The 57,725-nt window shown below is 44.0% G+C and overlaps 1 protein-coding gene, 1 non-coding gene and 1 pseudogene across 11 annotated transcripts; 1 reads left to right on the forward strand and 2 right to left on the reverse strand.

Annotated features, from left to right (window-relative positions):
• Positions 1-5,606: 5,606 nt before the first annotated feature.
• Positions 5,607-54,220, reverse strand: TSEN2 (tRNA splicing endonuclease subunit 2). 10 transcript variants are annotated; one of them, XM_009200200.3, is made up of 12 exons: positions 54,110-54,220; positions 48,621-48,826; positions 46,048-46,129; positions 43,123-43,159; positions 35,720-36,242; positions 34,281-34,358; positions 22,434-22,484; positions 19,968-20,106; positions 9,555-9,591; positions 8,598-8,709; positions 6,807-6,896; positions 5,607-5,797 (listed from the first exon to the last, which is right to left on the reverse strand). In XM_009200200.3, the coding sequence occupies exons 2-12, from the start codon at positions 48,807-48,809 to the stop codon at positions 5,738-5,740; spliced, it is 1,398 nt and encodes a 465-aa protein (XP_009198464.2). In that variant the 5' UTR covers positions 48,810-48,826; positions 54,110-54,220; the 3' UTR covers positions 5,607-5,737. The 10 variants fall into 10 exon arrangements, 6 of the variants coding, with proteins under 6 accessions (XP_009198464.2, XP_003894126.2, XP_003894124.2 ...); XM_003894077.4 differs by having other exon boundaries at positions 53,999-54,131; XM_003894075.3 differs by having other exon boundaries at positions 53,747-54,116.
• On the reverse strand, positions 23,937-24,038 carry LOC116273952. The gene has a single exon (XR_004182450.1). It is a non-coding gene; the product is annotated as a U6 spliceosomal RNA (small nuclear RNA).
• On the forward strand, positions 27,705-27,824 carry LOC116273880 (annotated as a pseudogene).
• Positions 54,221-57,725: the final 3,505 nt, after the last annotated feature.

Consider the following 57,725-nt stretch of genomic DNA (forward strand, 5'->3'; position numbering starts at 1 on the left):
ATTCTCCTGCCTCAGCCTCCCGAGTAGGTGGGACTACAGGCGCCCACAACCGCGCCCGGCTAATTTTTTGTATTTTTAGTAGAGACGGGGTTTCACCGTGGTCTCGATCTCCTGACCTTGTGATCCGCCCGCCTCGGCCTCCCAAAGTGCTGGGATTACAGGCGTGAGCCACCGCGCCCGGCCTAGTCTAATTCTTTACTCATTATTAGTAGTAACAGCAGCTGCAGTTAATGAGTATTCATAAAGGACTCCACACCAGAAGAAACACTTATTCTTCCTTGTAGGTGGGTCCTAACATTATGCTTCTTTTATAGATGAAAAGGGAAATTGAGGAAATGACTTGTCCAAAGCCACACAGTGGCAAAACTGGGGTTCAAACCAGGGTTCGACCACAAAAGCTGCGCCTGTAACCCCTGGGCCACACTGCAGTGGTCAAGAGGACAACCCCAGCAAATGGAAAGGGACCAGCTGTACCTAGTACGTGCAGAAACTGGGTCAATACTTCGCCATTAGAGAAGAAAAAGGAGAAAATCAGGATTTGCTTTTATCAACATTCAAACACAGAAAGGTGGTAAACAATGAAAGTCAGCTAAAATAATTAAGAAATGCCTATTTCATGCTAATTTCCCTTAGGGGCTGCAGCTCTTTTCATTTATTTTCTTGGAGACAGGGTCTTTCTCTGTTGCCCAGGCTGGAGTCCGGAGGCACAATCACGGTTCACTGCAGCCTCAACCTCCTGGGCTCAGGCAATTTCCCCACCTCAGCCTTCCCAGTGGCTGGGACTACAGGTGCATACTACCACGCCCAGGTAATTTAAAAAATTATTGGCCGGGCGCGGTGGCTCAAGCCTGTAATCCCAGCACTTTGGGAGGCCGACACGGGCGGATCACGAGGTCAGGAGATCGAGACCATCCTGGCTAACACGGTGAAACCCCGTCTCTACTAAAAATACAAAAAACTAGCCGGGCGAGGTGGCGGGCGCTTGTAGTCCCAGCTACTCGGGAGGCTGAGGCGGGAGAATGGCACAAACCCGGGAGGCGGAGCTTGCAGTGAGCTGAGATCCGGCCACTGCACTCCAGCCCGGGCTACAGAGCAAAGACTCCGTCTCAAAAAAAAAAAAAAAAAAAATTATTTGTAAAGACAGGGTCTCATTATGTTGCCCAGGCTGTTCTCAAGTGATCCTCCCACTTAAGCCTCCCAAAGTGCTGAGATTCTCACCCCTTAATTTTCAAGAAAAGCTTTAGATGGTCCCCATTCTGTATTTTAGGGGGTGCTCTCCAATCTGGAGGTGACATTGGCAAAAGCTGGCCTCATATTTCTTCTCTCGTGCTTCAGCAGGCTACGAATTCCTTTTTTTTTTTGAGATGGAGTTTTGCTCTTGTTGCCCAGGCTGTAGTCAGTGGTGTGATCTCGGCTTACTGCAACCTCCACCTCCCGGGTTCAAGCGATTCTTCCTGAGTTGCTGTGATCACAGGCGCCCGCCACCACATCTGGCTAATTTTTTGTATTTTTAGTAGAGACGGCGCTTCACCATGGTGGCCATGCTGGTTTTTGAACTCCTGGCCTCAAGCAATCCACCTGTCTCGGCCTCCCAAAGTGCTAGGATTACAGGCATGAGCCACCGCGCCTGGCCCCCTCCTCTTAATAAGACCACATACCAATCTATAAAAAATTAGGTTTTGCCCCTAATAAAGGAAATCAGTTACTGATTTACACCAACAGATGGCAATGTTGCTCAGTCCGTAGAATTATGAACTGAGACTCCTTCTATCAAGTTTCCTTTATCACATCAGCTAAATGCTAACTGAAGCAGCAGGGAGACTCAGCACTGGCAGTAACTCTGTTCCCCAGATGACATCCCAAGTTTCTTCCCAGCACCTCCCGAGATGTGCTTCTTCACTCCACTGTTCAGCACTCCCCAGAGCACACATCTGGGACTTGATCAGTGTTCATGGGATGACCACCGGGATCCTTTTCACAGTAAGTGCCGAAGTGTTTCCTGTCTGAAAGACTAAAATGATCTATATGAAGGTAATTCTCCAAAGCCTCTACAGCATGCATGAATTACTCCTAGAACCAGGAAAACCTACCAGCCACTATTAAAACAAAAAACAAAAAGCAAAATTTAAAAAAACCTCCCAATGGCTGCATCTAGCCCCCTGTGTACAGCAGGTGCTTACTGCAGTATTGCCTCTCCTCCCAGTCTCCTCAGCTGTCTTTACTACTTTACCTCCAACTATTTTTCCATCACTTCCTTCCCCTCCACTGTCTCACCTACCAAGGCATAAAATAGGCTTTTCACTTCCTAGTGAAAATAAGGATGGCAATGCTTAACTTTGTCTGAAAGGGGAAAAGTACACCTATTGTGTGCCAGACCCTTTTGTATGTCATCTCATTTCATTTAGTCTGCAAAGCAAACTCAGGAGGTGGTAATTATCCTCATTTTACTGTTGAGGAAACCAAGGCTCAGAGTGATCAAGCAACATTCCTTTAGGTTACCACTGTTTTCCCAGTGGCGATTTGAAATGTGGACTCAAGTTTTCTGATTCTACTTTAGCAGAATGTGCCATTTAAAAGTTAGGAAAATCCCAGCACTTTGGGAGGCCAAGGCAGGCAGATCACCTGAGGTCAGGAGTTCCAGACCAGTCTGGCCAACATGGTGAAACCCTGTCTCTACTAAAAATACAAAAAGTAGCCGGACAGGGTGGCGGGCACCTGTAATTCCAGCTACTCGGGAGGCTGAGGCAGGAGAATCTCTTGAACTTGGGAGGTGGAGGTTGCAGTGAGCCAAGATCTCACCACTGCACTCTAGCCTGGGCAACAAGAGCAAAACTCTGTCTCACATACACACACAAAAAGTTAGGAAGAACATTTGCCTTTGAAATACTGTTTATGAAAATATAAAGACTCTAAAAATTTTAAATGACAGAAACTTTTCACTTAAAAGAGATCATACTTGCAATAAAAATATTGCCTCCTAGTTTAACCATTTTACAAATATGATTTTTACATCATGTAAAAAGCATCCCTATATTTCACAAAATTAGAGAGACTCAAATTTTCCAGTTTTAAGATCAACTTTAGAAATGGGCCTCGGTTATAGTGTTAGGGGAGTTAATATTCATGGGATGATTATTCAAGTTTGTAATGAGATTTTAAAAATTCAGTTCAGTTAGTAAAATTGTACATGGGAGGTGGGTGGTGGGAGGAGAGAAAATTTCTTTCTTTTTAATCCAAGTGCTTCTCCACAAGGGTGAAAATAAGAACCACATTCAAGTTAATAGAATTTTTTTCTTAAAAAATTATCAATTTAAAGTTATCAATAAGTAACAATGAAACTTCAGGTTTTTTTTTTTTGGATGGAGTCTCACTCTGTCCCCCAGGCTAGAGTGCAGTGGCGTGATCTGGGCTCACTGCAACCTCCACCTCCTAGGTTCAAGTGATTCTCCTGCCTCAGCCTCCTAAGAAGCTGGGATTACAGGCGCCACCACCACGCCCAGCTAATTTTTTTTTTTTTTTTTGTATTTTTAATACAGACAGGGTTTCACCATGTTGGCCAGGCTGATCTCGAACTCCTGACCTGAAGTGATCCACCTACCCTGGCCTCCCAAAGCGCTGGGATTACAGTGCTTTTTGAGCTCTCCTTTACCCACACAACCACATGATTAGGTAAACAACATTAGCCACATGCTAGAAATAAGAAAACTGAAGTTATCAAGGCAAGTAAATTGCTCAGGGCACACTACCACAGGGAAGCAGAGCTGAGATTTGAAGCGTTCCTTTCTAGAAGGTTCATTTCACTACCCAGTTTTCAGAATTCTCTCTGGGGAATTAAAAGCCAAGCACCACACACTGCACCAAGGTTCTTACCCTTAGATTCATAGGTGGTCATCATGGAATCTTTCTGATGCTGTTTTCGAAATCACAGGCACAACCAGTAAGTAAGGGGGCCTCAGGCTGCACCCCATCCCTGAGGTAGAGGACTGTGTGGGAGCACAAAGCTGGCTCTGCCTGATATGGTGGGTGGCCTTCCTTGTTCACCACCACCACCACCAGACAACAGGGTTCTATTTCTGACTGCATGTAATTTTTAGGATAGTGCCATTTCAGCTGAGACACTGATCTCAGGTCCAGTCCTCCGTGTGCATGACTGGTAGTGATGCACACCTGCCAACATCTCTGAGCCTCAAACACCCCTCTGTGGGTCCCTCCTCCTGAATTCACAAGGCTGCTGCAGGGATAAATACACAGGCATCTGCCCCATCTCAACTCCCACTCTCCAAATGTTTGCTATTATGGTTTGCCAATTTGGATAGCCAATACCCCATACAACAAACATGTAAGGGCTTGCAGCAAAATCATTCAAGTAGTGTCTGGACCAGTTAAGAGAATATAGCTCAGGCTACTACCTTAGCTGGTCACCCTCTACCACCAAAGAGCAAGTATTTCCCCTTCCCATTCCCCCCTCCTCCTTTTTTTTTTTTTTTTTGCGACAGGGTCTTGCTCTATCGCTCAGGCTGGAGTGCAGTGGCATGATCTCCGCTCACTGCAACCTCTGCCTCCTGGGCTCAAACGATCCTCCCACCTTAGCCTCTTGAGTAGCTGGGATTACAGGCATGTGCTACGATGCTTGGCTAATTTTTGTTAGTAGAGAGGTTTCACCATGTTGCTCAGGCTGGTCTCAAACTCCTGGGCTCAAGCGATCCATGGGCCTTGACCTCCCAAGTGCTGGGATAATAGGTATGGGCCACCATGCCCAGCCACCCATCTCCCTTCTCTTGCCACCAAATGCCCTTAGGTAACTTAAGTCTTCATGACTTTCTCACCAATTACAAAAAGGCTTTATTATATTTTGCTAAATGTTAATTGCTTTCATTATGTCTCCAAACATTATTTCACCACTCATTTTTATAACAAGTTCAGTGAAGATATGCTTATATAATATTGTACAATATTGTTGTGTTCTGTAACACTCTTTTGGGAACAGCTTAGATGTAGGTAACAAGAGATGCCTGTGTATGAAAGTGCTTCATAAACTGTACTGTATAAATGTAAACTACTACCATTTTCAGGTAAAATCAGAGAATAAATGTCTCTGTTGTTGGAAGTGTCCTCTCAGGACTCATCTAGTCCAACCTCCGCAGTGACTGGATGAGGGCACAGACTGAGGCCAGAGGCACGAGGCTCGGGATTGGAGAGTTAGAGGCCAACGCAAGGACAGAATCTGCATTCCTAGCACAGGGATCTTTCTCCTCCCCTGTGTAATTTATCTTTAAAAACACTGATATGGCCGGGCGCGGTGGCTCAAGCCTGTAATCCCAGCACTTTGGGAGGCCGAGACGGGCGGATCACGAGGTCAGGAGATCGAGACCATCCTGGCTAACACGGTGAAACCCCGTCTCTACTAAAAAATACAAAAAACTAGCCGGGCGAAGTGGTGGGCGCCTGTGGTCCCAGCTACTCGGGAGGCTGAGGCAGGAGAATGGCGTGAACCCGGGAGGCAGAGCTTGCAGTGAGCTGAGATCCGGCCACTGCACTCCAGCCTGGGCGACAGAGCCAGACTCAGTCTCAAAAAAAAAAAAATAAATAAAAAATAAAAACACTGATACTTTTCTGGTGCTGGGAGCACCATGTCCTTTAAAATTTATAAATTAATGGATGATTACAACAAAAATAACTTTTTACCTAACTCTCAATAAATAGTTGTTGGTGAAATTAGAAATTTGAGGTTGAATTGTTAAAGATCGTCTTGGTCACTCCTCTCTCGTGAAGAAACCCATCGACTCAGAATCACCTCCTGAAACCAATTAAAAAAAAAGACCATTTCTTAAAACAGAAATGTAAGACCATTCCGGGTAGCTGACACCACAGCTACATTTCACAAAGAGCTGTCTATATAATGATGATACTGTTCCCATCTTTAAAACAGAAACATCTGGAGAAAATGAATGGAACAACATAAACCTTACAAGCATATAGTATCTACTTTCACCAGGCAAAGATTTTAAAGCTAAGCTTGCCTCTGCTGTGGTATTCTACCAGCACATTTCAGGAACAGGTGGGCTGGATGAAAGCTAGGATTTTACATTAGCGCTAGGTCTGTGATGGCATTGCTGTTACTGGGCCAGCTACTGAGAAGGGAGAAATGAGGCTGATGAGCATTTTATGAAAAATTAGCCTAGTGGAGATAAGTGGGACCAACTGAAGGCAGGAGGTGCTGGGGCCCTGGAGACCACAGGTCTGCAGGGGGCAGGGTGGTGTGAAAAGAAGAAAGGGCGATGAGTCCAAGAGAGGGTGACAACAATGACATACTGGATGTGGGGAGGAGCCAATGGCAACATTAAGGCTCTACACAGAGGGAGGGAGTGCAGAAACACGGACACACACTAGACGACTCGGCCAGACCAGAGAGAAACCAGCCAAGATGACAGGCGGCACCTCGGTTCAGTACAGAAGCCCAGAAGCAGGAGAGAGTCAACAGGGACACCTCTGGTCTCTGGGAATGAGACCTGTGAGAGGTCCTGGCCTGACCAGGGGGTCACAGGCCACCTGTGAGACAGCAGTTTCAGCTGAGTGATGCGGACATCACAGGTAAAAAAGTGGGGAATCAAGGAAGAGTGGAAGTCAGCATAGATTTTGTGTCCAATGGTTCAGTGGGGAAAAGGTGAGACTTACAGAGCCTGCCTGAGAAGGCTTTGTTACCAAGGCAAGACTGTATTCATGTATTTTCTTGGGACCACATGTTCCAGATACACTATGATGCACAGAATCTTTCGGATGACATGAATTTCTCTCGGTTTACTCACCTGAACTTTAATTCTTTTCATACATTCTGGTGACTCCATTTCCTTATCAGTCATAGTTGAGGGTTTAATCAAATAGCACAGCATAAGTTCCTATTGAGAAATGAAAAACCACTTCTGTATCCTACAAAATAATAGTACAAATTTGGATGTATCAGCAGGAAATGCAGGTGGTCTCCAGTCCCTCTCACTGTGCACTCCAAGTGGAAACTCACAGACACATCAGTTTCCTCCTGGGGACATCATAACTGGGATTTACGTTCTAAGTACCCGCCATTTAGTAATCACTGAACATGGCAAGAGTTATAAGCAGATACATTCATTATAAACACAGCATTAAGAATACTAAATATAGTAAGTCCTCACTTAATGTCCTTGATAGGTTCTTCGACACGGACGTTAAGTGAAACGACACTGATACGGTTTGGCTCTGTCCCCAACCAAATCTCATCTTGAATTGTAGCTCCCACAATCCCCACGTGCCATGGAGGGACCTCGTGGGAGGTGATTAGATTATGGGGGACGGTCCCCATGCTGTTCTTGTGATGACGAGTTCTCACGAGATCTGATGGTTTTGTAAGGAGCTTCCTCCTTCCCTCATCCTCTCATTCTTGCTCCTGCCACCCTTTGAAGAGGTGCCTTCCACCATGATTTTAAGCTTCCTGAGGCCTCCCCCGCCGTGTGGAACTGGGAACTGTGAGTCGATTAAACCTCTTTTCTTTATAAATTACCCAGTCTCAAGTATTTCTTTATAGCAGCATAAGAATGGACTAATACAGATGTATGGCAGGTCTTCAAATAAACTTCAACGTTGTGTTCTTATGATGAGAAGAAGAAATTGTTTTTTTATATGGTATTCGCCTAAAGTTGCAGTTTCCAAGAACATATCAACAATGTTAAGTGAGGACATACTAAGTATGCTACAAGTCCCCTAAAATGGGCATAAAAACACTAGAAACAGTATAGGCTCCCTAATTTTCTACAGTACCAAGCTAAAGCCTAGGCAACCTAACCTGCTCTAAAGGGCAGTCATCTCCAGCCCTGCAAGACCCTCCGGCCTCAGCCCCACCTCACCTCCAGCAGCATGAGCACGAAATTAGAGGGTATGTACAATTTGTTCTCAGCCAGCAAATCACTGAGTAATGAAAACACACACAGCTTTCTTTCTTGATAGTCCTTATGTGAGCTGAGTTCCTCCTATCTCTGATGGCAACAGAAAGGATACAGTGAAACACAAGCCAGGGAGCCAGAGAGCTGTGGGTTTGGATCCCGAGTCTGCACATGAGCTGTGTGATCTTGGATTACTCACTCAACAGCTCCAACCTTGGTTTCTCATCCTTGGGATGAGGATAACAACAGGGTGGGAAAGTGCTTAGCAATAAATATCAAGTCCCTTCCTCTCTAAGAGATCTGCAAACTTTCAATGTTTTGGCTCCTTTGTGAATATGTGTATGAGTGAATGTTAAATTGCAGTATAAAACAGGCCACATAGCAACGATACCCCTGGGAAGAGAGGCAATGCCTACTCAGATCAGATCACCATGGGAAACTTCAAAGCTCAGTCATTGGAGCTCAGCAGCAGTTGGGAGGGAGGGGACAATAAAATGTAACGTGAAGGGAGGACAACTTCTAGCGCAATAAGGGAAGGGTACAAATGACCCCTGCCAGCATGTCACTGGCAGGAATGTTATGAAGGTTCTACAGGTAACTTTTTTGATTCTACTACATGTAAGAAAAAAAAAAAAATTGAACCATTTAAGTGACACTCCAATGGCAAAGCTGATGTTGTGTTACCTTAGAGACATTAACAGAAACTCTGCTCAAGGCAGCCAGGGACTTCCAACTGAAAGGCCTGCGGAGACAGCCTTCAAAATGGTCATCAACTAGCTCGATAATGACAGAGTAACTGGAAAACACAGAAAAAGCATTTTAAAAGTAAGCATGAAATAAACCTGTTTTAAACGAATATTATTTGTGCTACCAAGAACAAAGATACAGAAAATAAAATTTACATCATCTGATTCTAAATTCCCCTAAACTGCTATTGAGAAAATATTAATGAAAAATTCATACTTTAAGTTACAAACTTTCAGGCTGATTCCAACACTTACTTACAGCAAAAACCAAACACGTATTTTTCCCAATGCGAAAGCTGTAAATTCACACAACTGTTTAGACACTAACTGATGTTTGTTTTGTTTTGTTTTTGAGACGGAGTTTTGCTCTGTCGCCTAGGCTGGAGTGCAGTGGTGTGATCTTGGCTCACAGAAACCTCCACCTCCCAGGTTCAAGCAATTCTCCGCCTCAGCCTCCTGAGTAGCTGAGATTACAGGTGCCCGCCACTATACCCAGATAATTTTTTTTGTATTTTTAGTAGAGATGGGGTTTCCCTATCTTGGTCAGATTGGTCTTGAACTCCTGACCTCATGATCCATCCACCTCGGCCTCCCAAAGTGCTGGGATTACAGGTGTGAGCCACTGCGCCCGGCCTAACTGATGTTAAGATGAACAATTACGGCACAGATTAACTCAATGTTTAACACTAGAACATATAGTATCATAAACTATATATCATCTTATATATAGTATAATGACATTAGTGTGTAAGGCATGAACATATAGTATCTATTCCTATCAGGCCAGGAAGAACATGACTTTTGTTCCTATGGCACCAAAAAATTAGAGGCCAGAAATTCCTTGTGTCCCTTGTGTCCCTTTAACCCATCAATTTATTTAAAAATCACTCCAAACCTTGCATGGTAAAATGGAGGGCCTTTCCGATACAGTACTGCAAAGAAGAAAGAAAAAAAAGAAGTATAACCACTCAAAATAACAAGAGAGGAATAAGACTCAATAAAAAGCTTGCTTTATTAATTTTTTTCTTTTCCAAAAGGAGGCAAATATTCAATTACCTATATGTAGATAGATAAATCTGCAATATGCCTTGGGGTCTATTTTTTCAGACAGGGTCTTGCTCTGTCACCCAGGCTGGAGTGCAGTGGCATGATCATGGCTCACTGCAGACTTGACCTCTTGGGCTCAAGCAATCCTCCTCACTCAGCCTCCTGAGTTGCCAAGACTACAGGCGTGCACCACCACACCCAACTAATTAAAACATTTTTTTTTAGCAACAGCATCCCCCTATGTTGCCCAGGCTGGTCTTAAATTCCAGTGCTTGAGTGATCGTCCTGCCTCAGCCTCCCAAAGTGCTGCGATTACAGGTGTGAGCTATCACACCCAGCCCCTGTCATCTATTTTTAAAATCCAAACTTATTTTCCTGAAACAAAGTGCAATTAGTAAAGAAATCTGTTGCCAAGAGCCTAACACCTCATCCCACCCTACAAATAAATTCCAAAGTCAAAGTACAGGCAATCTTGCCTTGCTTCCTGTCTTACACTCTCCAGAGTGAGTGTGAATCATACTGAGTGTAAAATTCATAGAACGTGCATCAATATTTTGTTATTTATTTGAGATCAATGTAATGCAGTGTCTGACTCGCTACTCTGGCCAGCTACTGTGACAGGGGTTGGTAAAAGAGAGGAGTAAGACTCATGCCTATTTTGAAGAAATTCAAAGTCAAGTGATAGAAGTCACAATCATACATTCCACTCAAGTATCAGTTTGTTCCACTATTGAGGACCTGAAGGAGATGGGGGAATTCAGTCTGTGGAGTTCGAGAGCCACTCAGTGAAGGAGCCTGGGGCCAGGGACTCTGCCACATAGACTCTGGAATCTGGCAGGGAACCCTTCAGAGGCACATGGTCTGTGGCAGGTACTGGCTAACTGTTCATCAAATCCACTTATCTCTCCCCCAGGTACATGGCCAGACCACAGCTCTCAGTCAGTCTCCTGTGCAGTTAGGTATGGCCAAGTGTTGTGTGACACTTCCAGGCTGACCCGTAAAACCCTCCCTTATACAAACCCTCTCTGTGTCTCTTTCTTTCTGAGGGTGACTTTTTTTTTTTAAACTTTTTTTTTTTTTTTTTGAGACAGAGTCTCGCTCTGTCGCCCAGGCTGGAGTGCAGTGGCGCACAGTCTCTGCTCACTGCAAGCTCCGCCTCCTGGGTTCACGCCATTCTCCTGCCTCAGCCTCCCAAGTAGCTGGGACTACAGGTGCCTGCCACCATGCCCAGCTAATTTTTTGTATTTTTTTTAGTAGAGACGGGGTTTCACCATGTTAGCCAGGATGGTCTCGATCTCCTGACCTTGTGATCCGCCCGCCTCGGCCTCCCAAAGTGCTGGGATTACAGGCGTGAGCCACCGCGCCTGGCCTGAAGGTGACTTTGGAAGCTGTGTGCTGAAGACTGGGAGCCACCAGGAAGCAGCTCCTAAAGCATCTTTTGGAGTTGATTGGGCCGCCAATCAGAGACAGCCGTGTTGGATTTCACATGAACAAAAATGAACTCTATTGTTAAGCCCCTGAGACTTGGGGTTTCTACGCAACTACAGCTATGGGAATTGCCATAACGAACACAATTACATCTGTAAGCTGTTAGCTGTCCTCTGTGCTAAAACCAGCACAGGAAAGTTCAAGGAAAAGTTTTGTTTCCCTTGAGGAATGGATATAATTTTCCTTTTTGGACAGATCAATCCTGTAATCATGTTTCTCTTTGGCTCAGGAAGCTCAGAGTCAAATTTGTAGCATGACTTTAGTAACCATATAGGACCCCAAGGGCAACACAGTAACCCTTCACTTAGTCTTGTTTCACATCTACATTTTCCATGGTCACGTTTCCTTTCTGTATTTCCTATTTAAGTTGTATTTAAAGTACTCGGCAAGTCAGCTCAAATACACTGCGGCACAAATCTAAGTAAATATCCAAACATACAATTCTCAACTTTTTGAGATGGAGTGTACTGGAAAGAAACCATGTACTGGAATGAAAGTGAACTCAGGAGTTTTGTTCCCTGCCCAATCTTTGCCTCCTCAAGTTGTGTGCCTTTAAGCAAGTTATTAACTTCTCTGAGCCTTGGTTTCCAAAATCCTAAAATGAAGACATCAAGGGAAATTGAGATCTTTTCTAGTCCTCAAACGCCATTACCTGTAATCAAACACACATCATTAATCCAATATGCACCTGGAGCATTACAGAGCTTGAAAGTAGCTCACACCCACAAAGCAAGTAATTTCTGACGACAGACTCCGACACAGCACAGCTTAGTTTAAGCAAGAACACCGGCAGTAGACGGACCCAAGGTCAAGTCAGCAGTGCCAAGACTATGGGACAACTCTGCATGTCAATTTCGTTATAAAAAATGGAGGTTATGCTGAAGACAGAAGTATTAGCACAGTGTATGGCATAAAGTAAGTATCACAAAGTTACCTATGCTAGTAACAATTACAGTCTGTGTGGATTAATGACGAGGATACATTCTAAGATATGAGTCCTTAGGCAATTTCATTGTTGTGTAAACATGGTAGAGTGTACTTACACAAACCTAGATGGTACAGCCCACCACACACATAGGCTATGTGGTATCACTTATTGCTTCTAGGCTACAAACCTGTTCAGCATGTGATTGTGCTCAATCTGTAGACAATTATAACACAATGGTTAAGTATCTGTGTATCTAAACATAGAAATGGTACAGTAAAAATACGTTATAAAAGCTAAAACCCGTACACCTGTATAGGGGACTTACGAATGCAGCCTGCAGGTCTGGAAGTTGCTCTGGGTGAGTGAGTGGTGAGTGAATGTGAAGGTCTAGGACAGTACTGTGTGCTAATGAACACTTTATAAACACTGTACACTTAACCTGCACTAAAGTTATTTAAATTTTTTTTCTTTCTGTCTTTAGGATTTTTTTTTTTTTTTTTTAAACATATATATAGAGACATGGTCTACCTATGTTGCCCAGGCTGGTCTTGAACTCCTGGGCTCAAAGGATCCTCTTGCCTTGTCCTCCCAAAGTGCTGGGATTACAGGGGTGAGCTGCCACGCCTGGTATCCTTTTTCAATAATAAATTAACCTGGCTGGGTGCAGGTCAACAAACAATGAACCATGATGGATATGACCATGGTCCCATTAGATTATAGCAGAGCTGAAAAATCCCTATCACCTAATGACATCGTAGCCATCGTGCTGTCATAGTGCAACACATTATCTGCATGTTTGTGGTGATGCTGGTGTGAACAAACCTACTGCACTGCCATTTGTATAAAAGTTATTTGACCGGCCAGGCGTGGTGGCTCATGCCTGTAATCCCAGCACTTTGGGAGGCCAAGGCAGGTGGATCACGAGGTCAGGAGATTGAGAGCATCCTGGCTAACGTGGTGAAACCCCGTCTCTACTAAAAAATATTAAAAAATTAGCCAGGCATAGTGGCGGGCACCTGTAGTCCCAGCTACTCCGGAGGCTGAGGCAGGAGAATGGTGTGAACCCAGGAGGTGGAGCTTGCAGTGAGCAGATTGTGCCACTGCACTCCAGCCCGGACGACAGAGCGAGATTCCGTCTACCAACAAAAAAAAAAAAAAAAAAAAAAAAGTTATTTGACCAAAATGTTAGGCAGCACATGACTGGATGATGGTGGTAGTGTACTCAGGGGGAAAAATGAAATTGTTTTACAAAAATACCTGAAAGATGAAAGCATAAGTAGTCTGAGAAATACTAGGCATTTAAAAAAAGATCTGAGGGCCGGACACAGTGGCTCACACCTGTAATTCCTGCATTTTGGGAGGCTGAGGTGGGTGGATCACTTGAGGCCAGGAGTTCCAGACCAGCCTGCCAACATGGTGAAACCCCATTTCTACTAAAAACACACACACAAAAAAAATTAGCTGGGCATGGTAGTGCACTCCTGTAGTCCCAGCTACTTAGGAGGCTGAAGTGGGAGGATCATTTTAAACCTGGGAGGTTGAGGCTGCGGTGAGCTGTGATTGTGCCACTGCACTCCAGTCTGGCGGACAGAGTGAGACCTTGTTTCAAAAACTACATAAATAAATAAAAGTAAATATAAGGTCTGAAAGAACAGGGAATATAAAAGGAAAGCTCTTTCTTACAGAAGACCGCCAGATGGAGGTGTGGAATGAAAAACAGCTACTTACGGTATCACTCCACAAATGACTTGTTTTTTACAAAAGGAAAACTGTAATTATATGACAGACATTGACAACGGCCACCATCAAACTTAGCATCACCACAGCAGGAAAACCTGACTTCAAGCACTTCCTGACACACTCCAATAAGCACACACATCACCTATGTGTGCCAAGAGAACCTGAGCTTGAGTCTGATCATCAGGAACAATCAGACATACAGAGAATGGGGAACATCCTAAAAGACATCGAAAAAAGTAACGTCATGACAAACAAAACAAGAAGTTAGAGTGACTGTGTCAGATTGAAAGAAGCTGGGCACAGTGGCTCATGCCTGTAATCACAGCACTTCAGGAGGCTGAGACGGGTGGATAACCTGAGACCAGGAGTTCGAGACCAGCCTGGCAAACATGGCGAAACCCCGTCTCTACTAAAAATACAAACGTTAGCCCAAGCACGGTGGCAAGCACCTGTAATCCTAGCTACTTAGGAGGCCGGGATTCGCCTGAACCCGGGAGGCAGAGGTTGCAGTGAGCGGAGATCGTGCCACTGCACTCCAGCCTGAGCGACAGAGCAAGACTCTGTCTCAAGAAAAGAAAAAAAAGAGAGAACAGAGATTGCAGTGGGTTTAACGGCAGCTCCCAGAAAGATATGTTCATGTCCTAATCCCTGACTTGTGAATGTGACCTGGAATGTGGAATGTGACTTGGAAGAAGAGTCTTTGCAGATGTAACTAAGCTTAGAATTTTGAGATGAGATCATCCTGAATTAGCTGGATGGCCCCTAAATCCAATGGCAAGTGTCCTTATAAGAGAAAGGGGATTTGACAGACAGACACGGTAGAGACTGGAGGAATGCAGTCACCAGCCACAAAATGCCTGGGGCCACCAGAATCTAGAAGAGACAAGGAATGGATTCTCTCCTAGAGCCTTTGGAGGGAGCCTGACCCTGCTGACACCTTGATTTTAGACTTCTGGCCTCTAGAACTGTGAGAGAATGAATCTCTGTTGCTTTTAAGTCACCCAGTTTGTGGTAATGTCTTATGAGCCCTAGGAAACTAAAAGGAAGATATAATAATCAAATGCGACTGTATCGAAAAAATCTAAGCCAGGGGCCTGCATGGTGGCTCATGCCTGTAATCCTACACTTTGGGAAGCCAGGCAGGAGGATGGCTTGAGCCCAGGAGTTCGAGACCAGCTTGGGCAACATACAGAGACCCCATCTCTATAAAAATTACAACCAAAATAGCCACAAAAGACATTACAAGGACAACAGGAAAAATTTAAGTATAGACTGGACACTTAGATGATATTAAGTAATTCTAATTTTTCTCAGGCATTATATGGTATGTAGGAGAATGTCTGTATTCTTTGGAGGTACACATGAAAAATACTTATGGATTAATATGGATTAATCACGTAAATGTAAAGGATATTAACAAAAATATATCAAAATTTGACTAGAAAAACAAGCCAGGGGTCGGGCGCGGTGGCTCAAGCCTGTAACCCCAGCACTTTGGGAGGCCGAGATGGGCGGATCACGAGGTCAGGAGATCGAGACCATCCTGGCTAACACGGTGAAACCCCGTCTCTACTAAAAAATACAAAAAAAACCTAGCCGGACAAGGTGGCGGGCGCCTGTAGTCCCAGCTACTCGGGAGGCTGAGGCAGGAGAATGGCATAAACCCGGGAGGCGGAGCTTGCAGTGAGCTGAGATCCGGCCACTGCACTCCAGCCTGGGCGACAGAGCGAGACTCCGAAAAAAAAAAAAAAAAAGAAAAAGAAAAACAAGCCAGGAAGTGGCTTAGAAAAGAATCAAAGGCCCTGGTGCTGTGGCTCATGCCTGTAATTCCAGCACTTTGGGAGGCCAAGGCAGGCGGATCACTTGAGGTTAGGAGTTCAAAACAAGCCTGGTCAACATAGCGAAACCCTGTCTCTACTAAAAATACAGAAATTAGCTGGGTGTGGTAGTGTGTGCCTGTAATCCCAGCTACTTGGGAGGCTGAGGCAGGAGAATGGTTTGAACCTGGGAGGCAGAGTTTGTGGTGAGAAGAGATCGAGATCGCGCCACTGCACTCCAGCCTGGGCAACAAAGTGAGACTTTGTCTCAAACAAACAAACAAAAAAAAAATAAAGAGGAAGACGGGAAGAAGACACATCTCCTTGTTCTGCGACAAATAGAAAGCTATTCTGTTGACCTCCATTCTCGGACAGAACTGTCAGACTCTGGGATGGATGTCACGACAGGTCATGGTTCCTTCTGGGTCTGGTAATTCTATAACTGCTAGCTTTCAATGACTCCCACCATTCCATTTCTGTGCTGGGACTTCTAATTTGCAGAAAGCTCAGAAATCATACTTATCAGTCAATGCAAATCCCCAACTAGGGTTGGCTGGGAAGGAGGCTTAGGAGTAACCAGACCTTTGGGTCACACCAAATCAAATCAAACCATAACTGTCTACATAAGACAATATAAATCCTGCGTTAGTTTTTGGCTTCTTAGCAGGCAACGTGACTTAGGCATGGTAGGAGGACAAACCCACAGAGCCCTAATCTGTGTACTTAACGAGCTGTTAAGTACTCTGGCAACTTACCTAACCCTTCTAAACCTCAAACCCCTCTGCTACAAAAGGAAGCTACTACTACAGACCTCACAGGAGTGTGAAGATTAAATAAGACAAGAGAAGAAAACACCAAGGCAAGGTGCCTGGCTGGCCCTAGGAGCCGGCAGCCAGGGGAGCTGCTCAGTGGGGAGTGTAAGGAAAGGTTCCCTCTTGGCTCCTGTCCTGGCTCCCCCAGTAGGCGATCAAGGTCAACCAGCTTGGCAGCTGCACTTGATTTGAGACCCGTATTACCTCTCCCAAATACTGCTCCTGGAATGAAATTTGATAGACAAGATTTATTCAAGGGAAAAGTTTCCCTGATAAGATGTGAATTTCATAATGGTCTTATATTACGAGTCACTACCTCTCTAAGGAAAAACAATTGTTAAGAGTTTAGCCTATGTTGGCAGTTCTAGGCTTCATGTGATTAGGTCACTGGCCTCCAAAATTAAAATAATATTGTTAAAAAGCAGCAGGAACTGTGCAGCCATGCCTGAAGAAGAGGCAGAGTTTAGGAAGCCGCTCCTCATATCCCAGGCTAGCACTGCTCGAGAACCTTTCCTTACACAGCGAAATGTGAAGACACTTTTAACACTGATGCTGGCCCAGTCCGACTCTGTGTGAGTCAGAGACCTGGTCCCACATTGATTGTACAAGGAATTAGAAACAGATGATATATCCCAGTGGAGGCAAAGGCCTCCAGGGGAGTTGTAAACTGAGCAGTTTATCTTTTTTATTTTCAAAATTCTATCTATCTGTCCATCCATCTATTCATCTGTCCAACCATCCTTATAAGGCAGAATATCTTTGAGGAAGTTTTCTCCATGCATCATCCAAAGTATAACTTGATCATTAAAATAAAGTTGCAGGCAAAAGCGCCACAGTATGAGATTAAGAACATTAATAAAATAGAACAATTATAACAATATACTGTAATGAAAGTTATGGGAATCTGATCTCTCAAAATATCTTAATTTTTATTTTTATTTTTTAAGAGAGTCTTACTCTGTTGTGCAGGCTGGAGTGCAGTGGTGTGATCTCGGCTCACTGCAACCTCTGCCTCCCAAGTTCAAGAGATTCTTGTGCCTCAGCCTCCCAAGTAGCTGGGATTACAGGCATGTACTACCACACCCGGCTAATTTCTGTATTTTTACTAGAGATAGGCTTTCACCACGCTGGCCAGGCTGGTCTCAAACTCCTGACCTCAGGTGACCCACCTGCTCAGCCTCCCAAAGTGCTGAGATTCCAGGCATGAGCCACTGTGCCCAGTAGATAGCTGAATCTTTTGGACTACAGTTGACCTTGGGTAGCTTTGACTCTGCTTTTTCTTACAGTGCTTATCTGTTCCTGAAACTACGTCATGTAGTTACTTGCTTGTGTGTCCCCCCTCCAATCCCCCTAGAATGTAAACTCCATGAAGGCAGCTCTGTTTGTCTTATTCGCGTTTGTATTCTTGATGCCTCAAACAGTACCTGGCCCACAGCAGACCCTTAGTCATTATCTGCTGAATGAGGAACTCACCTGGTCCAGACCCTCACTTTAAGATAGGGGATGCAACGGAATACTATGCAGCCACAAAAATGGACAAGATTGTGTCTTTTGTGAGAACATGGATGGAGCTCGAGGCTATTTTTTTTTTTTTTTTTTTGAGACTGAGTCTGGCTCTGTCGCCCAGGCTGGAGTGCAGTGGCCGGATCTCAGCTCACTGCAAGCTCCGCCTCCCGGGTTTACGCCATTCTCCTGCCTCAGCCTCCGGAGTAGCTGGGACCACAGGCGCCCGCCACCTCGCCCGGCTAGTTTTTTGTATTTTTTAGTAGAGACGGGGTTTCACCGTGTTAGCCAGGATGGTCTCGATCTCCTGACCTTGTGATCCGCCCGTCTCAGCCTCCCAAAGTGCTGGGATTACAGGCTTGAGCCACCGCGCCCGGCAAGGCTATTATCTTTAGCAAACTAACCCAGGAACAGACAACCAAATACCGCATATTCTTACTTGTAAGTGGGAACTAAATGAAGAGAATTTATGAACACAAAGAAGGGAACAACAGACTCTGGGGTCTACTTGAGGGTGAAGGGTGGGAGGAGGGAGAGGATCAGAAAAAATAACTACTGGATACTAGGCTTAGCACCTGGGTGATCAAATAATCTGTACAACAAACCCCTGTCACATGAGTTTACCTATATAACAAACTTTCACATGTACCCTTGAACCTAATTTTTTTTTTTTTTGGAGTCTCCCTCTGTCACCCAGGCTGGAGTGCAGTGGCATGATCTCAGCTCACTACAACCTCTGCCTCCCGGGATCAAGCAATTTTTCTGCCTCAGCCTTCCAAATAGCTGGGATTACAGGTGCCTGCTACCACGCCCAGCCAGCTAATTTTTGTATTTTTAGTATCAACAGGGTTTCATCATGTTGGTCAAGCTGGTCTCAAACTCCTGACCTCAAGTGATCTGCCTGCCTCGGCCTCCCAAAGTGCTGGGATTACAGGCGTGAGCCACTGCACCTGGCCCTAAATGTAAAGTTAAAAAAATTAAGTAAATAAAGTATTGATTTAATTAAAAAAAAAAAAAAAAGATCAAGGGAGGCAGTACTGTTAGACATTTCTAAAAGCCTGGGCTCCAGAATTCAAAGCCCAGTTCTGCAAGTTACCGGCCCTGGAAACTATTATGGGCAATGACCTACTTTTTCTAAACTGTAGTCTCCCTATCAGAAAATGAAGACAATAAGAGTCTCCACTGCATAGGACTGCTATAAGGATTAAACAAGATGATGGATGTAAAATACTTAGTAAAATGCTTGGCACATGGCAAGTGCTCAATGATGGCTGCGGCGATTATTACAATTATATGACTGTTCTCACTCGGCAGATGAGGCCACTGAGGCCTGGGGATAAGGGACTCTCCCAAATTACCCAGTCTCATGGCTAGTGAGACGTGGGGGTGGGTGCTATAGAATGCTTTTCTTTTTTTTTTTCTTTTGAGACAGAGTCTCACTCTGTTGCCCAGGCTGGAGTGCAGTGGGGCGATCTTGGCTCACTGCAAGCTCTGCCTCCCAGGTTCATGCCATTCTCCTGCCTCAGCCTCCAGAGCAGCTGGGACTATAGGCGCCTGCCACCATGCCTGGTTAATTTTTTATATTTTTTAGTAGAGATGGGGTTTCACCGTGTTAGTCAGGATGGTCTCTATCTCCTGACCTCGTGATCCACCCGACTCGGCCTCCCAAAGTGCTGGGATTATAGGCGTGAGCCACCGTGCCCAGTCACAACACTTTTCTAAGATTACAGAGCAAACAAGAGGGAAGGCCTGAAATGGGGTTGCAAGCTTCTACTCCTAGGCTTTCTCCCTAGACTGCCTTTTCTCTTTTTGCACTTACCCTTACCCCAATCCAAATATCCAATAATCTTATCTAAACCCAAAGGATGCCTTCTTAGAAAACATCGTCAACAGCACACATGACCAATTTGATGTTCTAGGGCAAATCTGATATAAACTCCATTCTCACACACGCCACACGAAGAATTACTTACATAAATCTGTCCCGTACTTGAGTCCCACTTTGGGCACCCAGCCCTTGCTTCGAAAGTAATGGTAGGCCATGTAGGTGGTTCTGAACGTGGGCTGAACTACAGTGAAAGCTTTCCAGAGTTTCACTATCGTTAAAGGCTCCTAAAGTTATTTACAAAAAACAAAAAGCATTACTGTGTATGCATTCTCCCTCCGTTCAGCCAGAGCGTCAACATCTATACTAAGTGTGGAGCTGAAGCAGCGAATAAAACGCATTTCCCCCCGCACAGCAATTTATTTTATTTTATTTTTGAGACAGAGTCTCGCTCTGTCACCCAGGCTGGAGTGCAGTGGCGCGATCTCGGCTCACTCCCAGTAGAGCAATTTAGCAAGAAGGTCTGGCCCTGCACTGTCCAGTGAGGCAGCTGCCAGCCATACACACCTAGTCTGAACTGAGAGGGGCTCTAAGTGTAAAATACACACTGACTTCCTACTTAGTATGAAAAAAAAAAAATAGGGAATATAAACTATTTCAATAACTTTGAATAAGTTGGGTTAAATAAACTGTGTAATATTGTATTAAAATTCCACCTGCTTTTTAAAAAACATTTTTAATGTGGCTACCAGAAAATCTGAAATTATATACACATGGCTCCCATCTGAGGCTCTCAATGTCCTTCTATTGCACAACACTGCTCCAGAGGACTTAGAAAAGGCAGCATTTGAGCACGAGAAGTAGTGAGGGAAAGGGGCTGGACGGGGGGTGGTGGTGTGCCGGGATGGACATTCCAGGCAGAGGAACCAGCACATGCAGGGGGCTCACTGTAACAAGCCCACCAAGGCTGGAGGGCAGTGCCTGACAACATTTCACAGATCTTTAACAAGTAGCTACTCTATGTCAGATCACGTTCAGAAGAACAAAAAATAATTTTATAGTAAAACTTAAAAAAAAAAAAATCCAAAATTTAGTGTTTGAAACTAGAGAATTTATCTGATGGCACAAATTAATAATTAACTGCTTATAAGACAACTTTGTTTTTAATGTGGGAGTCAAAGAGAATGAGAATGGTTTGGTCTAGAGAATATTCTGATGTATCATTACCAAAAATACAATGACAACAAAATAACTAGGTAAGTTTGGAAATTTTTTGCTTCATTTCAGTAGTTACTGAAACAATCAATTTTTCAGCTGATTTAAGGCTCAGTCACTCAGTGAGACTAGCTCAGTTTGTCCCAGCCTAAGATTATAATACAATAGGCTAGAGTTTTTTTTGCAGTTGTTCCTAATGCAAAAATTCCATACCTGTGTGACCTTGTGACCCCACTGCGAGTAAACACTCAACCCCCTCTTCTAACAAGCAACAGTCTCATAGAGAAGGTTGAATTTCCAACACAGTGCAATGTTGTTCAGATGTTGAGGCTTTTATGTCACAGCTGTAATGTTCTGACAAATTTCAGGTAAGGCCCATGAGAAGAAGCAGGGTGGGGCTAAGAATGGCCACCATTTGGGAAAATGAGGCATCTGTCAGGCAGACACTGCTTACAAACCGCTAGAATACCCATGAACAGTATTTATGCAATTAGAATTTGATGAACGATTAAATTATGTGCTCCCAAGAGTCAAAGAGAATACACCTTCTCTGTTCCATTTACTGTTCTGTTTACTTTTCTCTTTTTCATTTTATTTGAATTATTTTACAATTATCTCTCTTCTAAAGGCAGCAGGCTACAGCACAAAGTCATGGGCTTTGGAGTTACTTGGACTAGTTGTGTGACTTTGGGTACATTACTTATTTTCTCTGAGCCTCAGTTACTTTATCTGCAAATTCTTACCAGGTGGTGGTAAGGACTATAAATAGTGCATGTAAAGTACCTAACGTATAGCTTTTATCATAGTAGGTGCCAAATACTGGTAACTTTTACTTTTGTTAATTTTTAATACTATTCTGACACAGATGTCCTTTTTTTTCTGAGACAGAGTCTTGCTCTGTCGCCCAGGCTGGAGCGCAGTGGCGTAATATCTGCTCACTGCAAGCTCCGCCCCCTGGGTTCATGCCATTCTCCTGCTTCAGCCTCCCGGGTAGCTGGGACTACAGGTGTCCACCACCACGCCCGACTAATTTTTTTGTATTTTTAGTAAAGATCCGACTAATTTTTTTTTTAGTATTTTTAGTAGAGACAGGGTTTCACCATGTTAGCCAGGATGGTCTCGATCTCCTGATCTAGTGATCTGACCTAATTATTATACAGTATAAGATACTGTATCTCTCCTAGTTTCAAGGAATGAAATGCAAAAAGGGGTCAAAGATGCCTTTTGCTCGAACAGTCCCACCTCAGAACCCAAATCCAAAACTTTAGAGAAAAATTCAATTCCTATTTTATTCAGTAAGAGTAGAAACATTTGTATTAATGCAATATAGAAATTAGTACAACCTGCTTTTAACAATAGGGAAATTTTAAGTGGATTGTATGTAAACAAAGCATCTTACCTTCTCATAGTAAATACTTAAACATCCCAGAGCATAAACCAAGAAGAAGGCCTGAAAATACAGCAAGCAGAAAATGCTCATTACAAATAGTTCCACAATCTTGTGAAACTATTTTACAGACTGATCTCTTTTCACTTCAATACAAATTAATGCCCTTAAGTCATCATCAAAAAGGTCACATATTTTTAATATAAATGGTTCATTTGAATGTCTTAGATTTAAAAAAAAAAATCTAAGAAAATACAAATGTTACCAACTGGTTTAAATCAATAAAAAATAAAAGATTTTTATGAATGTTTCCATATTTATTCCCTAAAAAACCTATATAACTGAAAAATGACGTTAACAGGTGTAGCAATAGAAATTGTTGTTCATTGGAGTTTCTCCCTGTACAATTAAATAACCATATTTAAATTGAGAAAAATATATATAGAAAAAAATGTGTGAAAAGTATGGGGCAGTGCTGATTTTGCTTACCTGACAAAATACTAGTTTCCCAGTTATCTTTGGTGAAATGATTTTCTAGAACCCTATGTTTGCACTGACCTCATATGATGACATATTTTTACTATGTGCGGGGAAGCCTGTAGGAATGGCAAAGAAAATTGGCTCCAGTTGAATACAATCACATTTAATGGAAATGAAAATGGCTTTCTGTTAAAATAATACACTGCCAAACAACTGACACCACCCAAAGAGACATGTGTTGTTGGCTTTGCCTATCCAGGGCGCTTAGGGTCTACAGATACCACTGAAGGGACTCCCATGAGATTGGTGCATAGCAGGTAGTGACCAAATGGTAGCCAGTGGTAAAATGGGACTACATTTCTTTTTAAATATGAAGGTGAAAAATGAGATTTATAACCAAACATCAAATATTCTGCTTCAGCTCTCACTGCTGCTTCCAGCAGACACAGACAAGGAGGGGTCCTCTTGTGCAGTGTGGGAGCAGAAACATAATCCCCTCCCTGTCATGAGCCTTGAGGCTATTGTGCAGCAACAAGGCACTGACAAACTGCTCATTCAGCGTGTTTCCTCACTGTCCTTCCATCCCACCCCTAAGCCAGCACACACAGAACAAAAGACAGCACAAGTAATATGGGTGGAAGGACTTCCAAGCAGTGAATACCTTGTCATTCTCTGCCTGGCTATCTGATGACATCTCTCTTCACAGGGGCAGTTCGCAAAGGGTGGTCTGGGGATCCTGGGATCCCCAAGACCCTTGCAGGAGGTCTCAAGGTCAAAACCACTTCATAATAACGTGGTGTTATCTGCCTCATTTGTGCTCTCTCCAGTGACTATAAGATGTGTGATGGTCCAAGACTGGAGCCAGAAGCAGATGCAAGAATCTAGATGACTTTCAGGAAATCAGACCTTAAATCGACTTGCAAAAATGAAAAACGAAGCCTCTTCTCACTAAATTTTTTGTTTTGGAAAATATAGTTATTTTTCATTAAAAACTTACATTAAATTATTTATGTCAAGGTATGGGTTGTTGTTGTTTTTAATATGGAAGGCTTCACAAACTTGTGTCATCCATGGGCAGGGGTCATACTAATCTCTGCATTGTTCCAATTTTAGTATATGTGCTGTTGAAGACATCACTATTATTATTTTTAAATGTGTTAAATAGATACTCATCATTTTTGTTTTAATTCATAATTTGATAAACACTGACAAATATGAGGAACCACTACTTTAGTTTTACCCAAATCCAAATCTAGAGCATTTCTGGAGATGAAGGTAGTCACCTTCTATTCCACTTTTTCCTATCGCCTTCCTGGTCCCAGCCTGTGGGTGGCTCCTTCCTGCCTCCTGTGACACCCTCCCTGTTCTGAGCCCTCTACAGTCCACTCTCACAGCATCCAGATTCATCTTCTTGGCACATGAAGATCATGTCGTTCCCCTAATTAAAACCCTCCAAAGAGATTTCACTGCCCTTAGAATAAAGTCCAAACTGCTTGCCACCAGCTCCAGGTCCCTGCACGATCTTACCACTGCTCTTTCCAGACGTCCTGTCTGCACTTCTGTCTCCTGAAGACACTAAGCTCATTCAGGCCTTTGCCTCTGTAATCGCTACTCCTGCTATCTGGCATGTTCTGCTCCAGACTCAAAGGTCACCTCTCGGAGAGGTCTTCCTTGGCCACTGAGTCTAAGTAACCCACATCCTGATCACCTCCAGAGCACTTACTTTTGTCTGAAAATCTTTCTCTTACATGTGTTCCTCCGATTAGAATGTAAACTCTGGCAGAACAGAAACTGCCTGCTGTTCCCTTGGCCTAGAAAGGGGTCTAGTACGTGTTAGGTGTTCAATGCTTGTGCTGAAAGACAAAAAAGACAGGTCCCCAATCCTGCCCTTGGCTTAGGCCCCAACAGCCAGAGCCACCCTACAGCAGGTCTCTGCACCTCACTCAGCTCATCTCTTCTCAGTGTGAACATTGTGTTCCACTTCTTTCACTGCTGTTGACAGCCCTGCCAAGTGGCCCACAATTTTATTTTGACCTTTTCTCTTTCCATCACTCACTACTTATTAATACAGAATACTGCTGTTTTTCAGATGGACTACAGGCCAAAAGGTGCAATGGAAAAGATAAAGTTGTTTCCTCAACACAATTTGCACTTCTTGGTTCAGAATAGTGTAACACAAAGAATGAAGTTTGAGATCTGACAGACCTGAGCTCAAATCGTCACTGTTAGCTAGGGCCTTGGAAGTATCACTTAAATTCTCCATGCCTCATCTATACAATGAGGATCATAACGCTTTCTTAGCTAAATATTTTTTTTTTAGCTAAATATTTAATAAGATTAAATCACACAAAGATTTTTATTTTTTAAATTATACTTTATGTTCTAGGGTACATGCGCACAACGTGTACGTTTGTTACGTATGTATACATGTGCCATGTTGGTGTGCTACACCCATTAACTCGTCATTTACATTAGGTGTATCTCCTAATGCTATCCCTCCCGCTTCCTCCCACCCCACAACAGGTCCCAGAAATCACACAAAGATTTAATAAGTTATGAAAAGCACCTAAAAGCTCAATTAATTTTAGTTTTCCTCCTTTCTGGAACTCCTGACCTCAGGTGATCTGCCTGCCTCGGCCTCCCCAAGCACTGAGATTACAGGCATGAGCCACTGTGGCTGGCCTTAGTTTTCTTCCCTTTCTAATAACTGGATAGCATAGCCTGGAAAAAAAAGTTCAATCCCATCCTTGCCTAATAAGAGATTCTTTCCTGATATCTGCTAAAATGTAAGTTCCTCAAAAACTGATGTGTTTTCATTATCAGCAAGCATACATTTCCCCAAGAGTGAATGAAACCATTATCTCATTTTTATTTGCTTAAAATGGTGATTGGCTTTTACCAATCTATGCAAAATGTGACTAGGCACTTATTACCAATGGAGGGGATCTTAATTCAATTGAGTTGGTTTTATTTAAAATTAATCAGTAGACTAGAGAGGTCTGTAGAGGTTGACAATCATATCCCCTGCAATCGCATTATTAAGTTTTACTTTCACAGTACTAATAAGATGGAAGGATAAGTTTAATGATAGTTTTTAACATCATACTGCTAAATGTAGTCAGGGCCCTCAAGTGTTGTAATGGAAAAATAGATCTCAATAACAGATCCCTATAAAACAATGGAATACATTAGCTAACTGGCATGGCAATCTAATTATCCCTGAAATGAATACTGAATCATCCCCATGTCCAGTTCACAAAAAGTATGGTTTAAAATGTCACTGGCTAAAAGCAGAGGTAAGGAAGATGTTGCATGTGGAATATGCCATCTGGCATATGTGAATACAGTTGTAGGTGCCTAACCAGGAAAAAAGTGTATTCTACTAATGTGATCTAGTCACTGTGTGTGTGAAAGACCTAGTCACTGTGCAATACTTCCACCATTTAAGTAAAAGATCTATTTTGTGATCATCATCATCAATTTAGAGACAGAGTATGTATGTCCTATCAGGCAGAGAATAAAGGCAGGAACCAAATGAGCACCTATTACATGTGCCAGGAACTGTGCTGGTCATTGTCTATACATCACTGAACGTCATTAGCTGCTACATCAATTCAAGCAAAAATAAAGCACAATTTCCAAGAAGTGTTTTTTCTTGTGAGAGCTAGCCCTCCCTCAGGACACACACGTCTTTCTCCAAACTGCCCATAAAACACATTGCACTGAAGTTCATTTTAAATTTACAGAAAATATATTCATTTAAAAATATCTGCCATTTTGTGAACTAAAGCTATGTCTTCACTCCACCCAGGGAAGTTGGCTAGCTGGGAGAGGGATGGGGACACAATGAGGAATATACATTGCTAAGTGTCTTCCAGGACAGAGAGACGTCACACATATCACGCTGCATTCAATCTTCACTATCGTCCTCTGAAGGAGAACACTACAGCTGAGGAAAACGAGGAATGCCAAGAACACTGTCTATTGTGTGTTATACTGCATGTGGCAAATATTTTTTTCCCATTTCATCTTTTGCCTGTAATTTTGCCTTTGTCTTTAACATAGTTTTAAATCTCTAGGTAATGAAATCTATATATTATGGCCTCTTAGAAGAACTTATCCATATCTCAAAAATATATAAAACACAGGCAGGGTGGCTCACACCTGTAATCCCAGCACTTTGGGAGGCCGAGGCTGGTGGATCACTTGAGCCCAGCAGTTTGAAACCTGGGCAACACAGCGAAACCCCATCTTTACCAAAAATACAAAAATTAGCTGGTGTGGTGGCGTGTGCCTGTGGTCCCAACTACTCGGGAGGCTGAGATGGCAGGACTGCTTGGGCTCAGGAGACTGAGGCTGCAGTGAGCTGATATTGTACCACTGCACTGCAGCTTAGGTGACAGAGAGAGTCCCTGTCTTTAAAAAAAAAAAAAAAAAAAAAAAAAAAAAAAAAAAAAGCATAAATAATTATCCTTGTTTTCTATTTTAAATTTCCCTTTATATCTTTAATTGACCTGAAATTTATTTTTGTGTATGTTAGGAGATGGGATTTTAGCTTTGTCTTTTCCAAATGGCTAATCAGCTGTCCCAACACCATGAATCTTTTCTTCACTAATATGAAGTGTTATTTTTATTGTACCCTGAAATCCCATCTATAAATGGGTCTGTTTGTAGATTGTGGCCCAATCTTTCCTTTCCTATACCAAGACTATATTGCTACTTATGTTTTATTAACAGCTGCAGTAAGATCTCCTTTTTCTTGGCTACTCTAATGATTCCAAGTGAACTTTAAAAATTAATAAGGCCTACAGTCATGCTACTCTGAACGTGCCTGATCTTGTCTGATTTCAGAAGCTAAGCAGCGTTGGGCCTGGTTAGTACTTGGGAGGGGAGACTGCCTGGGAATACTGGGTGCTGTAGGCTTAAAACAAGGATCAATGAAACAAAGAGCAAAACTGCAGTTCTTCTCTGTCCTGCCCGCCAGCACACAAAGGCTTTTAAAACAAAACCCAATCCTCAAAGCAGTTCACCCAAAGTTTCCTGTGTGTCTGGGTATATAAGAGAATATAAATATATTTACAGAAAAAAATTAGAATAGTTTTTCAAACCTTAATCAAAAGGCTCTGCTGTAAGTATATATTCTTGCTAAAAGGACCCAAACTGTCTCACAGTTGAAGTCTCTGGAAAATTTTCAGAAGTTTAGATAGAAGGAAAGTCACCGATCCATTGCAGGGGAGGGAGACTAGTCAAACAACATAGCAGTAAAAAATAACTGCAAAATTCTAGGGAAGAATCTTAGACATTCTAATCACTGGATTCTGATACTTGGAATCCACATTATGGACACTAAGAAGGGGAAAAGGAATGTGGAAAAAACAGGTGAGGTACAAAATGGAAGAGCCAGGCACAAGAAGATGCGTAAACGAGACCCAACTGAGACTGCTGCTGTCAGGCACACGGAGAGCTGTCGCCCGACGCTGGTGTGCCCCTTTGTTTCCAAGCATTCCTACCTAGTCCTCCTGTGTGGGGACCACTTTCTTTTGTTTTCTTCTTTAAAAGCTTTATAACTATATACAAACAATACACAGAAGTACCAGTAAGGTAGCCTCCAACACCAGAGTTAGACTAAGAAATCGACATGCATCGGCAAACTCAGAGCCACAACTGAATGGTATCAACACAGTTAAAGAATGTGACACAGAGTGAGTGAGGAAAGTCAGCAAATGGGGAATCTGGTGACAGTGGCAAGGTCTTCGCAATGCACACAGGATGAGACTCCGACCCAAGGGTTCGGTGGCAGACCAATGCATGCACCACACTACCTCCAGTCTAGATGTTAGCAGCTTTTTGTTTGATATACCTCAATTCAATGGTGGCTTTTCAAGAAAAAGAATAAATGCTACCACATTAAGTAAAATAATTAAATGAAAGACTTACGACAATCTTAGAATCATCAGTATCAAGTTAAAAACAGTTTATCCCTCCTTGGGGAGAAGGACACGTGGGCCTGACATCCTTAAGCATTTGGATTATCCAGCTCACTCCTCACGGGCTGACTCCGTGTTCACCAAGCAGCCTTCCAATTATATTACCCTTTGGCACCTGAATTTTCTACATGAAGAGAATATGCCAATATGGAAAGGCAGGTGGTGGGGCCTTTGCTAATGTTAATAAACTCACACTCTAGTTTATTCCCCAGGCTCTTGTGAGCACACTCAGCCTGAATGCTGCTCCTAGAGCTCAAGTCATTTTCTGTGCTCTAACAAATCCGAACTTCTTAGTCCCTCAAGCAAAGGATTAGACCTGGAATGCAGGGCCCTACTGGGGTGCTGCCATGGAAGGAATCTTGCTGGGAATGAGTGAGCTGGTCTGCACCACCCCTATTAAATCTCCTCCCATTAGTTTCCCAACAGCACACACAGGGATAGTAAAATTAAACACGACTACTTTGGATCTTGGGAAATTTAAATGTTAAATCTCCTTAACCTTCAAAAGTTGACTGCCTGGCAGGGTGTGGTGGCTCATGCCTGTAATCCCAGCACTTTGGGAGGCCAAGACGGGCAGATCACTTGAGGCCAGGAGTTTGAGAGCAGCCTGACCAATATGGCGAAACCCCATCTCTACTAAAAATACAAAAATTAGCTGGGTGTGATGGTGTGTGCCTGTAGTTCCAGCTACCAGGAGGCTGAGGTGGATCACCTGAACCCGGGAGGCAGAGGCTGCAGTGTGCTGAGATCACGCCACTGCACTGCAGCTTAGGTGACAGAGCGAGACGGTGTCTCAAAAAAAAAAAAAAAAAAAGTTGATGGCCCTAACTTTATGACAGCATTATGCAACTGCTTTTAATTTATAGTGAAATCAACTTTCGTTTGATTAAAAAAAAATTTCGGTCCCCCAAATCAATCTATTTTTCACTGGATCTTGCTAATTAAAAAGCATTTGATTAAAAAATTAGCCAGATGTGGGGTGGCATGCACCTATAGTTCTAGCTACTCAGGAGGCTGAGGTGGTAGGATACCTTGAGCTCAGGAGTATGAGGCTTCAGTGAGCCACGATGGTGCCACTGCACTCCAGCCTGGGCAACAGAGAGAAACTGTGTCTCTAAAAAACATAAAAACAAAAAATTTAAAGAGCAAAGCATTTGAGCGTTTGTGTGTGTGCGTGTCCACTGAAGGATGCAGAAGATGGAAACAGAAATCTTCAGAAATAGCTACTCAGAAATAACTAAGGTAAATATAGTTTATAGCTCTTCAATTACTCTATGCAAATTTCCAAATCTCTGTTCTGAATGAGTCAAGGCAAAGGCATGAAAACACCCCTACAGGGCTGCATGTCCACATCTGTGGTAGGTTGCAGACCAAAAGCTTCCCATGTCAGTGCCGAATGGACTTCTAAGTCAGCTGTGTATTACCGCTCTGAGTCCCTTAAGAGAGCTGTTGTGAATCACCACAGCAGGGGTGAGACGCCATTCTGCCTGTGCTCCTGACTGACATTCACAGAAACACTGAGCGGGTACATGCAGTGCACCAAACATGGGTGATTCATTCAAAAGAAATCTGCCAAAACAGAACGACAAGTAGAGCTAGGTTTAATGGTATGCTCCCTGAAAACTTCTGGAACACATCTCTGGTATGTTCTCAGGTGCCAGTCAGCTTCTAAGAAGGCAGAGTATCCTCATCTCCTGTCTCCTATTACCCTTGCCTTTCATCAGGGAGTGTTCAAGAGGAGGCAGCAGGTAGCAGCAGCCTTTAAAAAATCTGTCGCGGCCGGGCGCGGTGGCTCAAGCCTGTAATCCCAGCACTTTGGGAGGCCGAGACGGGCGGATCACGAGGTCAGGAGATCGAGACCATCCTGGCTAACACGGTGAAACCCCGTCTCTACTAAAAAATACAAAAAACTAGCCGGGCGAGGTGGCGGGCGCCTGTAGTCCCAGCTACTCGGGAGGCTGAGGCAGGAGAATGGCGTGAACCCGGGAGGCGGAGCTTGCAGTGAGCTGAGATCCGGCCACTGCACTCCAGCCTGGGCGACAGAGCGAGACTCCGTCTCTTAAAAAAACAGGAGAGGCCGGACGATTTGTCAACACCCTGTAATCCCAGCACTTTGGGAGGCTGAGGAGGGCGGATCACGAGGTCAGGAGATCGAGACCATCCTGGCTAACACGATGAAACCCTGTCTCTACTACAAATACAAAAAAAAAAATTTAGCTGGGTGTGCTGGTGGGCGCCTGCAGTCCCAGCCACTCGGGAGGCTGAGGCAGGAGAATGGTGTGAATCTGGGAGGCGGAGCTTGCAGTGAGCCGAGATCGCGCCACTGCACTCCAGCCTGGGCGACAGAGCGAGACTCTGTCTCGGGGGAAAAAAAAAAACTTGTCAATAAAAGACAGCAGTTGGTCACCTGGAACAGTGCGGCTGAACTCACAGTATTTGACACCAAATACACTTCGCCTCCAGCTGCCACCTCCCAGGCCAGGCCTCTAGCCCACCCTCCATACTGATGCTAGCTCTAGGCACTCCACTTCCCTACAGAACCCCCTGCAGTGCCCTGCTGCCCCAGGACCAGGCCAGACCCTGACTCACGGACACACCCTCCCCCATCTGGTGTTCTTTTTGGCTGAGCTATCTGAAAGAGCCTTTGCTACCCTGTGTCTATGCGGCAAGCCCCATCTATCCTTTACTATCCTCAGCTATCATGATTACAAAGGCTTTCCACTTCAGCCCTGCTGGATGGTCTCCACCAGCTTCTGTGCAAATTCCCTATCTTGTACGTTAAATCATTTAACAAATAATTATTACGCACCTGATAGATGTCAGGCATTGGGCCCAAGGAAACAGGAAGAGCGATACTGACAAGATCCATATGCCACACTATGCTTATCACACTGAACTGTAATGATTTCTGGGCTATCTTTAAGACGGAAGTCATGTTCTACTTATTTCAGTATTGGTAGCCCTTAGCCCAATGCCTGGCACTTAGTATGTATCCAGTGGCCATTTTCGTGATTGTAAAAAATAAGGTTCCAACTAGCTGCTAATCAGCTTTTACAAGTAACTTAATAATGACAAAAGTAGCAGGCACTAACATTTATTGAGCATCTACTATATTATCAGGTACTGTCCTGACCCAATTACATGTATTATTTAATTTCCAGAACATCCTATGAACAAGATGTTACACAGCTCCCACTTTACAGAGAAGAAATCTGAGGCTCTGAGAGGCCAAACATCTAAAGAACAGGTACACATGGGCTGTCTAGTAAAGATCTCCACAAAGCTGGGAATGTCTTTGCATGTGCTGTTCAATACAGTAGCCAGTGGCCACACGTGGCCGTTCAGTGTTTGAAACGTGGCTGGTGCAACCAAGAAAAGGAATTTTGAATTGTATTTTAATTCAATTTAATTTAATTTAATTTAGTTTTTGAGACAGAGTCTCACTCTGTCGCCTAGGCTGGAGTGCAGTGGTGCAATCTCGGCTCACTGCAACCTCTGCCTCCCGGGTTCAAGCGATTCTCCTGCCTTAGTCTCCTGAGTAGCTGGGATTATAGGCGTGTGCCACCACACCCGGCTAATTTTTGTTTTTTTAGTAGAGACAGGGTTTCACCGTGTAAGCCAGGATGGTCTCGATCTCCCGACCTCGTGATCTGCCCTCCTTGGCCTCCCAAAGTGCTGGGATTACAGGTGTGAGCCACCACACCCGGCCCCCACATTACTTTCCTGTGGTCTCAGCTATAAAATTACCAACATGGATGTGTTCCATAGCACTCCCTGGGACCTACCTGTATGCCAAGAACCACACTGGACACTGCAGGAACTATCAAAGAAAGCCATCACAGAGCTCCTGGAGGAGAGGGGAGCCCAGGGGGTGCTATCTTCAAAGGCAGAAAGGACATTTCTGTGTGCACTATCAACATAAGCAAGAAAAGAGGGACTGAGCATAAAGTGACCACAGGTTAGAGGAACTCCAGATCACCAGGACAATATGATAGAGTTTATGGAAGGCCACTTTTAGCCACTTTTTTTTTTTTTTTTTTTGAAACAGGGTCTCGCTCGTGCAGTGGCATGATCTCGGTTCATTAAAGTCTCGACCTCCCAGGTTCAAGCAACCCTCCCACCTCAGCCACCCAAGTAGTTGAGACTACAGGCCTGTACTGCCACACCTGGCTAATTTTTACATTTTCTGTAGAGATGGGGTTTTGCCATGTTGCTTAGGCTGGCCTCAAACTCCTGGCTTCAAGCTATCTGCCTGCCTTGGCCTCCCAGAGTGCTGGGATTACAGGTGTGATTCATGGCACCAGGCCCAAGCTAACTTTCAAGAATGTAGCTACTGCATTAAGTAGAGGGATCCTGCAGAAGGAAATAAATCCATTTACTTAATTAGCAGTCACTACATGATCTGAATCATGTAGCACAGTCTATGAAAAGTTGAGACTCCATGAACATACCAAACAATAGTGACTTGTACTCTTTAAGTGGATAAATTATATGGTATATGAATTATAGTATTTTTTAAAAAGCTAGTGAAAATTAGTAACAAAATATTCAGCCAATCCGAAATCCATCTTTTTCTTCTTTCCACCCCCTTACCCACCACGTCACCAGTCAGCATCTGTTAACAATCTGAAATCTTTTTATTCTTTTTGTTTGACACACAGTCTCACTCTGTCATCCAAGCTGGAGCGCAGTAGTGCAATCATGGCTAACTGCAGACGCAACCTCCTGGGCTCAAGCAATCCTCCCACATGAGCCACGCAAGTGGTTGGACTACAGGCATCAGCCATCACACCTAGCCATCACTATAAAATCTTTTTTTTTCCTTTTTTTTGAGACAGAGTTTCACCCTGTCACCCAGGCTGGAGTGCAATGGCTCAATCTTGGCTCACTGCACCCTCCGCCTCCCGGGTTCAAGCAATTCTCCTGCCTCAGTCTCCTGAATAGTTGGGATTACAAGCATGAGCCACCACGTCTGGCTAATTTTTATATTTTTGGTAGAGACAGGATTTTACCATGCTGGCCAGGCTGGTCTCGAGCTCCTGATCTCAGGTGATCCGCCTGCCTTGGCCTCCCAAAGTGCTGGGATTACAGGTGTGAGCCACCGCACCCGGCCTAGCAATCTAAAATCTTAACAAGAAAAGTAGTACTCAGAAAAACACCTCGAATCTTCTGTGGAATGATTGCAAACATATATCTTAGAACTGATGAAATAAAGGCTGAGGAGTGAAATTTGGGCAGGCCTACTTGGGAGGTACACATAATGATTTCAATACTGACTCACAATATTCAATAACTGAATTACGTACAGAACTACACTGTGAGGTAGGTTCACATATAGCATAGTTCAGGCCCAAAGACCAACAGCTGAAATGATAACATGTTGAAAACATACCTCTTCTAGGCTGAGTTGCAAATACTCAAAGATCCTATATGGATTTCTTCTGCATATTAATCTGTTTCTTTGCACCAACTAAAGAGAAAGAAACACAATATATACAGAACAAATGGAAGCACTACATGTCATAGAGAACGTATTTTAAAATGAACATTTTTCTTATAAATTCCCAGGATTCACATTGTATTGTGCTAATATTATAAAAAAATGATTACAACAAAAATTTGAGACAGACTCTTGCTCTATTGCCTGGGCTGGAGTGCAGTGGTGTGATCACAGCTCACTGCCGCCTCAAATTCCTAGACTCAAGCAATTCTCCTACCTCAGCCTTCCCAGTAGCTGGGACTACAGGCAGGCGTGTGCCACCATGCCTGGCTAATTTTTTGTAGAGACAGAGTTGTCCAGGCTGGTCTTGAACTCCTGGCCTCAAGCAACCCTCCCGCTTCAGCCTCCCAAAGTGTTTATTATAGGTGTGAGGCACCACGCTTGTCCAAGAAACGCTTTTTTATTACTTGTGTGGAAAAGGAAGTTTTAACTTTTTCACTATGAAGATTCTGGCTTATTTCCTTTTTTCCCTGTGAATTTTTCCTGCAGTTGTAATCATTTTGTTGGTGAATTTTATTTTACGTGTTGCTTTTTTCACCCAATTGTACCTAATAAGCATTTGCCTATGTTTTTGTTTTTTTGAGACAGGGTCTCACTCTGTTGCCCAGCCTTGATCTCCCAGGATCAAGCAATCCTCCCACCTTAGCCTCTTGAGTAGCTGGGACTGGCATGTACCACCACACCCAGCAATTTTTTTTTTTTCACTTTTAGTAGAAATGAGGTCTTGCTATATTGCCCTGGCTGGTCTTGAACTCCTGGCCTCAAGTGATCCTCCTGCCTCGTCCTCCCAAAGTGGTGTGAGCCACTGTGCCTGGCTCCTATGCTCTTAATATGACTTCATAAACCTCATGCTAAGTCTACATGATATTGCTTTGAATGGGTATCTCATATCCCATTCAGCCATTAGATTGTTTCTAATTTTTAGCAATTCCAGACAGCTCTAGGGTAACTCTGACAGCAAGTCCCCTAATGACGTAGCTCTCACCCAGCTTCCCTAGGCTTTTCTCGTGACGGCTGACTTCCACACGTGAGCCCTTCTCGCTCAGCTGTACTCAAGATCAGGTGTAATTATCACCGCATTTTGTTTTCTCTCAAATAAAGGAGAGAGTACCATTGGCCTTGCCTTAATTTTATAAATTTTTAAAAAGTTATTCACCAACTTTGGGGTTTTAGTTGAAATGGCCCTCACAGCTGCTGTGGCCCAGAGCCTGCTGCTTCCCTCGGACCTTACAATAGGCCAGCTACCAGCTGCAGGCAAAAGACATCCCTATTAGCCAACATCTCCAGGAACAGATGGCTTTGGAGGAAGCAATTTATTTTCTCCTACTTACTTCCTCATTTGGGGCATCCTCCCTCTCGCTCATGGCACACTCCACTTCCTCGACGAGCACGTACTCATGGTCAGGCCCCCTGTCCCCAGCATGCAGGAGGCCGACGTGCTGGCTGCCGTCCTCATGGTGAGGGCCACACTGGAGGATGAGAGCATCTTGTTTGCAGCAACAGACTTGGGGCAGAGGTGCAGCGTCCTTTCTCACACTTTTCTCAAAGCCGTCTGTTGTTGGGTTGCACCCAGAGCCCTCCTGCAGGCAGCCTAATGGCTCACTGGGGTCACCCATACCACCTGACTTTCCAGAGTCCCCATTTACCACAGAAGGTCTCTCTCCCCCTGCTGTGCCTTCCATGTTAGAAACCATTCCAGAGTTAAGCTCGTCATACACTTGAGCCTCTTCGTTCCTTTTCACAGGAGGATGCTCAAGCGGTTTCGTGTAATCCTTGAGGATTCTGCACACTGTACTCTCATCCTGCCCCTGTCTACGCATCAGCTCTGCCGCCCACTCAACACTATGCTGATACCTGCAAGACAGAAATACTGTTGGAAACAGCACTCGAATTTCAAAATTGAAAAAACAAAGCACATAAAAGACTAGAAGGTGACACACCGAAATGTTTACAGCATTATTTGTGAATGGTGCATTATAGATAAATATTTTTCTTTTTTATACTTTTCTGCATTTTCTTTTCTTTTTTTTTTGAGACGGAGTCTGGCTCTGTTGCCAGGCTGGAGTGCAGTGGCACGATCTCGGTTCACTGCAACCTCCGCCTACTGGGTTCAAGTGATTCTTGTGCCTCAGCCTCCCAAGTAGCTGGGACTACAGGCACCCGCTACCACACCTGGCTAATTTTTGTATTTTTAGTAGGGTTTTGCTATGTTAGCCAGGAAGGTCTAAATCTCCTGACCTTGTGATCTGCCCGCCTCGGCCTCCCAAAGTGCTGGGATTACAGGTGTGAGCCACCGCATCTGGTCTCTGTATTTTCTAAGTGTTCTGCAACAAGCATACGCTACTTCTTGTTTCTTTGCTTTTATAGTTTCATTTTATTTATTTATTTTTTAAAAAACCCAGTTTAACTATGAAAATTTATATAATTTAAAACTGGCAGATTAAGTGATTTAGATAAATAAGCAAAAAAAAAAAAATGGCCATCCTTTATCAGGATTTTTTTGTATTATTATTAATATTTTTTGAGATGGAGTCTTACTCTGTCACCTGGGTGGAGTGCAGTGGCACGATTTCAGCTCACTGCAACCTCTGCCTCCCGGGTTCAAGCGATTCTCCTGCCTCAGCCTCCTCAGTAGCTGGGATGACAGGCTCGTGCCACCACACCCAGCTAATTTTTTATATTTTTGGTAGAGATGGGGTTTCACCATGTTGGCCAGGCTGGTCTCAAACTCCTGACCTCAAGTGATCTGCCCGCCTTGGCCTCCCAAAGTGCTGGGATTACAGGTGGAAGCCACCGCTCTCGGCTTGTTTTGTATTATTTTCAATTTTGGATCTCATAATGTTTTCAGATAGATATGCCATTCATAATACAAAGAACTTTTGTTTAGTATTGGAAAGCAAAATGAGAATTTCAATAAATATTCATCACAGTGCCTACCAACCTCTTTACAGGATAAGGAAATGATTTGGCTTATGTAGATTCATCCAAATATTCTAAGAGAAATAGCCCCTTTCCCCACAATACTTTTCAGATTTTTGAGATGGAGTCTCTTCTGTCGCCTCGGGTTGAGTGCAGGGCCGGATCTCAGCTCACTGTAGCTCCGCCTCCCGGTTCACGCCATTCTTCCTGCCTCAGCCTCCCTAGTAGCTGGGACTACAGGCTTCCCCACCTCACCGGCTAGTTTTTTGTATTTTGCAGAGATGGGGTTTCTCACGGGTGTTCGCCAGGATGGTCTCTCGGGATCTCCTGGACCTCGTGATCCCTATCTCCGCCTCCCAAAGTGCTGGGATTACAGGCTTGAGCCACCGCCCAGAGATTTGGAATGACAGGGCCTGGTGAGTTTCTAAAACTTGAAGCTAACACCCAAGTTACAAAACACCTCCCAAGTTACAAAAAGTTACAGGCAAAACAATAGGGCAAAGCATTCATGCCTAGGCTGCTGGGATGTGTTCATGTGATGTGAGAACTACCAGATGCTGGAAATCTGAAGATCGGAAGGTCAAAGACATTGTGAAACTCAAGTGCTTTTTGCCTGGACCTTCAGTGATCAGTCTGAAAGACATCCAAGACAACACATGGCTTGAGAGAAGGCAGATGTAATTTTACTTTTCACCTTCTTTTACCTGGTTAAGAAGACTGAATAGTGCTTCATTCGGCAGCACATATACTTAGAATGGCCCCTGCGCAAGGATGACATGCAAATTTGTGAAATGTTTCCAAAAAAAAAAAAGACTGAGTATGTCATAGTTTATAAACTGCTATATCTCACACAATTTAACAAGGACACTGGCTTCTGCTATACCCTGATTCCTAAGAATCCCGAAGTTGTCCACACCCTGTTCACCCCACATGAGGATAAACATCAGGGATGTCTCCCTATATACTGGGAATTGTATCCTAAAGATTAACACCTGGTAAGGCTACCCTAATACCTGAGAGACAGTACGACACCATGACTTTGGTACTGCACATTTTGTGTCCAGCCCCGTTACTTACAACTGTGTGGCAATGCAAATTACTTAACTTCTCTGTGCTTCAATTTTCCCACCTATAAAATGTGGAGAGTAGTACTACCACCTCAAAGGGATCTTGTTATGTATTACTTTTAAAACCAGCAAAAAGAACACAGCTGTGCCAAAACCAGTAGGTTGTCTTCTCACCTGGAACACGGCCACCTATGCATACGTTTAAAAGAACCGTCATGTGAGAGGTCTAAAAAGAATCTCAGCTCTTCATATCAACAAAAGCATTGGTTCTACAGGGTCTATAAATTTCCTTTATTTGAACACAAATTTTTGTGACAATATATTTTTCTGGGGAAGGGACCCACAACTTTTGCCAAATTCCTTGACTCAAAACACATGAAAGAATCACTGATTTAAAGGGTCAACAGTTCCTCCTTTGACCAGAAGATCTGGAACAAAGCGAGCACACAGACAGCACTGCTCTGCTCCTTGCAGCAAAGCAGTCAAAGCAGACGTGGGTTCCAATCCTTGCTCCATCACATTCTCGTATTAACTGCATGACCCCACCTCTCTAAAGCTCAGTGACCATCTATAAACTAGGGATAACTGCACCTACCTCGTGGGGTTGCAGCAAGGATTAAATAAGACACGTAAAGTGCAAAGCCCATAAGAAGTGCTCAATCAATATTGCTATATCATTGTGGAGTTTTTAGGAGTGGCTTGAAAAATAAATCAGACTCAATATATAGTATATTGAAAAAGATGTTAATGAATGGAAATGTCTTAATTCACTGTTCTTTGAGAGCAGAGGCAGCAGTGTGGGGATGAACACAGCCTCTGGAGGTCTAGGTCCTGGAGCTGGCTCTTCCATGTGGCTCTGAGTTAAGCCACTTAGTACCTCTACCTCTGTGCTCTTCTGCCATACACCAGAACCAGGCCATACCTGTGTTCCCTTTTCAGGGTCTCAGAGGATCGCTATGAAAGGTCAAAGGAGACTGAGGCTTGAAGAGCATGTAGAAGCCTCCAAGTCAGACATGATGAAAAGAGCCACAAAAACAAATGACAAGACAACAACATATGGATCAGAGCTGAAGGCATCCTCTAGCTGGCTGGCAACATCTTAAAAAGCTAAGTCCTGCTGCCATCAATCCCAGATGCTGGAGCAGTTGCAGGAAGAGAAATGGGAAGTAAAAAGCAGAAAGTGTAAGGGGCAGCGTGGCAGAAGGACGAGGCAGCAGCCACGACTGGAAGCGGTGACAGGACTGGGGAAAGCAGTACCATCCAGGACCACAAGGACACAGGACATGTCCATCCAAACACGCCACGGATTCTCATGTTTCTGCATCCTTGAACACACACCTCTCCTATTTGCACAGGGCACCGTTCTCTACTGTTGTACCGATGAACGCCCATTTACCACTGGAAGTGCACAGCAGAGTGGTTTAGAGTGGTTAGTGCACATGGGTTCTGGGGCCACAGTGCCTAAGTCCACATACTGACCCTGAGCAAGGAGCTTCACTTCCCTGTGTTCAGTTCTTCCACTTGTGGAAGATGGATAAGAACGGGACCCACCTGATGGGAGTGATGTGAGGACCTGAGACGACACACGGACCCAACACTGGCATGATACTTAGCACTGGAAGGTGCTCGGGGAGTGCTGGTACGCCCACCCACATCAATGCCTCCCAGGCTCTGGCACTGAGCCCATGTAATCTTGGGCAAGCTACTGAACCCTCACCTGAGTCCCCATCTATGAAACGGAAACATCTCTAGTACCTACCCTCGAAGGTTTCTTGAGAAGATGAAAGGAGGTAACGCAGGCAAGCTCAGAGACTGGGATTGGCACTGCTAGAGCAGTCAGCACCTGTTGGCCATAATGGCGATGGTATCTCTACCACAACACCACTACAGGACAGCACAACTGTTCACTTCTCTTCCTCTCTCACTAGACTGCAAATCCCTCAAGAACGGGGACTAGGTCTTTTCCTCGCTCTTGGGTCCCCAGCACCTACCCAATGCCTGACACACAGTGAATTCTGGCTGAATAAAGGACCACAACGGGGTGGGCGACCTGACTATCCGGGCTGGTCCTTCAGGGACATACCTCTACCTGTGTCAGTTCCCCAAAGGCATCACAGAAGGGTCCTGACACTTACCTTCAGAAAGAGTTACACAGAAGGTGCTCTTCACCCAAAGACGACTATTGTTGGAAAAAGGCCAATTTGAGTGAATCCACTTGAAATAGAAATCAGAATTTCAGAGGCACCAGCAAAGAAACAATTATGGCCAGGTGCAGTGGCTCACACCTGTAATCCTGGTGCTTTGGGAGGCTGAGATGGGAGGATCACTTGAGCCCAAGACCAGCCTGGGCAACAGAGCGAGACCCTGTCTCTACAAAAAACACAAACAACAATTATGACAAGTATTTAAGTTGAAAAATTATCTAAAAATATGAACATGAATCAATTTTTCTTATATTCAAAATTTAGATTGTGATTCCAAGTGTTATGAACAAATAATAAATCAAGTATCGATTTTGGTTGGGGGACATATGTAGCTTGCTGACAGAACTGTGCTGATAACATCTATAAACATCTTTAGGTTCACATACAGAAATGGATTGTAATCTGAAAATTTCTTATAAAAAATTAATCCCCACAAGCATACCCACTTCAAGCAACATTCCTGCACTGTCACTATGTGTCGAGTCTATGTCACTTTGTCCTTTGTTATGTTAATGTAAATTCAATGCAAATTGATGGCAAATTGAACATTTAAATCTTGCAAAAAAGATGCAGGATTCATGAAGTCTATCAAAGTGATCAAAGTATGGCAAAGGGATTAAAAAATGAGAATCTGGCAGTTAGACTAGAGGAGAATTGAAGGAAAAATCAACTAAGGTGATAACGCAATAAAGTATATCAAGAGCGCTGAGGAGGGAAGAGAGAATGTCTGAATGCAGACTGAGCTCACGCCAGGCTTGCTTATTAGTGAACAGTTTATCACTTTCACTTCTCAGTGCAACTCCGTAACTGTGGGGCCTTGAGTAAGGAATAGTAGGACAACATACACCTCCCAGATTACACGCCCCAGTACCTGTGAATATGACTTTATCTGGACACAGGGTCTTTGCAGATGGAATCAATTTGATGTAAGGACATAGTGACTGGTGTCCTTAAAAGAGGCAAAATATCACATGTACCCGTACCCTGAAAATACATACATCTATCAATTTTTTTCATGCAAAAAAAAAAAAAGAGGAAAATTTGGACAAAGACACACAGAAACACACAAGGGAGTGACCACAGAGGCAGAGATTAGAGTGATGCATCTGCAAGCCAAGGAATGCCAAGGGGTGCCAGGAGCCAGCAGAAGTGAAGGCAGGCAAAGAAGGATGCTCCCCTAGAGCCATCTGAGGGACTGTGGCCCTGCCAACACCTTGAGTTTGGAATTCTGGTGTCCAAAACCATGAGAATAAATTTCTGTTGTTTTAAGCCATCGAGTCCGTGGTACTTTGTTATGGCGGCCCTAGGAAATGAATACTAGGGTCAGTGAAACTTCTTGGGACATTGCAGTGCTCACAAAGGGATGCTCTTCAGGGAGGCAGCCCTCTCCCTGTGCAGAACCTCTATGCTGGCAAGCTGGCTTGACCTTACGTCATGCTGTGGCCAGCCTAGCCAGGATGCAGTTCTGATGGGCAAGTTCCTGCTATTTCTGATCCCTAGGTTTCTGTTGTGGCAACCTGTCTATAATATAGCTCCTCCAAGACTGGGGGCTCTGCCAGGTTCTCAGCAGGTCCCTCCCACACACCAGAATCCCACTCCTGACCCCGGCCTGAGGTTACAGCCAGAACAGCCATTGAGATCTTCCTGGTGCCACCACTCCTTGCCACCCCACTGGCTATGGGGTTGCCAGGCATGTAACCAAAAAGGAGCTGCTGGATTTTGCCCATATAGGCTAGAAGCAAGATGAACAAAATCACTGAGACTTGAGAAGTTTTATAAGGTTTCATGGAAGAGCTGAGACTTGTACTGTACCACAGGCACAAGGAGGTCTGGGATGGATGGAGACAGCCAACAATCTTACCAAGGGACCACAAAGTGTGGTGCTGAAGAGAGAAGGGCCTGATCTCTGCTCTCCAAGCACTGACAGTCTGAACCTATGTATGACACATGAGGAGAGTGCTGCACGCCAAAGAGGACTGTGGGGGCCAGAGGAGCAGCACCCAGGACAGAGGACGGTATGGTGGTAAGGAGAGAAACCCAGGAGAGATCATGCATGAGCAGGATCGAGGACATGCAGGAATCAGCCAGGCCGTATGTGTGTGTTTGGGGAGTCGGGGAGAAACCTTCCAGGAATGTCCAGGATTAAATGAGGAAGGGCCTCTGTGAAAGCCTCTTTCTCTGACCCTACAGTGTAGCTGGAGTAGAGGGACAGGACCATCTGTGCCTACTGGGCAGAAGGCTGGTTCAAAATCTAGGCCCAAGAATATGAGGACTTAATAACATAGCTATTACAGGATAGTTATTCATAATTTGGAAAGAATTCAACTGGCAAAACAGTATTTAAACAAACCATAAACTCACGTAAGGCATTTCAAAAATGACTTGATTCACATTAAATTCAGACATCATTTTCAAGGATACATCTACTACCAAAAAGAGAAAGGAAAAAAGGTGTGGACTGGACTACTACATGGGACAAGACTACCTAAAAACATCTGACTTAAACCATCATTTTGACAGAAGCCAAAGTTCGTTTTGACTTACCTCTTTGATGTGATGATAGGCATGTTTGTCTTCACATCTGGAACAAAGAAGTTCTATTAGTTTCAGGCAAATTTCCCATAAAGGGAACAAACACTAAAAATCTAGTAAAGACTGAGAATTTTAAGGTTCACAAAATCACACACCTAGAAAGTTAATACTGTCTAGTCAGCAATGGCAAAAATATGCTTTCTATGCCATCCTTCCCTGAACCCATACCCTTGGCAGGTGCTGCCCATCAATCACATCAGTCTTGGTGGGCTTACAGGGGACCTCAGAATCCTTCTCAACTCAGGGCTCCAGCTAAGCAGCAACAGCACGGGATTGGAAACCTCTCTGCCACGGCTGAATGCTCATTCCAATTTCCAAATGAGAATGCTGAGGCCCTAGAGGTATGAACTTCATCTGCATTCTTCCCTCTTCACCGAAAGCTCCTTACATGTGTATATCGAAAGGGCTGGGAAAGTGAACTTGATTGCAGTGTTGGTTTTGGATGTGGATTTGGGAGTTCAGGGCTTCCAGCTCTAGCTCCCTGTGCAGAATCTCAAACTGGCTTGACCTCATGTTATTTTGAAAGCCAGCCTGATGAGGGCGCAGTTCTGACAGGCGGGCTCCTGCTGTTACTGAATCTTAGGTTTTGGTTGTAGTAACTTGCCTGTACCCCAGGCATAAGCAGGGCATCAGGTGGGAGGACTCTTTCCGCCCAAAATGTTCATCAGGTCACCCAGTGGTCTGATTTTTCGTCCTGGTCTTTTCCTAACTCTGCCTTTGGGCTAATTACTTCTCTTTCCCCAAACTCAGCCTCTTCTGCATGCATTAAAGGCTTGGAAGAAATGATGATCAGCTTTAATACCACAGGAAAGTGATCACACCCAGCCAAGATAGCACACTTAGTGACTACTATGGTTGCTGTTTAAAGCCAATACATTTTGAGGTGGTTTATTAGGCAGCATTACTGTGACAAGAAGTAACTGACACAAAGTCTATCCCATTAGGTTGAACAATCAAATCACTATAAAGTTACTCAAATGGCCAGGCTCAGTGGCTCAGTCCTGTAATCCCAGCACTTCGAGAGGCTTTGACGGGTGGATTGTCTGAGCTCAGGAGTTCAAGACCAGCCTGGGTAACATGGTGCAACCCTATCTCTACAGAAAACACAAATATTAGCCAGGTGTGGTGGCATGCGCCTGTAGTCCCAGCTACTTGGGAGGCTGAGGTAGGAGGACGGCATAAGCCCAGGAGGTGGAGGTTGCAGTGAGCTGAGATTGCGCCACTGCACTCCAGGCCCTACTCCAAAAACACCAAAAGTTACTCAAAATAATTTCTCCCTGTGTGGTTATACAACCAACTTGATATAAGCTTTCAGTTACTTCATTTCTATATTTTAAAAAATCCCTTGTAAAAATTTAACTTGTTTTTTTTTTTTTGGAGACGGAGTTGCATTATGCCGGCCAGGCTGGAGTGCAGTGGCGCGATCTTGGCTCACTGCAACCTCTGCCTCCAGGGTTCAAGTGATTCTCCTGCCTCAGCCTCCCAAGTAGCTGGGATTACAAGTGCCTGCCACCAAGCCCAGCTCATTTTTGTATTTTTAGTAGAGACAGGGTTTTGCCATGTTGGCCAGGCTGGTCTTGAACTCCTGACCTCAGGTGATCTGCCCGCCTCAGCCTCCCAAAGTGCAGGGATTACAGGCGTGAGTTACCGCGCCCGGCCGACTATTATTTTTTTAAACAAGTGTTGGCAAGGATGTGGAGAAATTGGAACCTTTGGTGCATTGCTGGTGGGAATGTACAATGATGCAGTCAATGTGGAAAATAGTTTGGCTAGTTCTTAAAATGTTAAACAGACAATTACCATATGACCCATTGACTCCACTCCTGGGTATATATCCAAAACACATAAAAAAATAGACTTGGATACGTACATGCCAATGTTCACAACAGTATTATTCAGAAAAGCCAAAACACAGAAACAATCTAAGTGTCCATCAGCAGATGAGCTAAAGGCACTATGTCCAAACAATGGAATATTATTCCACTATAAAATGGAATGAAGTTCTGATAGACGCTATGGCAGGGACGAACCTTGAAAACATGCTAAGTGAAAGCAACAGACACAAAAGGGCAGATATTGTATGATTGCATTTATATATGAAATATCTGTAATAGGTAAATCCATAGACGGAAAACATATAAAGGTTACCAGGGACTGAGGAGAGACAGGAATGGGGGAAAAGAAAACAAAGTAAATGCATATATAATTTTGCTAGACATTGCCAGATTCACCTCCATGAGGGCTGCACCACAAGCACCCCACCAGCAATGCAAGAGAAGGTCTGTTTCTGAAGTCCTCACCAATGCAGTATATTGTCAGACTTTTGGATTTCTGCCTGATTGTTGAAATGGTATCTCAGTGCAGTTTTAATCTGCATATTTTCTTATAATAAAACATTTAAAAGATCCTTTCTAATTATGTTTTAACATGCTGGTATTGGTTCTTAAGTGATTACCATGAGAATTCCTTAGAGAAATACTCCAAAACAATTGCAAATTAAAGAGAATCAGCAAGGGAGAACTATACACATACATGTCATGGCTATTATAAATTCTAATTCTGGAAACAAAATTTTAAAAATGTTGCATAGTGCCACAGGTGAGCAGGTACTTAACTACCAGTACCTGCCACAGGCATAGTACTCTGCTAAGCAAACACTTAACAACAGAAAAGCCCAATTAACACTTGATAATTCTAGAAATTAAACACGCTGTCACCCAATCATAACCCTTTTGCTTTGATTAGAATTATTCTTTGGCAGTAAAACTGCCAGTGTACATGTTACTTCTCTAGAATTTTACTATACAATCTGAGGTATAAGATCAAAAATAAAGGAAAATGATAATTTGTCAAAAGAACTGAATGATACAACTTTACCTTTCCATTTAGCAACCAGTTTAGGATCTGAAATTGTGAAGTTTGGACGGCTTCTTGAAAGAATACCTTTTCCAAAATAACCCTTCCAGGAAGAGAAAACAAAGTTAGTTCATGTTTAGTTGCCAGTTTTTTTAGCTGAGGTAGAATATACAGTAATCCCTCAGTATTCACAACGGGCTGGTTCCAGGACCTCTGGTGGATAACAAAATCTGCAGAGGGTTGAGTCCCCAATATAAAATGGTGCAGTGTTTATATATAGTCTATGTAGGTCCTCCCATATACTTTAAATCATCCTAGGCTACTTATAATATCTAATGCAATGCAAATGCTATGTAAATAGCTGTTATACTATATTGTTTAATACAAGAAAATAAGTCCCCATTTAGTACAGATGCAATTTTTCTTCTCAAATATTTTCAATCGAAGGTTGGGTGAATCCACAGAAGTGGCACCCATGATATGGAGGGCCAACTGTACCCATCTGAGTTAACAAGAGGTTCGCTCCACTTTCCACGTCTTGACATTTTCCCTCTGATTATCTAATGACGACTAAGGATGTTCTTAGCATAATACCTTTCTAATCACTTCAAGAGTACCAGTAAGTTTTTGGCACACATCATTTATCCCATAACTAATGCTTTCAGTCTAGGTCTTATAAGCCGAGGGCAGGCAGAGGCAGAGTTTCTTCTTTACATATGGTTTGGGAACACACTGCCTGAAAGCAGGAGCCATGCTGCCCACCAGGTCCAAAAAAACCTCTTGGATTCTTTCATACTCCAGAATTGAAGTATTCCTCTCATTCCTGCTGATTCCAAAAACAACATGCATTTTTCCCCTTTTTACTATAAAATATTTAAACACACAGAAAATTGAAAGAATAAAACAAACACCCCTTTCTCCATCTAGATTAACAACCAGAATAAAGAGGCCAGGCATGGTGGCTCACACCTGTAATCCCAGCACTTTGGGAGGCCGAGGTGGGCAGATCACTTGAGGTCAGGGGTTCAAGACCAGCCTGGCCAACATGGTGAAAACCGGTCTCTACCAAAAAATACAAAAATTAGCCAGGCATAGTGGCATGTGCCTGCAGTCCCAGCTACTCGGGAGGCTGAGGTGGAAGAATCATTTGAACCTGGGAGGCAGAGGTTGCAACGAGCTGAGATCACGTCACTGCACTCTAGCTTGGGTGACAGGGTAAGACGCTGTCTCAAAAAACAAACAAACAAAAAACAACCCAGCAACAACAAAAACCAAGAGGAAAAAACGCATACAGCACTTTATAGAGCCTCTTGCTTAATGCTATATACTGTAAGTGAAGGCCTCCCTGGTGAGCTGCCCTTGGCCTACTGAGACTCCCGCCTCACCACGGCCAGTGCCACCCACTCTTCTATAAAATGTCTAGAGAAGGCACATTTATGGAGACAAGACGCAGATTCGTGGCTGCCTTGGGCGGGGAGTGGGAGCTGGGATTAAGTGTGATGGGCACAAGGGAACTTTGTGGTGATGGGAATGTTCTAAAACAACTGTGGTGAGAGTTGTGCAACTCTATAAATTGATGACAATCACTGAATTGTATACTTACAATGGGAGAACTTTATAATTGTAAATTATAACTTAATAAAACTGTATTTTAAAAATGCCCACAGCAATGAACAGACTGTGGGAATTTTTTTTTTAAGAACTACCAGTCTTCGGCCGGGCGCGGTGGCTCAAGCCTGTAATCCCAGCACTTTGGGAGGCCGAGACGGGCGGATCACGAGGTCAGGATATCAAGACCATCCGGGCTAACACGGTGAAACCCCGTCTCTACTAAAAACACAAAAAATTAGCCGGGCGCGGTGGCGGGCGCCTGTAGTCCCAGCTACTCAGGAGGCTGAGGCAGGAGAATGGCGTAAACCCGGGAGGCGGAGCTTGCAGTGAGCTGAGATCCGGCCACTGTACTCCAGCCTGGGCGACAGAGCGAGACTCTGTCTCAAAAAAAAAAAAAAAAAAAAAAAAAAAAAAAGAACTACCAGTCTTCACTCAACTTGATCAACGCTGGAAAACAGTAAAAACTGGAACTTGTCCTCATCTGAGAAGAGGTCTCCAACCAGGAGGCAGCAGATAAGGAGCTTCACACCAAAGCCCCACCTGATCCGTGCCTGAGCAGGGACACCATACCACGCTGTGGCTACCTCTGGGAACAGAATGGGAGTCAGTGGGGAATTTTTACTTTTTTACCCATTACATTTCTGTAAATTACTTTTTTTGTTCCTTCAACAAACATGCATTGCTTTTACAACTAAAGACAAAAAAAAAAAACCAAAAAAACAAAAAGCCAATCCATTGACTCTACTTCATCACTGAAATAAAGGTTTGTGGGCAGGGGTGCTCCATCTGTCATTCTATTACCCTAATGTATGGCTTTTGGGCACTAATTCAAATTGTACTTTTCCTATAACTGGACCAAACTGCAAGGAAAGAATACACATTGTTCATGGTTGGTGTGGGGGCATGGCTGGGATGGGGAGAAGGAAAGGACTGCTTGCTCAGGGTTGTCTGAAAGTAATCCTGCCGAGGCTGCCCGCACTTACTTTCCCATAGAGCTGCTCAATGTCCTCTGCATTCCTCACAATCACATTGTTGTTAATCATTTCAGCACGGAATATCTTGAATTCTTTCTGAGGACCATGGTCCTGACCAAAAGGGATTGGCAATGGAGACTCGTAAGTCTCATACACTCTTCTTTTCCTCTTCGGGGCATGGAAAACTGCTTCTGCCATTTTTCAGAGGAGGTATCCTTTAAAGAGTAGACAACAAAGAGAAAGAAACAGACAATCAGTAACTACCTTGATTCAAAATGTGAGTACATCTGTACCTAGGCTCAGAAAACTTAGGGGTCTGTGGGAAGAAATCAAGTATTTATAAAGCAATAAACTAAAAGTAATAAGAACAGTTTGTGTGAGCAATGTAAATCACATTGACCCAGAATATGGCAATTAATCCCCCAAAATAACCCCCAGGAAATGAGTGGTAATCTTTCTACTCCAGTTGACAATGCTGAGACCTAGTGACGTGCCCAAAGCTGCAATGTTAGGTCTCCAGAGAGCAAGCACAACAGGATTTCTGTCTACCAGGAGTGCTTCCATTTCACCCACCCAACAGACATTTACTACCAGGAATTCCTAATAATCATAGGTGCTGGGGAGACAAAGACAAAACTGAGACCCTGTCCTCAACAAATTAAATCTTGCAAGCACTTCATTTTCCAAGAGGATCTTAAAATACACACTAAACACTGGGTCAATCAGCTCCCAACATTTAAAGTACATTAATAAATAATAATGACAGCAGCAGTTATTTAAGGGTTGATTATATACTACCAAATGCTACTGGCTTCAAGCAGGGACTCTAAAGTCAGACTACCAGCATTGGAATCAACTTTACCACTTTCTGGCAGTGTGATTTTGGGCAAAAGTCACTGACTCTGTGCTTTAGTTTCCTCACCTGCAAAATCAAGATAAGAACAGATTCTATCTTACAGTTGAGATCCATAAAGTGCTTAGAACAGTACCTGGCCTGGCACGCAGTGAGTATTAGTATTACAGGGTGAGCAATAGCAACACCATTTTATAAATAGGAAACAGATTCAGGTTAGAGAGATTTGTAGAGGACCCCGAGTGTGGTGGTATCGGATGACCCAGGTCTGTTGAACTCCCAAGCCCATGCCCCCTCTCTGGATTCTGCTGAAAGCACAGGCAGGGTCCTACTTTTGTCTTTTGTCTGATGACTATTTCTCAAAATCAGATGGTGAAGGGTTACTGAGCAATAATGGAATTACCTATCGTGCACCCAGCACTACAAGGGAGAAGAGGAAGCCAAGGCCAGTATGTGTCCCTCTGGGGCCATACATTGGACCCAAGGAGACAAAACAAGTATATAACATACCTGGAAGCATAGAAAGCAAGTTGGAACTAACGGAACAGGCTGTGATCCACTAATGTCTAAAGGAGGGAGTAAATGTGAGCATATTGTGTGACGCAGGCACAGAGATACAGCAGATGCACTTAACCTAGGAAAACTTAACCCTATACAGGGGAAAACAATGTAAATGGTGTAAGACATTCCACTCAAGGAGCAGCTGTCCTGGAATGAGGTGGGAAACTTGAATCTGCTGCTCCCTCAGTACCAGGTCTAGACTTGATTTCAACTGAGAGCTTACCTGGTGCTTGAAGATACAGTGCAGCCAAATCATACACACGTTTAACCTACATGACTCCAAACCCTCACAAGGGAAAAAAGAAGACTAATTACTTAGGTGGCTCCTGCACTCAGTACTTGCATCCCATTGGCAAGGGACGCCATCAAGCCTGAAATAGTCAAGAAGGTGGCCAAAGCTGAGGGAGGGGAAGGTGAGTGGCTTTAAGAGTGTCATGATCATTAAGAAATGAAAAGGCTTATCCAATGTGTGATGATATCTTTATCCAACTTCTCAAGGAAGAAGCTGAGGAATTATATGAGGACATAGAAAAACACAGACTAAAGAAGAGTTAGAGGAATTGATACATCAATTACAAAGATAACTATGAAAAACAAGAAGAATCAGGAAGTTGGAACCTTCCTAGAATTGCCAGTGTTCTAAGCAGCAACATGCTAGATTAATTTCTAAATAAGGTATCTTGAAGGAATTACATACTGAGCATTACTTTGTACATTTTATATTTATGCATGCACCTTGCTGTATAGTGTTTATAACATAACCATGTCTACTACATGTTCACAGGAAACCTAAGAGATTTTCTTAAGAGCATATTTTGACTAGGCTTTACCTTGCTTGCTGACTTATCCCTCAGCCCAAGCCAACTATCACATTTAGTACTCAATTGGAGAGACACTAATTTATTCTAAAACTGAAAATAAACACTGCTTTTTGGGGACAGGATGCTGGTCTCCAGTAAGGCACTTTTTGAAAGACTTCCAGGAATGATTTGGACTTTTATGGGATTTTTCACTTTTATAATAACCTCTGCTCAGCAGCTGACTTATATATATTACATTTGGAATTTAAAAAAATGAAAAAAGATTTAATGGCCACCTTCAAGAAGTTCTAATAAATTCAACAAATAAAGAGTTGTATTTTAGCTTGCCTCATTTGTTCAGCGTTTTTCCCTCTCAGACTGCTGTCACATCTAAAAAAGGCAAGATTTAGCTGTGACACTTGATCGAAAGAACTCTGTACTCCAACCCAAGTGTGTGGGATGGAAGGGTCCCTGAGACAAAACACCCCTCATAATCCAAGTTCTTGTGTCACTCTTGCTCACGTGGCTGCTCACCCCTCAGGAATTTGGCTCGCAGCAGGCCTTCCAGACACGCAAAGCCGCCATTATTATTGTGTGACCTTGCACAACCCACTTTCTCTAAGCCCAGTTTCATCTTCAAATTTAACAGGACTGGAGGAGTCTGGCGGTTCCTCAAAATGTCAAACACATATTTATGACATGATCCAGCAACTCCACCCCTAGGTACAGACCTAAGAGAACTGAAAACATATGTTCATGGAAAAATTTGTATGTGAATGTTCACAACAGTATTATTCATAATAGCTCAAAGTGGAAACCATCCAAATGTCCATCAATAGTTGACCAGATCAACAAAATGCAGTCTATCCATATAATCAAATATTTGGTCGTAGAAAAGGAATGAAGTTCTGATACATTCTTCAACACTTGAAAGCATTATGCTAAAAGAAGCCAGACACAAAAGACCACGAGACAATTAATATAAAGTGTCCGGAATAGACAAATCCATAGAGACAGATTACCAGTTGCCAGAGATGGGGAAAAGTGGGAAACGGGGGGTGGGTGGTGACAGCTAATAGACAGGGGGTTTATTTTGGAGGGTGACGAAAATGTTTTAAAATTAGATTGTAGTGATGGTGATGGTTACATAACTCCGAGAATACTAAGACCACTGACTTGTACATTTCAGAAGGGTGAACTTTACAGAATTATATGGTATCTCAATAAAGCCACTTTTAAAAATTCAGAAGACATCCCCCAGGCCATGTCCTGCAAGAATTGCTTCACAGATACCAGCGTGAAGCTTCTAGAAAAGATCGAAAGAAACTCTCTGGGAAGGCAGAGCTCACTTCCCAAGGGGGAGAAATTCAAGAGGACAAATCAGATGATCTCTAGTTTCATGGAAGAGTCCTCTTGTGCTTAACTCGAAAGGCAAAGCAGAGGAGAAAAGACTGCATTTGCCATTCCCTGTATCTGCAATGGACATTCAAGAAATGGTTCTTTAGTGCCACGGCAGGAGAATGGCATGCTGTAAGAGGTGGGATGTGAGTAAAATAAGAAGAGTAAACTGTAGGCACCAGACGCCAGAGGCACTAACTGTGCCATGTGCTGCACATGTGGGTACTATAGTCATCCCTTGGTATCCACAGAAGGACTGGTTCCAGGACTCACCCCCTACCAAAATCTGCAGCTCAAGTCCCTTACATAAAATGCAGTATTTGCATGTAACCTATGCCCGTCTTCCCATCTACTTTAAGTCATCTCTAGATTACTTAGATTACTTATAATACCTAACACAATGTAAATGCCAAATAATTATTATTTTTTAAATGTCTTTTTCCAAATATTTTTTGATGTAATATTGGTTGAATCCACAGATTCGGAACCTGATAGGGACAGCTGACTGTACTATCCTCATTCCACAGATAAGAAAGAAGAGCCGTGCCTGAGGTGCACAAAAACATACAGGAAAGACTGGGTTAGTTGTCAAGAGGTTTGGGATGCAAAGGCTGGTTTGGAATTGGAGTCACTGCAGGTTCTTAAGTTGAGAATGATGACTGAAAAATGTAGATTAGGAAAATTAAACCTGGGAGTGGTACATCACACACAGTGGCCCTCAAGCTTAGCTACCCTTAACGCCTCATGCCCAGTCCTCACCTGCAATCAATTACATCAGAATTTCCTGGGAGGACCCAGGTGATTTTAACACGTAGCCAACCACCTGTAACAGCACAGTCTATTCAAACTCACTTAATCCCAATAGCCCCCTGAGGTAAAGACTATTTTTATTTCCATTGTACAGATAGGGAATGTGACTCAGAGGGGCCTGGAGCACCTCTGAGAAATCGTTACTTCTCCTTTCCCCAACCTGCGCACACCTGACTCCAGAGCTGCGTATTCTTACTTTCTATTAAAAGCAAGGTCTGTTTCTTATTCTTCCCTTGAGCACACAAGCTAACACCTCTTAGGTGCTGGTAAATGTCTATCAGAACAACAAACAAAAAAGTGGGCGGTGGCTCCATTTAATTTTCCAACCTTCCTGGACTAGGTGCCAAACAAACGTGGTTTAAAAACCTCCCACCCAGCAAATTTCACCTTCTCCCAACCAAAACACGCTTCAAGCACCACCTGCGCACCTCCTGGGCTCAGGGAGGCAAGGATGAAAGGGACAAGGTAAACAATCCTGCCTCTGGGGAGCTTTCAAGTTAGAACCTGAAAATAAGCCATAGAAACAGATGACAAGCCTTTGAAAGTTGTTGTGAGGATTAAATGCATAATTTTGCAGAAGGCGTTTTGTTCGGGGCCTACCACGTGGAAAGCGCTCGCCAGACGACAGCTGCAACTATTAATACAAATAAACAACTGCGCACCCAAATAGCGTTAAGGGCCCCGCGAATTCCTAACTCCCTATTTCAACTTACCCCTTTGCTTCTTTCCCTGACTACCCCCACACCCGACCGAACCCCACCAGAGGCTGAGGCTCCTCTCGGGCACCGTCAGCTGCACCTTGAGCCCCAGCCCCACCAGCCCTGAGCAAGGCGTCGGCGTTTCCAAGAACCAAGGGCTGCAGGCGCACGAGGAAGACGCGGAGGAGTCAGTGAGCGGGCGCGCTCGGAAGCCTGGCTCCCCGTCCCGGCACTGTCTCGGCCGGCTGTGCGACCCCACCACAGTACCCGAGCCCTTTCCGCTCTCGCCCTGAAGGGCTTATCGAAGAGCGAGATTTCCTCTCGCGGCAAAACACCAAACTCGGAAGGAGCCGCGCGTTCTTCGCCCAGGGCCCTTACCTTTCTTGGCCCCATGCGCTCGCCGTTACCTCGGCAACGCCGGCCGTGGGGCGGACACCGCTGCCATCAAGCAGTGCGGCCGCAAAGCCAGCCTAGTGCGCAGCCGCAGAGCGCCTGTCGGGACTTGGTGGAGTGCGCCTGCGCGTGGCCGGCTGGCGGGTGTTCTGTGCGCCAGCTCTGCCACTGCGGAGTATGAGGCGGAGGCTGGGTGTGTTCTTTGCTGCTTTCTGCAGGATTGTACGGATACCAGAACGGTCCTGCAAGACCCATTTTACAGATGAGATGAAGTTACCCGTCAGATGTCACATAGTCACGTGGGAGGTGGGAGAGACCTAGAGTCTTCGGCTCTCGGAGGATGGGATATTTGAGGCGACCGGCAGGACTTTATAATTGGCCCTGAGGAAACTGATCTCATCTTTCTCAATGTAGAAAGAGGATCACAGTAGCGCACCTGTATACGCTGCAGCATGCGGAGAACTTGCAAAGACCTTTCCTCTGGCAGACACCTGGCCAGAAGCCTGTGTGTGCCCAGACTGCCTGTGCAGTTAAAGGGACAACAGGTGGCAGGTCCACCTGCTCTGCATCCCCATTTTCCCCTTCACTGACTGTGTGAGCCTGAATGACTGACAACCTTTCTGAGCTTAAGTTTGCTGAAAAATAGGCCATCAGAATTATGGGAGATGAGCAAAACTAGAGTGCAATAGGAAGTGTAAATTTCTCCTGCCCTGGTTATTTTAAAGGAGGCCTATGGGGAGTCCAATATATACCTTCCCAAATATGAATCACAGGAGTTCCACCTCACAGACTAGGCAGGAGGCAAAGAAGGGTTGCAAGGATGAGCAGCAAATACTGCTGGAGAGATTCATGGTGCTAGATGTGATGATGGATGTTGAATTTTGGACCTTTGCCAATGTTCTTGCCTCCATTCCTTCATGCATGCTGTTGCCTCTATGTTCCCTCCCTTCTGTTAGCTGCAGTAATTCCTGGTCAGCCTTTAGGTCTCAGCTCAGATATCACCTCTTCCAGGAGACATCTTGCCTCCCCAGGCGTGCTTGGGTGACTTGCCTCTGCGTTCTGCAGTAGCCTGGCATGGCCTGTTTTGTCCCTGTTTTTCTGGCCCTTTTTATTTTTTGAGACGGAGCCTGGCTCTGTCGCCCAGGCTGGATGGCAGTGGCACCATCTCAGCTCACTTAGCTCACTGCAACCTCTGCCTCCCAGGTTCAAGTGATTCTCCTGCCTCAGCCTCCTGAGTAGCTGGGATTACAGGCACCTGCCACCACGCCCGGCTGATTGTTATGTTCTTAGTAGAGACGGGGTTTCACCACGTTGGCCAGGCTGGTCTCAAACTCCTGACCTCAAGCGATCCTCCCGCCTCAGCCTCCCAAAGTGCTGGGATTACAGGCGTGAGCCACTGCATCCCGCCTGGCCCTTTTTGAACTGCACTGTGGCCTTGCTCTTGGTAGAGTGAGATCATGTCACAGCATTCAGTGGCTCCTCTGCTGCCAGGACCTTAACTGCTAGGCTAGGGAGTTCAGGCTTTAGATAAACCAAAATCAAAGAGCTTTGTGGTAAGAATGTTGCAAAAGAAAGGGAGAAAATTGGCAAGAGTCACAGGATGTGGTAACAGGATGGATTGGGCAGAGGAGCAACAGCTGAAGAGAGGCTGTAATATCCAACCAGAACATGCCAATTTAAGAAATACTGGTGTTAGAATTAGAGGGCTTTAACAATGAAAGGGATTCAGAGGTTGTCCAGTTAAACTTCCTTATTTAACTGATTAAAAAACAGGTCCAGTGGCACTGTGAGTTGTCAGAGATAACCAAGCAGGTCTCCTAGAGCCAGATCTCTTAAATCCCATCCCAGCCCGTGGAAGGATTGGGGTTTGGGATCTCAAATTTCCCTCCCAAAAACATTAAAAAAAAAAAAAAAAAAAAAAAATTAAAAAAAGAAAAAAATTCTGGAAATTTCTAAAAAGAAAGAAATAGTTCCCCGAGATTTTCTCGAGTGTATTTTAAACCCTTTGATATGGTTATTTTCAAACATACAATACAAAAGTAGAGAGAAAATGGTCCAATAAATCATCACTTCCAGCTGGGCATGGTGGCTCACGCCTGTAATCCCAGCACTTTGGGAGGCTGAGGCAGGTGGATCATCTGAGGTTGGGAGTTTGAGACCAGCCGGACCAACATGGAGAAACCCTGTCTTTACTAAAAATACAAAATTAGCTGGATGTGATGGCGCATGCCTGTAATCCCAGCTACTCTGGAGGCTGAGGCAAGATAATTGCTTGAACATGGGAGGTGGAGGTTGTGGTGAGCCGAGATTGCACCATTGCCCTCCAGCCTAGGCAACAAGAGTGAAACTCCATCAGAAAAAAATAAAATAAAATAAAATATCACTTCCACAACCTTCAACCTTTGGTATCTCGTTTCTTTTGCATTCTCCATATACACACTTTTATCTCCTTGCTGGAGTATTTTAAAACAATCCCAGACATTATATAACTTCATCCATGATATTTTAGCAGATATCTCTAATAGATAAGGACTTAATTTTATTACAATACATCTGCATCTACATTATATATACACACACACACACACACACACTTATATCAACTGTGTAGTTCATTCTCATTATTTGAGGTAATTCTGTTCTATAAAGTTGTCACAAACACTGAAGTAGAAAATACTGAACTATGGGGCCAAGCGCGGTGGCTCACGCCTGTAATCCCAGCACTGTGGGAGGCCGAGGTGGGTGGATCACGAGGTCAGGAGATTGAGACCATCCTGGCTAACATGGTGAAACCCCATCTCTACTAAAAATACAAAAAATTAGCCGGGCGAGGTGGCGGGCGCCTGTGGTTCCAGCTACTCGGGAGGCTGAGGCAGGAGAATGGCGTGAACGCAGGAGGCAGAGCTTGCAGTGAGCCGAGATCGTGCCACTGCACTCCAGCCTGGGTGAGAGCAAGACTCCGTCTCAAAAAAAAAAAAAAAAAAAAAAGAAAATACTGAACTATGTTTCCAGGAGAAATACAAGGTTAGGTGTCTGTGAGTCTCTGGTCGCAACATTTTCATCAACTGGTCAATACATAACCTCACTTCATGTGTTTCTGTTTAAAGACACCTTATCTAATTTGTTGATTCATCAACATTGAACTTGCAGCCAACAGCACTATAACTCCTGCCTAAAGGAGGCTTATCTAACACACCTATTTTCTCCAATAAGGCACATTTCTTGGGTGGGGAACACCAGACAGCACTTCAGCACTCCACTTGGGGCCATTTTAAACAGTTAAATCACCAACAGAAAGCACAAAATGTGAAAAACATGGCACAAACTAGAGCTCAAAAAAGCATACTTATTTATGGTATGAGAGATGAAACAAGAAGGCAGAGTCTCCTTGTTCAACTTCAGCTGGGAATGTGCTCACTGAGTGACTCAAATGTTTTGGTGTTCTGTGCATGCACGTATCTGCAGATGACTGTGACTGTGACTGTGATGTTATAAATAAGTTTTAGCAACTAGGTGAGTTTGTAAATACAGAATCCAAGGGAGGATGGACTATATCAACATACCCCAGTATCACTAGCACATCTAATACAATGAACAGTTA

This window comes from Papio anubis, chromosome 2, assembly GCF_008728515.1.
Source record: "Papio anubis isolate 15944 chromosome 2, Panubis1.0, whole genome shotgun sequence".
NCBI classification, from domain to species: domain Eukaryota; kingdom Metazoa; phylum Chordata; class Mammalia; order Primates; family Cercopithecidae; genus Papio; species Papio anubis.

Coding starts and splice junctions, on each gene's coding strand:
- TSEN2 (XM_009200200.3), bottom strand. CDS start 48,809: ATGGCAGAAGCAGTTTTCCATGCCCCGAAGAGGAAAAGAAGAGTGTAT. Junction 22,485..34,280: donor TGCAACTCAGCCTAGAAGAG/GTATGTTTTCAA, acceptor CTGTATTTTCAG/GCCTTCTTCTTGGTTTATGC. Junction 8,710..9,554: donor CCTCCATTTTACCATGCAAG/GTTTGGAGTGAT, acceptor TGTGTTTTCCAG/TTACTCTGTCATTATCGAGC.